Genomic DNA, 72089 nt, shown 5'->3' on the forward strand with positions numbered 1-72089 from the left:
TGCCCCCACAGTGCCATATAACACAAATGCCCCCACAGTGCCATATAACACATATGCCCTCACAGTGCCATATAACACAAATGCCCCCACAGTGCCATATAACACAAATGCCCCCACAGTGCCATATAACACAAATGCCCCCACAGTGCCATATAACACAAATGCCCCCACAGTGCCATATAGCGCATATGCCCCCACAGTGCCATATAGCGCATATGCCCCCACAGTGCCATATAGCGCATATGCCCCCACAGTGCCATATAGCGCATATGCCCCCACAGTGCCATGTAGCGCATATGCCCCCACAGTGCCATATAGCGCATATGCCCCCACAGTGCCATGTAGCGCATATGCCCCCACAGTGCCATGTAACACATATACCCCCACAGTGCCATATAACACAAATGCCCCCACAGTGCCATATAACACAAATGCCCCCACAGTGCCATATAACACAAATGCCCCAACAGACCTGTATTAAGTTGCACCGTCCGCCCCTCCACCTTCATCACTGCAGTAGGACAAAGTGCTGTCCGCCCCAAGACACCAGCAACACACAGCGCTGTGCCGCCAGACATGCGTCCTTCCCTCCCTATGGCTGCCGACTGCATGCAGAATAGAGTTCCCGCCTCCACCGACACCTGACATAGTGTAAGCGCCGTACTCCAGTGCGCGGGTGCGTGGTGACGTCACCCGTGCACTCGCGCACCTCCGCAAAGGACTGCTGGGACCGGACTTCAGGAATCAGAAGAAAAAATGAATGATCATGCCCACAAAATTGCACTGGGCCGCATTACAAGCCAGCCTGGGCCGCATGCGGCCCGCGGGCCGCGGGTTGGACAAGCCTGCTTTAGAGCATTGGTTCCTCATACGTTACATATATGAATGTCATTCATGTGATTTTGTGCGGGTTGGAGGTGACCGGCATCTACCCAAGATGCATGGGGCTGATGCCCTCCATGATGTTTTGGGTTTGCAGAGGCTGCTCCCCCCAATCCCTACAGAAACAGAAATACCTATTTCTTTATTAATTATATCTGTATTATTTATACTAATTTAAATTAGCAGCTATATATTACTAACAATAAAAAAATGTCTATACTCTGATCACTATTGTGTGATAGCCTCCTCTCTGCGGGGCACCGGTATAACAGCTGTTTCCTTCAGCTCACATTCATGTGTACATGTGGAGAGAATACATAATCCACATAGTGTATACCATTTTTTTTAATACATCACACAAAACAAAAGTACATCAGCAAAAAACATATATCACACAATACAATCAATGTATGCACACAATGTAAAAATCCAAATGGTTAAGGTGGCAAGTGCAGAGTGGCAAGGTACTTGAAGATAGTTACCAGATGTAATGTGAACCGTATGTGATACAGTTCAGTAAGCGCATGCGTATAGTCACCAAGTGGCCCGGGCGCAACCAGGATCAAGACGCTGCAGCAGGTATCAATCCTCCAAGACCCGTCCAATCCTCTCGCCTTCCGACGCGTTTCGGACCCTATCTGGGTCCTTTTTCAAGGCATATGCAGTGTGCATTACCGAGGTCGTTTTTATAGTGTCCATAGATATCCCGGGAGGTCACGTGATGCGGCTGTTCAGCCCGGCACTTCCGGGTTCGTCGCGTCACCTGCGTCCTCTGTGTGATGACGCACGCGTCCTCAGCGTCATCCACGCAGTCCTTAGATGGTGCTATGGGCTTTCCTACTTGCTCCGTCATGTGACCGCATAAGAGTCACATGATCCGGAGCATATGCCACTGTCCATTGAAATATAGCAGGTAGACACCACAAGAGGTCACCTGATCCGTATTCTCGCCGTCCTGATAGGCTGTTTATATTGCACTTCTGCCCTTACATAATGCCAATATGTATGATCCTAACCTTAGAGGGAAGGGAAAACATGGTTATAAAAAAAGTTATAAATATAGATAAAAATACTGCATAATTTTGCTAAAAACCCAATAAAAACAGGAGTCTCCTACATTTACCGGGAATTATAAAAAACACTTCAATTCAAAGTCGGAGTTGATTCCGTGAGGTTTTAAAGTGTTAAAATTATAGATCATCTGCATTTCCAATTTGACTAGCTGTACATCCATATCTCTCCTGCGGCAGTGTCCTTCCACATACTTGATACCTAAAAATATCTTGATGTAGGTAGGAGAACTGCCGTGATGTATTTTGAAATGTTGAGATAATGAGTGGGTTTCTACCCCCTTTTTTATATTTCTTATATGTTCACTTAGTCTTATCTTGAGGGGGCGAGAGGTTCTTCCTATATGGAATAGGTTACAAGTGCAACCCACCAGGTAGACTACATTTTTCACATTACATGTGATAAATTCTTTTATATGATTTTCAATCCCGTTAATAAGAACTTTTTCTACAGTACATTTCTTTCTCCCTTGATATTAACACATGCACTACAGGTACCACACCTGTGGAAGCCTTTAGTTCTTATCTCTCTCCTCCCAGTATTAGAGGGGTGCATGCTTTTTGTCAGGTGGTTGCCCAAATTTGCAGCCCTCCTATAAATGAAGGATGGTTTTGCAGGTAAATCCATCCCTATGATTGGGTCCTTCCTTAATAAATTCCAATTTTTTCTAATGGAAAACTATAATTAGTTATAAAAGCATATTTTTTTAGAATCTCCCTGTACTGCAGGTTTTTTATCCTGTAAGAGAGTATTACGGTCAATTAGGTCCACTTTTTCCCTGTCTTTTTCTATAGTAGCTGGATTGTAACCACTTTCTTTGAATTTGGTCATCATCTTAAGGGAGTGTTCTTTATACATTGCATCCTCCGTGCAGTTCCTCTTAATGCGCTTCAATTGCCCCTGGGGTATGCAATCTAACCAATTCTTATGGTGGCAGCTATCTATACTAATATAACTCTGAGAGTCAGTGGGTGTGGTGAACGTTTTTGTTTTCAATTGGCCATTCTCAGAATAAATAGTTAAATCCAAAAAATTTACTGTAACTTCACTAATAGAAAATGTAAATTCAATGTTAAGATTATTGGAATTAAGATAAATACAAAATTGGTCCACGAGTTCCCGTCCTCCCGTCCATAAAAACAACACATCGTCTATGTAGCGGGTCCAGGACACCAGGCTCGCCCCAAATGGATTATGAGTCCATATAAAGTCACGCTCCCACCGTCCCATGAATAGGTTAGCGTAGCTTGGGGCGAACCTGGTGCCCATCGCCATGCTGACCCACTGTACATAGAAATCACCCTTAAACATGAAATAATTATTGTTTAAAATGAAGGTCACTGTTTGTATTAAAAATTCCTGGAGGTTAGTATCTAAAGTGCTACTGCCTAAGGTACTTTTTATGGCTTTAATCCCGTGTTGATGGTTGACTATAGTGTACAAGGATTTAACATCCGCCGTTACAAGGATGTATCCTTCTTCCCACTCAAATTTGGGTATCTTTTGTAACAGGTCTTTTGTATCTCGTAGATGAGAAGGGTTCATTAAAACCAGCGGTTGGAGGTAGTAGTCGATAAACTCCGATATGTTGGAAGTTACCGACTCTATCCCGGCCACTATGGGACGCCCTGGTGGTGCCAAAGGGTCCTTATGCACTTTGGGCAGCACATAGATGACCGGGATGACTGGCTCTGCGATCCACAGGAATTTAAATTCTTTATCTGTTATAGTGCCATTTTGATGGTGTACCTCCAGTAAAGTTTTTAAATTATCCATAATTTTTTTTGTAGGGTCTGACCTTAACTTTTGATAAGTTTCCTTATCACCTAACTGTCTTAAAATCTCATTCTCATACCAGGGGGTATCCATTATAACTATTCCCCCGCCTTTGTCGGCGGGTTTTATAGTAATTTCCCTATTATCTTTTAAAATTTTGAGGGCATTACGTTCTTTAAATGTCAGGTTGGATTTTTTTTCTTTCAAATCCATTTTCTTCACATCTTCCTGTACCAACTGGCTAAAAGATTCCACCCAGTTTCCCTTGATGTGTGAAGGGAAGAATATGGATTTGGGTTTGAAGGGGGTCCCAGATTGTGTCGCCTCATTATCGCCCAACTCAGTGGACTTGAAGAATTTTTTTAGGCATATTTTTCTCACAAACTTATTAATGTCAACAAATGTATTAAATTTGTTGAGCGTTGCTGTGGGGGCATATTTAAGGCCCTTTTGGAGTACATTTTGTTAATCTATAGTCAAAACATGCTTGCTTATGTTGAAGATTTTGACTTGTTGTTTCATAGTTATCTCTCCGTTATTGTTTTTTTTTTCTCCTTTTTATAAAATTTATTGGGCCTTTTCCTCTTCCTATTGTTATTTTTCTTTTTGCCTCCCCAGGTGACGCGACGAACCCGGAACTGCCGGGCTGAACAGCCGCGTCACGTGACCTCCTGGGATATCTATGGACACTATAAAAACGGACTCGGTAATGCACACTGGATATGCCTTGAAAAAGATAGGGTCCGAAACGCGTCGGAAGGCGAGAGGATTGGACGGGTCTTGGAGGATTGATACCTGCTGCAGCGTCTTGATCCTGGTTGCGCCCGGGCCACTTGGTGACTATACGCATGCGCTTACTGAACTGTATCACATACGGTTCACATTACATCTGGTAACTATCTTCAAGTACCTTGCCACTCTGCACTTGCCACCTTAACCATTTGGATTTTTACATTGTGTGCATACATTGATTGTATTGTGTGATATATGTTTTTTGCTGATGTACTTTTGTTTTGTGTGATGTATTAAAAAAACCGGTATACACTATGTGGATTATGTATTCTCTCCACATGTACACATGAATGTGAGCTGAAGGAAACAGCTGTTATACCGGTGCCCCGCAGAGAGGAGGCTATCACACAATAAGGGAAGTAATTTCTCTATTACCTAGCACTGGTGGAGGTTGACCCCATTCCTTTCTACACTATCGTCTTCTTTTGGGTGTCAGAGAAACACCCTAGGGGTACAACCACCCTTGCAGTTGGTGCACACCTTATACACTTACTTCTTTTCCCAATTTTTATACTCTGATCACCCCTCTCTCTAATTTTTCACTAACGGGGAATGATTCTCCCAATATATAATACGGTACTTGTGTAGTTTCACGGCACCAGTATGGCGCCATGCGTCTGAGTCCACTTGCGGGGCTCGCTTCGCTCGCCCACGCTGCGGGCTCGGTGGCTCGCTACGCTCGCCACACTATTTAAAATCACCTCCATGCCAACATGGATAGTGGGGGTATGAACTATCCATGTTGGCATGGAGTTAAGTTACTTTTTTTAACATAGTTTGTGGCGAGCGTAGAACCCGGAAGTAGCACGGCGCCATGCTACCTATAATACTTTAATACTCTAAACGAAATAACATATGATCCAATTAAAGTGTTAGACTCTCTCTGTAGATTATAAATATGATTTTTTATTGAAATTCTATCCCAATGATGATTGTTAACTATATGCTATAGATATGATATCTGTCTAATCATTGTATTTACATTTAAAACACTGGACACACTTGCACAAATATCATTTATGTTAGATTGTCGCAATTAATTGATTGATTGCACATTAGCATACTTTCCCTTAAATAGCACATACAGCGGAAGCCAGAATCCGTCTTGAAAAAGTTTCTGGTTGCTATAGAAACTAAACGCGTCAACGTCACTTGCGCAACACGTTTACACTCCAGGGTTCTTTCCGACTGTCAGGTCCTCCGGCCGCCGCCGGTTCTGCAGAGCATTGCGCCGCATGCATTACTCACCTGCACGGGCGCTGTACTCCTGGCGGTGCTACACCTGTCACTCAGCGCTTCCCCGACTTGGTGTCACTGGCAGGGACGGCGGTAGGTCCTCTGGGGGTCCGGCTGTTCCCGTGGTCGGCTCCTGGGATAGGCGCCGCCATCTTGCTTGTGGCATTAGGCAGAAGGGAGCAGGGTCTGATATAACCTCTGATTGAAGGTTGGGCCTGTGACATCACTGCCTGGAGGAATAAAAGGCTGGGCCGCCTATCCTCCAATGCTGCTGCTACTTCTGCTTTCTGCTCAGTGTCCTGCTGACAGCCAGTGAGAGTGTACACAGCTCCAGGTCTCTCTGAGTCCTGTTTGCAATCAGAAGCATCTCGTTATCCTTTCAAGTGCCTCCTGAGTTCCGTTAACCCTTCAAGTGCCTCTTGAGTTCAGTTTACCTTCCAAGTGTCTCCTGAGTTCCGTTAACCCTTCAAGTGCCTCCTGAGTTCAGTTTACCTTCCAAGTGTCTCCTGAGTTCCGTTAACCCTTCAAGTGCCTCCTGAGTTCCGTTAACCCTTCAAGTGCCTCCTGAGTTCAGTTTATCTTCCAAGTGTCTCCTGAGTTCTGTTAACCCTCCGAGTGTCTCCTGAGTTCTGTTAACCCTCCGAGTGTCTCCTGAGTTCTGTTAACCCTCCGAGTGCCTTCTGAGTTCAGTTCACGTTTCAAGTGTCTCCTAAGTTCTATTATTATTTCAAGCGTCTCCTGAGTACAGCTATATCCATCTGTTCCAGCAAGCGTCCTAATCTCCTTGGAGGCTCCTGATTGGGGGGCCGCGACCTGCTGGGTGGACGCAGCTAAGTCCAAATCCCCTTGCGGGGGTCCCTGGTGAAAACCGCCACTCAGTTAGACTCCGCGCCTCTGATTAGGAGTATAGCCAAACTCCTTGGAGACTCCTATGAGACGCCAGTATATTCGACCAGCAGTTCTTTCTCCACCATTGGCATCCGTGTCAGAATCCACGCCCCCAGTGGATCCACAACAATCCGTTGTGACAGTTAGCAGCAGCCAAATGGATTCCACACCCGGGGTCGATTTTAATACGGAGCTACTGCAAAGAATTGTGGCCCGCCTGGAAGGCTTGGAGGTCTCCCAAGGTCAGCTAACTCAAGGTCTCCAGGATATTGCTCATTGACAAGAAATAATGCAGGCCTCTGTTTCTCGAGAGGTTCCAGTCCTGCCTGCTCCTGATCCGGTCCGGGTGGTAGCCCTGCCGTCAGCATCACCAGGGCATCTACATCTCTCTGCACCCAGCAAATTCGATGGAACCCCAAAATTGTGCAGGGGTTTCCTCAACCAATGCGATGTACAGTTTTCACTCCTGGCATCAAGCTTCCCGACCGACAAGTCCCGAGTTGCCTACATTGTCTCCCTTTTGTCGGGATCAGCTCTGGACTGGGTATCTCCTCTCTGGGAGAGGGACGATCCACTACTCTCCCAGTATGATGAATTTATAACCCAGTTCCGCAGAATCTTCGATGAACCGGGTCGAGCAACTTCAGCTGCTCAGGACATCATGCGGCTAAGGCAAGGGAATCGTCCGGTCGCACAGTATGTGATCCAGTTCCAGACCCTAGCCTCCGAGGTCGCTTGGAATGAAGAAGCACTAGTATCCGCATTCTGGAGTGGACTCTCGGATAGGTTGAAAGACGACCTAGTGTCCCGTGACCTACCCGTCAAGCTAGATGAACTTATTTCACTTTGCAATAAAATTGACTTGAGGTTCAGAGAGCGTCAGGCGGAGAGATCTCGAGGGGATCGTTACAGGAGCACTCCTCCACCACTACTTCAGGTCTCCTCACCCGCAACAGTCGACGAGCCTATGCAGATAAATCGGGCTCGACTCACTCCCCAAGAGCGACAGCGTCGTTTCCAAGAGAGACTTTGTTTGTACTGCGGACAGGCCGGTCATCAAGTGTCTCAATGTACCCTTCGCACCACTCGAGTAACCCAGGGCAAAGAGAAAGAGGTAAGATTGGGCCAACTCTCTACCTCCTCCACAATGCCCGATTCCGTCATTGAAGTGCAACTTTCTTTCGCAGGTCAGACGTTGATGATCCAAGCCCTTCTGGACTCCGGAGCTGCCGGGAACTTTATTTCTGCCAATTTTGTTGAATTACATTCTTTACCCATTAAAGCAATTGAAAATCCACTACGTCTGACTGCAGTTGATGGGAGTTACATCCCGAACGGGTTAATTGAGTCTTGTACGACACCACTGTCACTAGGTATAGGGGCACTCCATCGAGAGAGTATAGAATTTTTTGTTATCCCTCAAACCACTTTTCCTTTGGTTTTGGGTCTGCCGTGGCTTCAGAAACATAATCCACAGATTGACTGGTCAGCTATGCAAATTGTAGCCTGGGGTCCATCTTGCTCTCAAGGTTGTTTAATGAAAGTGGTACCTCTACAGTCAGTTTCCTCCGATAAGAAGAGTCGAATTCCTGCTCCCTATCAGTCCTTTGCTGATGTTTTCAACAAACAAGCAGCTAATATCCTGCCTCCCCATCGCGAGTGGGACTGTCCCATTGATCTGGTTCCAGGAGGGATGCCTCCACGTGGTCGGATATATCCCCTATCCATCCCTGAAACCCAAGCAATGAGTGACTACATCTCCGAGAATCTACAGAAGGGATTCATCCGTCCTTCTTCGTCCCTGGCCGGAGCGGGGTTCTTCTTCGTCAAGAAGAAAGATGGAACCCTTAGACCCTGCATAGACTACCGAGGTCTGAATGATATAACAATAAAAAATAAATACCCATTGCCCCTGATTCCCGGAACTCTTTGATCGCATTAAGGGAGCGGTTGTCTTTTCCAAATTAGACTTAAGAGGGGCTTACAATCTCATTCGTATCAGAGAAAGGGACGAGTGGAAAACGGCATTTAACACCAGGGACGGCCATTACGAATATTTGGTCATGCCGTTCGGCCTCAGCAATGCCCCCGCAGTCTTTCAGAATTTTGTGAATGAAATCTTTAGGGACCTACTGTATCTGTCCGTTGTAGTGTATTTGGACGACATCCTCATATTCTCCAAAGATTTAGAGTCCCATCGGTCACAAGTGAAGGAGGTTCTTCAACGACTTCGAAATAATCACCTATATTGTAAACTTGAAAAATGCATTTTTGAGCAAGCCTCCGTACCCTTTCTGGGATACATAATTTCTGGTCAAGGCCTACAAATGGATCCAGAGAAGGTTCAGGCGATTCTAAACTGGACTCAGCCCACTACTCTACGAGCAGTGCAGCGATTCTTAGGATTCGCCAACTACTATCGGAAATTTATCCGGGGTTTCTCCACCATCGTTGCACCCATCACCGCTCTAACTCGGAAGGCAGCCAATCCGGCTGTTTGGTCTGCTCAGGCACTATTCGCTTTCCAACAGTTGAAACAGGCCTTCATCTCTGCTCCTGTTCTCCACCAGCCAGATCTTGCAAGACCTTTTATTTTGGAAGTGGACGCTTCCTCTGAGGCTGTAGGAGCCATTCTGTCTCAAAAATATGAAGATGGGTCCACACATCCATGTGGGTTTTTCTCCCGAAGGTTTTTACCCGCTGAAAAAAATTACGCAATCGGGGAACAGGAACTTCTGGCGATCAAGTTAGCACTTGAGGAGTGGCGATACCTCCTCGAAGGAGCTCAGTTTCCCATCCAGATCTACACGGACCATAAAAACTTGATCTATCTCCGAAACGCCCGATGCCTTAACCCACGACTGGCGAGGTGGGCGATGTTCTTCACCCGCTTCAACTTTAAGCTTTCCTTTCGTCCGGGTTCCCAGAACACTAAAGCAGATGCCTTATCCCGCTCTTGTTCTCCTGATGCTGAGGAGAGACAGCCATATCCTATTCTGGATTCCTCTGTCTTCGCAGCTACCAGAATAGTCAATATTCCAAGAGGCAAGACTTATGTAGGGCCTTCCCTCCGAAAGAAATTACTCCATTGGGCCCACTACTCCAAGTTTTTCGGGCATCCTGGTGCAAAAAAAACCTTAGAATTCCTCCAAAGGAAATATTGGTGGTCAACGATAAGAACCGATGTGCAGGACTTCGTATCTTCATGTCCAGTGTGTGCCCGACATAAAACCTCACGCCAACCCTCTGTAGGGAAACTTCTACCCCTTCCAGTTCCTGCGAAACCATGGACCCATATAGCCATGGATTTCATTACGGATCTACCTCCCTCTAATGGCTACAATACTATATGGGTGGTCATCGTCCGTTTTTCCAAAATGGCCCACTTCATCCCTTTGAAGGGACTTCCCAGTGCACCAACTTTGGCACACCTTTTCATAACCCAGATCTTTCGTTTACATGGCTTACCACTTGAAATCATATCTGACCGGGGTGTCCAGTTTGTAGCCCGATTCTGGAGGTCTCTTTGTTCCGTCTTCCAAATTAAATTAAAATTCTCTACAGCCTACCACCCTCAGACCAACGGTCAGACTGAAAGAGTTAATCAGGATTTGGAGAAGTTCATCCGACTCTACCTCTCATCCTCACAGGACAATTGGCTTGAACTCCTACCCTGGGCAGAGTTCGCTCACAATAACACCTATCACTCTTCCAGCCGAACCACTCCTTTCTTCACTGTTTATGGGATCAACCCTCGTGTCCCAGACTTTTCCAAACTCACTGGTAATGAATTACCTGCAGTTCAATCTTCTGTAAATTTTTTTGCAAACATTTGGAAAAATGTACAAAAAGCCTTACAACAGGCCTCCAGTAGGTACAAACTAAGTGCTGATCGGAGAAGAAGTGCTGCTCCACCTTATAAAGTTGGTGATCGTGTCTGGCTATCAACTCGGCATATTCGTCTAAAGGTTCCATCCATGAAATTGGCTCCTCGCTACATTGGACCCTATGTAATCCAAAAAATAATCAATCCTGTAGCCGTTCGGCTGAAGCTACCATCTTCCTTACGAATCTCCAATTAATTTCATGTTTCACTCTTAAAACCTTTAATTCTCAATCAGTTTAGAAAAACTCCACCTGGAAGGTCCGGTATCCGAGTACAACAGGATGTAGAATTCGAAGTAAAACAAATATTGGATGTTAGACGACGACAGGGAAAGGTACAATTTCTAGTGGACTGGAAGGGATACGGTCCTGAAGAAAGAATGTGGATCGATGCTTCCAATATTCATGCACCTCATTTGATTGAAATGTTTTGGAAAAATAATCCTAAGAAGTGTCCGGTGTCCACTCATAAAAGAGGGGGTACTGTCAGGTCCTCCGGCCGCCGCCGGTTCTGCAGAGCATTGCGCCGCATGCATTACTCACCTGCACGGGCGCTGTACTCCTGGCGGTGCTACACCCGTCACTCAGCGCTTCCCCGACTTGGTGTCACTGGCAGGGACGGCGGTAGGTCCTCTGGGGGTCCGGCTGTTCCCGTGGTCGGCTCCTGGGACAGGCGCCGCCATCTTGCTTGTGGCATTAGGCAGAAGGGAGCAGGGTCTGATATAACCTCTGATTGAAGGTTGGGCCTGTGACATCACTGCCTGGAGGAATAAAAGGCTGGGCCGCCTATCCTCCAATGCTGCTGCTACTTCTGCTTTCTGCTCAGTGTCCTGCTGACAGCCAGTGAGAGTGTACACAGCTCCAGGTATCTCTGAGTCCTGTTTGCAATCAGAAGCATCTTGTTATCCTTTCAAGTGCCTCCTGAGTTCCGTTAACCCTTCAAGTGCCTCCTGAGTTCAGTTTACCTTCCAAGTGTCTCCTGAGTTCCGTTAACCCTTCAAGTGCCTCCTGAGTTCAGTTTACCTTCCAAGTGTCTCCTGAGTTCCGTTAACCCTTCAAGTGCCTCCTGAGTTCCGTTAACCCTTCAAGTGCCTCCTGAGTTCAGTTTATCTTCCAAGTGTCTCCTGAGTTCTGTTAACCCTCCGAGTGTCTCCTGAGTTCTGTTAACCCTCCGAGTGTCTCCTGAGTTCTGTTAACCCTCCGAGTGCCTTCTGAGTTCAGTTCACGTTTCAAGTGTCTCCTAAGTTCTATTATTATTTCAAGCGTCTCCTGAGTACAGCTATATCCATCTGTTCCAGCAAGCGTCCTAATCTCCTTGGAGGCTCCTGATTGGGGGGCCGCGACCTGCTGGGTGGACGCAGCTAAGTCCAAATCCCCTTGCGGGGGTCCCTGGTGAAAACCGCCACTCAGTTAGACTCCGCGCCTCTGATTAGGAGTATAGCCAAACTCCTTGGAGACTCCTATGAGACGCCAGTATATTCAACCAGCAGTTCTTTCTCCACCATTGGCATCCGTGTCAGAATCCACGCCCCCAGTGGATCCACAACAATCCGTTGTGACACCGACAAACAGCTGATCTCCCGTCTGGTCTCCATTCCACGTCCAACCGCATTGCCCGGGACCCACCGTTCTCCACCATCGCAGCAGTACAAGCAACCCGCTTGGCCGCTTCCCATCTTTCACAGGTGTCCACTTCTGAGACCTTCACGGCTACCAATTGCACGGGGTTAAGCCTTGAAACACCGGGCTCCGCTGTGGTCTCGCATTCAACTGGAGGGTGAGATACACAACGATTAATCATAATCATGTTGCTCTGACTATGCACTAACTTACCGACAGATACCTCTTTTTGCATGGACTGCTTAAATGCTAATTTGGCCTTGTGCAATTTCAACCAACTGCCTCCATTAACACAGCTTACTTTGCTAATCCCATATTTTTTTTGCTACTAACCGACTATTGCACATAAAATAATTGCCTGCTCCTTACTTTGATTTACTTTACTATTATTTCTCTGTGCGGTGTGGTGTTCCTTGAGAGAGGGGGAAGCCAGGAGAGAGCTGTGTAGCAGCCGTTTTGCCACCTCAAAGATGTGCCCGCCAAAACCCTAGTGTGCCCGCCCTGCACATCATTACTGTGGTGTGGGATGGGACGCGGTGACACTTTGTTACTGCCGCAGCAGCTATCAATGCCCAACTGTGCCTGCCGGGCACAGCATCTATGGGAGCGTGGGAGGGGACGCGGTGACGCAGCCGCACCAACCAATGGCGGGGAGGCGGCTGCCGTGTCACTGCATCCCCTGCCATGCTCCCTATAATGCTGTGCATGGCAGGCACAGACGGGCATTAATGGCGGCGGTAGCAGCAGCAGTAAAAATGTAAAGCAAACCTTATGTCGTGTCAAGTAATATATGTCAGTGCGGCGGGCCAGACCTAAGTGTCTCGCTGGCCTCCTGTTGCCCACCTCTGGTCTAGACTAATGTATAGAATACCATTGCAAACGTGCTAATCAAACAGAATGATAATTTTTATACTATATTTGTATTTTATGTATATTCATTGTGATTTTATTTGTGAATTGTTACAATTTATGCTATCCTTTATATAAAACTTAAAGTTATATAGTGTGTACAGTGTGCTTTCTATCCAGCAAGGTATACTACACAATAAATCAATGTCCACCTAGCAGCGCATGGTGTATAAACCACCACCTTTTTTCTTTCTTAATTTTTGTGTGAGTTCCAGCAAACTCACTGAAACACCTGTGGCAGCAGTGGGCACATATGATACATCCATATTCTTATATATATTCTTTATAGAAAATATTCATTTTCAATTTATTATTTAAGCGCCAGAATTCGTAGTTTGGAAGGTGGTAATCCAACCACCCCCATCCTACAAACAACTGATAAGTGGTGGGGAGAGACATATACACGGAGGAACCTGCAGTACAGATGGAGCCTTCTTCAACTAGCCTTCTCTGGATAGCAATAGTGAGCCATGGCTCACCAATGCCTATTGTTCTCAGCTGCAATACAATACATAGAACAATACAGAAGGGAATTAGCAGTGTTTGAAAAAGACAGTTGGGAGTTGATTGGCTGGTGCTTTATCTCCTTTTACCTTTTCTCTGCTTTATCTCCAGTTTATCTCTTCTCCAAGCTTAATAAATCTGCCCCTTAATCCTATTAAATGGCTAGATGAGGATGGCTATATCTGTATGCAGTGGCGTAACTATAAATTTAGCTCCCCCCTGCCAAAAAATTTGTGGTCACCCCCGACTTTTCTAGTAAAACATGACAATGGTGCAGACTAGTTACCTGGGCCACTGTGCACCACCATGTGTAGTGCTGCAGCTCCCCAGGAGTGACGTGCGCCCATGCGGCGTAACAGGGAGGACATCCTATCCGCTCACATACTATAGCCTTCCTTCACCAAGGAACGACCAGAGATACTAGCAGCAGGAAGTGTGTGCGGGTAATGGCACCGGACGCCCCCAGGCGTAGAGGAGGCGAGGAGACTGGGGAGGGGGGGGGGGCGGGCTGTCAACTATGGTACGCAGCTACAGTACACAGCCACCGCCGCCCACTACTAATGAGTGACAGCAAACTGTGTATTCGTACAGGACAGCAGGTATTTTTCAGTGCGCCCTGAGACCACTGGCTCCCCCAAGCCACAGCTGGGGCTGCCACACTATAGTTACGCCACTGTCTGTATGTCTCCGAGACCCGACATACTGCAACCCGCTGCTGGGTAACTATTAACTTACACTCATTCACAACTTATTGATGTTTAAGTTATCGGGAACGTTTTAAACAACTAGACCTCGTCTACTAAGAAGCGGATCTAAACAGCCTAACAACTGCGCTCAGTTTTTTTTCCCCTATAAAAATGTATGATCATAGAAATAAATTGCTAGATTTATATGTTGCAGAATAGGAAAGTTACAATTATGTGCTACTTAATTGCTTGTTATAGATACAATTGAAAGCTAACATACTCATACATGTCTGGTTGTTCTGTCCTGCTTTTCTATTCAGAATTAAGTTTTTGTTGTGTTTTTATTGCTAAATTGGGTTATTATTGCTTCATTCAAATAATTAAATACATTTATTTTGTACGGACAGCGCTCTATGCTTTGTTCTTTATATATGTTGCCTACTTTTGGACAACTGACTGTAATGCTGCTTTCACACTGCAAAACTTGCACTGACCCGGGTTTTTTAAATGTTTCTTTAACCGGGTCAGAGCAAACTTAACCCCTTTAACACTGCATGTTGTAAACGGTATATTAATGGTTAATTACCGTTTTTGTACCTTTCACATTGAACTCCTTGTGAAAGGTACACAGTAATTAACCGGTAATATACCACGCATTCACCAAAGCAAAGCAAATGGACCCAGCTGCCTGGCATTAGAGCTGCAACGCCGGCAGTAGGCAGAGCGGGTTCCGGGGGTGACCCGGGAGCGGCAGACAAAGGGGGCGGTAAAGCAGAAGCCCCCCCCCCATACTCCGTAATGCAAAAAAAACCTCAGCACCTAGTAACACCCCCTCCCTCCCCTTCCCCGGCAGCAGCGGGTGCCGGCGTCGTGTTCCCCCATTAGGGACATGGAGCGGCACCCAGCGCCCGCTGTACACATCACCCACGCTCACCCGCCTGCAGAAGCAGCATCGTCGGCAGCAGTGGCTCTGGGGGACCTGTCCCACTGGCACAGTAGACGGTGGAATTACAGCATTCTAGCCACTGAGCTCCGAGTCACGCTCTGTGCATATCTAATGAGCGGGAGCCAATGCAGTGAATATTTAATGAGCGGGTCCCCGCCCCCTGCATATGAAATGAGCAGACCCGCTAATTTCATATGCAGGGGGCGGTGACCCGCTCATTACATATTCACTGCACTGGCTCCCACTCATTACATATGCACAGAGCTACTGCCAGGGTCCTAAATACCATTTCAGACCCATTCACACTGCCACAAAAATGGGTCTGAAATGGGTAGGAATTCTCATGGAAATAAACTATGTTATGAAAATTAATAAAAGAGTTGATTCCAGCTCCTGATGAAGGCGTGTGAATACGCCGAAACGCGTTGAGCCACAGTCTGAGTCACAGTACTCTTGATCCAACTTGCATTTGGAGGAACATTCCATCTCACACCATTCCAGCCAAACTTTGGATAAATATAACAGACTTCATTCCGGACCAGTTTATCCATCTATTTGGATCCCAATACACAGTTCCATTCTGCAGCTACAAGCTAGGTCAGTGATTTTCAACCTTTTTACCTTGCGGCACACTAAATAAGATTTTAAAATTGCCAAGGCACACCATGAGATCCCCACAGGGCAAACGACATTGGCCCCCACAGGAAAAAAAACAAACCTATTGGCCCCTACATAAAAAACAATATCACTGGTCCCCACAGGAAACAAAAATAAAATACATGGACCATTTACACGAAAAGAAGATAACAGTAAATAACAGTTGAACTGATGGTGGCTGTAAACTGGTGTGGGCATCTCTAGATCTGGGGGCACACTTGAGAACAGCTCAAGGCACACTAGTGTGCCACGGCACAGTGGTTGAAAAACACTAAGCTAGGTATTGGTATACCTTAAAAGAACTGTATCATTTCACCATTGAGTGATAATTGGAATCCGTCACTGGGAAATCACCGGGACTTTTTGTCATCTGCCCTATATATAAGGACACCTCAAATCGTCTGGTAAATATGTATTGGTGTTAAGTTGGACATAAAATAGATCTTCCATAATATGCCAGTTGGAATTGTTTATACTCATCCTCAACTCTTTTATTAATAACATAGTTTATTTCCATGAGAATTCTCATATGACATGTTTTGGTGATATTTTTATTAATTAAAATGTATTTATTATTTTTTTGTAATAAATTCCTTTCAGAAAAAACCTAGCGCTGTATCATAGTTCTTTTTCTTGGTATTGCAATTTAATTGGGAGCCTTACACCCTCCCGATACAGCAGATTTAGCAACACTGGTGGTTCCCCTTTTCTGGTCTGAAATGGGTAGGACACTGCTTTTTACCCGTTTAAGAAATACCGGTAAGCACCCTGGAGCTTTCACACTGCAGCTCTAAACGTTTTAAAAGGCAAAAAAAGGCAATATACCGTATTAATAGGTATTTTAAGGTGCAAGGAGTCTCTCGCTGACACGATAGGCCAGTTGCACACTATTCATTTTATAGACTATGGGTATCTTCGAATTTTGTTTCAATAATGCCTGTTTAGTGCAGTTTTAATAGATTCTTGCTCTACTGCATTTTGAAGTACCATATTCAAATCTTGTGGGTAATTTGATGTTGGGTCAGTTTTGAGTCTTCAATAAACCTGAGTGTCATTCAACTGATGGTAAGCTTCTTCCTTGTAATCCATGATGTATAACTGTATAACTATCGCACCCATCTTATCTGCAGGGGGGGGGGGGGGTCGTTATATCATTATATGAATATAAATTGTGTATCATATTTTGAGTATTCTTGTCACAAGCTTCTATTTCAGACGTCATGGCTCTATTCATTATTTATTATTATTTATTAACAGTTTCTTATATAGCGCACACATATTCTGCAGCGCTTTACAGAGAATATTTGAAAATTCACATCAGTCCCTGCCCCAGTGGAGCTTACAATGTACACACAGACAAAGACATTCTAGGGTTAATTTTGTTGGAAGCCAATTAACCTACCAGTATATTTTTGGATTGTGGGAGGAAACCAGAGTACCCGGAGGATACCCACGCAAGCACAGGGAGAATATACAAACTCCACACAGTTAGAGCCATGGTGGGGATCAAACCCATGACCTCAGCATTGTGAGGCAGTAATGCTAACCATTACACCATCCGTGCTGCCCTCTAGTGAAAGACTTAATTGCCGGACTCATTGAAAATGGATCAAAAGATGATTTGCATTTCACAGGGCAAGTATTCACATAACTTGTAATAGAATCCTTTTTATTGAAGAATTTGTTTAATCATAGTTGCCGGTTAAGACAAGTAAAATCAATTTTACCATGTAGATTATTATGCAAATTTGTAGGGCTGAAATTAAGACCCTTGCTTAGTACAGTTGTTACCGGCACTCAAGATAAATAATCATAAAGCATCTGGACTATTTACTAAGGGAAGCTTCCATCCAGGCAGAATGGGTCCATATCTGAAGTACAGTATTGCTTTTTGTCAGCCAAACTTAGAATTAATAGAAGTTTATGACCACCACAGGAAATTTTCTGGCCTTGAGGTATCAGTCCAAAAATATCCCATTCTGGCGTGAAAGGTAAGTAATTTACCAAATTATCCATAGCAAATGTATAAACCTTAAGCAAAAAAGGACTTACTTTTGGGCACTACCATAAACAGTAAATAAATCTGCATTGTCATCACGACATTTAGGGCATAAGTGACTTTGGGATGAGCCCATCATAAAGCTGCAATGTGGACTAATAATAGTCTATTAATATTCATATTACTAATAATAAGTTCTATGATGAATATTTAAAAATAACTCTATATGAGCTCTATATAATACGCCATGAGTCATAGAGATTTTTTTGTAAAATGTCCATTGTAATATCAGGAAAATGTTGCTTCCATTGGGGAAAGCCGGAGCTCAAGGAGTTATCATCTACTATATTACATAGAAAGTTATAATGTCTCGAAATTGCTTTGTAATCTGGGTTAGGTTATGTTAAAACCAAATTGAGAGTGTTATTCCAATCCCTGTCTGTAAATGCATGGACAATTTGATCTATATAATGCTATGATTGATAGTAAGCGAAGGGAAAAGGAGTTAGAAATTCAAATATTTCAGGTGCTTGGGTAAATGTGAGAATTTTTTTTGAGAATTTGTCTGTGAATTGGGCAATGGAATTTTTACCTTTAGTAGACCATAAAATGAATGGATTAGAAGCCTGAACTTGTTGAAATTCAGGATTTTTGAGAAGTTCGAGGAATAGGCACTTGTGGGCATTCAACCCATCGTTCATCATCTGCAAAGCTACTCTGCTAGTCACTTCCTTGGTTACCTGTATTCTACCGTATTTAATACAAACTTATTTTACTTGAACACAAAGCCATAAACCAAACTACACCAACATACATCTCTTCTCTTATCTCAATAATATCTCAAATATCTTCCAACCCCACCTCTACGCTCCTCACAAGATCTGCATCTCTCATCCACACTCCTTACTCGCTCCCATTCCCGATTGCAGGACTTTCTTTGGGCTGCACCCACTCTGTGGAATGCTCTCCCACACACACTCTCCTCCAGTCTCCAAACCTATAAGCGGTCCCTGAAAATTCACCTCTTCAGGCAAGCTCATCAAATTCCAGAACCAGCCACTTAACCTTCATACCTGTATACCATTCCTATCTTATCAAATCCCCACTGTACAGTCCACACATATCCACTCTTTCTTTTTCACATTTTCCATCCTCCTGACCCATGGCCAAACTGCTGGGTCACCGTATCTTATGGTGACACCAGGAACCTTTGCATTCTGGTGAAGTTAATGCATTAAGATTACAGTATTTATCCTTATGTATCAATGCCTATTTCCCTATACTGTAGATTGTAAGTTTGAGAGCAGGTCCCTCTTACCCTTTGACTGACTGTAAATACCCTGTTTGTTGTATCACTGTCTCCTTTTGTAAAGTGCATAGAAATATGCTGCACTATATAAGAAACTGTTAATAAATAAATAAATGTGCCAGAGTTTCAGAGTACTCCAAAGCTATGGAATTTCCTGGAATGAAGTTAGATTCAAGTTATGTAAAAATCCCTCTTCCAGAGAAGAGTTGGTGTAAACATTTGTATTATGTAGCCAGTCTCGAAGGCAACGTGATTATAGCACGTTAAGTTTGGAAAATGAATTCCACCATTAAATATAGGCTGTTGAAACCTTAATAAGCCAATTCGATGATGTTTGTGATTACAGATAAATTTGACAAGACATGAGTTCATTCTTTTTGTGTCTTCAATTATAGGTATAAGATGAAGCAACTGTAGAAAGTATAGTACTTGTATCCTAGCACGGCGACCACTAAGCTAATTGCGTAGTGGGCTATTCTGTGTAAGAAAATCGTATCGCATTGCATCCACTTTTTTTTTTGCATGCGGTGCGATGCAATACAATTTTCCATAGTAATGTATTCACTGTAAATTACATACATCGCATCCAATATAAAATCGGACAATGTCATTTTGTACTGTGATTTTCCAGCCCCCCCCCCCCCCCCTCCAATAATCCGTGTCCGCTCGCCACGCTTCGGGCTTGGTGGCTCGCTGCGCTCGCCACACTATATAAAATCAACTCCACGCCGACTTGGATAGTGGGGGTATGAAAAGGTCGGAGGACGCGTCCTGCTGCCGCGCGCCACGCTTCGGGGTGGCGTGGATAGTGGTGGTGGTTTATGAACACTTTCACACCTGCATTAGCATATATCTGACACTTTAATGACGACATGTGTTAACGCTAAACTGATATATACTTAAATAATTTCATTAAATAATCATAAATAATTAATAACATCGATTAGAATAATTAATGATAATAGTAAGAAAACAATAACATCGATTAAAACAATTAATGATAATATTAAGAAAACATGAACTTTTAAGAAGACAATATTAATCAACAAATTTAAACACACTTAATCGTCCTTGGGGAGCAGTTTAAGTGCTTCCACAATGCGTTAAAAGGAAACAGAATTGTGTTGAAATATAGCGCACCAAACAAAACATGCAGCAGTTGGTGAACAGTGTTTTTTGTCGGAACACAAGAAAATACAATGGAGTAGAAAAAGGGGTACTTATGTAGTATCTGGGCGCCCGATTTAGAAATCGGGTCGGATCGGGCACATCGCATCGCATGCGACCAAATCGGATGCGATGCGATGGACCCGATTTTTCCATAGGAATCAATGTTAAAATGGAATGAGTCCATTTTAACATGGAATTCAATGGGAAAAGGGGATCTTTTCATACCCCTACTATCCAAGTGGGCATGGAGTTGGATATAAACCTGTGGCGAGCGTAGCGAGCCACCGAGCACGAAGCGTGGCGAGCGTAGCGAGCCCCGCGAGGGGACACAGAATACCGTCCCCTCGCGGGGCTCGCTTCGCTCGCCACGCTTCGGGCTCGGTGGCTCGCTACGCTCGCCACAGGTTTATATCCAACTCCATGCCCACTTGGATAGTAGGGGTATGAAAAGGACCCCTTTTTCCCATTGAATTCCATGTTAAAATGGACTCAGTTCATTTTAACATTGAATCCTATGGAAAAATCGGATCATCGCATCGCATGCGATATGGTCGTATGCGATGCGATGCGATATAGGATCGCATCTGATTGTATGCCTTAACTTAAGGCATACAATCAAAAAATCGGGCACCCAGATACTACATAAGTACCTAAAAAGGTTTGTTCACCACACAGAGCTATTTTGGGATGTTACCGGACAGAAAAATCACACCAGCGAGTGATAAATTAAGCATACATATCTTTCATATGGATGTTGATTTTCAAAATGATTCACAGAAGATTTTTCGCTCTGAAATGAAAATACCCCTAGTTTGTCCCCCAATAATAGGGACTAGCAAACGGGGTATAAATCAGAAAGACATCATGGTGTAGTATATTTAAACAAGTTGGAAGTTTAATAAATCGAAACACTCACAAAAGTAGACGGTTATAAAAGCACAATTGGTAATCCCAAGGCAATAGACTGCTCACACGTTTCCCACAGTTCTAGTCCCAGGCTAATGTGAAGTCCAACTCCGGAATCGGTCCTTCACACAGTTCTGGAGAAAGGGGGGGGGTTTGACAGTCAGCCAGGTAAAGGGATCCAAAAGAACAGCACATGTGTGCTGTGGGAAACGTGTGAGCAGTCTATTGCCTTGGGCAGAGCCGGCCTTAGGCATAGGCAAACTAGGCAATTGCCTAGGGCATTTGGAATGCATAGGGGCATCAGCAGCTTCTGCTGATTAAAATGATATGCAGCATGCCTATATTCTGTGTGTGAGTGAGGCTGTATCTGCATATGAAATAGTGTATTCATGAAAATCACTGTAACATAGCATTTCGTATGCAGGTACAGCCACAGTCGCACACAGAATATAGGCATGCCGCATATCATTTTAATCATTGGAAGCTCCTTGTGCATGCTGGTCATAACAATGCAAATAAGATGAATTTTCAGCAAAAAGGCACACAACGTTAGCAGAACTTGGCAGGAGCTGCATGGCTTATTGAGTCAAGATGTATGAGGAAACATCTGTATCCAAGTAGAGGCAGAGGTCACAGTGTTAGCGGCCAGCAGGGCCGTTTCTAGAGGCGGACAAGCCGTGCAGCAGCCCGGGGCGCCGCACGGCTTGTCCGCCTCTGTTTAGCAGCCAGGGCGCCCGCCAGCTTCCCCCACGCCGCTGTCCCCCCCGCACGCCCCGTACGCCGCACCAAAAAGATGATCTTGGAGGGGAGAGAGGAGCGCATAAGTCTCTCCTTCCCCTCGCTGTGTCACTGGGCTGTTAGCCAATCAGCTCGCGGGCCGGCAGCCAATAAGGAGCCAGCCCGCGAGATATGATTGTCTCCTGTCAGCCCAGTCACAGTGAAGGAGAGATGCGGTATGCGCTCCCCTCTCCTCCCTTGGGAAACAGAAGCAGCGGCGGCAACGGGACTCGGAGTCGGAGACCCGGACTCTGCTCTCCCCAGCAGCAGCAACGGTGAGTTGTGCTGCTGCTGGGATATTATCCTCTGTCACTGTGGGGGCATATAGGTCTGGCACTGAGGGGGGCAGATGTGTGGCACTATGGGGGCATATTTTCCACTGTGGGGGCATATATGTGGCACTGTGGGGGCATATATGTGGCATTGTGGGGGCATATGTGTGGCACTGTGGGCGCATATGTGTGGCACTGTGGAGCATATTTGGCACTGTGGGGGCATATGTGTGGCACTATGGGGGCATATATGTGGCACCGTGGGGGCATATATGTGGCACCGTGGGGGCATATTTGGCACTGTAGGGGCATATGTGTGGCACTGTGGGGGCATATCTGGCACTGTGGGGGCATATCTGTGGCACTGTGGGGGCAAAGCTGTCACTGTGGGGGCATATATGGGTGGCACTGTGGGGGCATAGCTATCACTGTGGGGGCATATATGTGTGGCACTGTGGGGGCATAGCTGTCACTGTGGGGGCATATATGTGTGGCACTGTGGGGGCATAGCTGTCACTGTGGGGGCATATATGTGTGGCACTGTGGGGGCATATTAGTAAACGGCATCAGTTGTGCGGCAGCGGAGCGTTGGGCATAATGTGTAATAGGCATTACGTTGTGGGGAGTATTGTGTGCTTGCCATCATGGTGTGCGGCGTAATATGTAATGTGTAATTGGCATCATGGATAAAAAAAGTGTATGATTTAAGTAGCCTGTCATTGTTTGGCCTTGATCTGTGAGGCGTACTAGGTAACTGTGTGGGGCTTTATATTTTTATGTCACCGTGTGGGCTTCAGCCCGCCAACTTAAGTGCGGGAGGACAATGACAATTCCTGCGGTAACCAATGTCTGGACATGCAGGTTGCAAAAGTGAGATGTAAGGTAATTGTTTTGCTGCTAGACCACGCCCTTATTTTAAGCCACACCCCCTTTTAAAATAAACCACGCCCCCTATTTCGGCGCGCGCAATTTCTTGTATTTCATGTTATGTATTTGGGGGGGGGGGGGGGGCGCATTTTTATTTATTTGCCCTGGGAGCTAAATTGTCTAGAAACGGCCCTGGCGGCCAGTGCGAGTGCTGTCTGCAGGTGGGTTGCTTGTGCAATAGTGTTCGGCATATGTGTAAGGGGCATTATGGGCGAGATTACTAAAGGGAAAATGCGGTAAAACCCCCGTTTTACCACATTTTCCTATGTACTATTACCCGACCGCCTTGTCACCGCAGTGTAGGGTATCGCCACCTTTGGGTGGCGATACCCTATAGAAGCCTATGGGCTTCTTTTCGCCGCCCGACGCCTCCGCCGAAAAACCCGCCGACCCCCCTCTCCCCCTCCCTCTCTTACCTGGTCCAGGTCAGGGCCGGATTTGTGCCTAGGCCCGTGAGGCACCGGCCTCAGGGCGGCACTAATTAAGGGCGGCAGGCAGGCTGACATTCTGTTAAATGGCACAGCGGGTGGGCAGTGGCGAGTGACGAGCGCCGCCGCCGCAAATTTTCCTATGTCGGCGGCAGCGCCGCTCATCACCCGCCACTGCCCACCACTCTGCCATGCATTACATCACCGCTTAGTGGCTGGATCCGACGGTCCCCCTGCGCGTCCGAAAATGGCTCATTGCTGCCGGCTCCCGCCCATTGGCTACTCCACACACACAGTCTATTGGCTGCTGTGTATCCAGCAGCTGAGCTGATTGGCGCGCAGATCCTTCCTGCGCTCAGTCAGTCACAGTGTGTGAGCCGGAGAGAGACTGATGGAGACACTGTGCTAATCACTGTACTAATAAGTGCCTCCCTCCGGGTCCTCCGTACAGTGAGCAGTCCAGAGTGCTTAAAAAAATATGAAGGTGGGCTACAGTTAAATTTTTGTGAAATGTATAAATAACAAAATATATATACATTTATGATTACATTAAAACAGGGTTGCCGACCCTCCCGGAATTACCGGGAGGATCCCGAAAATCTGGTCCTCCTCCCGGCCCCCCGGAAAGGTGGGCAACCCTCCCGGATTCTGGGGGACCCCCACGCCACCCCCCGATTGCGGCGTCTTCCCCATACCTTTGGATTGAAATCCATCAATCCGCGGGTCTCAGAGGAGGGGGCGCCCCCCCGCCCCCTCCACGTAGATCTGTGAATTGGGGTTTTTACCATCCTGGGGGCGGGGCTTAATGATGTATAGCTCAAGCCCCGCCCCCCGAACTGCAGCTGGAAGTCTCCTCTCCGACAGAAAAAGTCGGCAACCCTGCATTAAAATAGGGGGGGGGCAAAAAATGTTGTGCCTAGGGGCGGCCTGGCCCCTAAATTCGCCCCTGGTAACACCTTCCTCCCCCTAGTGACGCAGCCGGACGTCCTTCCGGCTGCAGGGGGGAGGAAGAGGCGCCGGGGACAGCTTGCATAGCTGTCCCCGGCGTGAGGGATGCAGAAGGGGGCAGAGAGGTGACGGAGACCCCCCGCACACCACATTCCAGGTATCGCGGGGGGCCTCCGTCACCGCATCGCGATGCCAGCCGCATATGTTAGTACATATGCGGCGGCGATGTATTTTAATACATCCCGCCCTATGTGTGTCATGTATAAATGCTTTAATAATGTGCGACATGTGTAACAGGCATTATGTGTGTCATGTGTATAAGTGCATTAATAATGTGCAACAAATGTGTAATGGGCATTATGTGTGTCATGTGTATGAAGGGCACTAATAAAGGTTGGCATAATGTGTAAGGGGCATTATGGTTATAAGGACATTAATAATGTGTGTCATGTGTAAGGGGCATTATTGTGTGGTATTAGTGGTACAGAGAGAAAGGGGTAGGGGGTACAAATTACCCAGGCCAAAGTCTGATGGAAGGGCCCAGCACACACTGCTTTGTGCTGGGTTGCAGTGTGGCCATGGAGGTGCTTAAAATACAATATTTCTCAGGATTTTTTTCTAAGGGTATAATGTGAGGAGTAATGTACATAAGGTAAAGTGGTACTACTGTGTGATGTAACGTGAATAAGGGACACCATCGCATGATATAATGTGAACAAAGTTGCACTACTGTGTGGCAAAATTTGAATTGGGGGTACTATTGTGTGACCATGCCCCTTCCCAGCAAGAACACACCCCTGTTTGAGCTGAGCACTGAATGTGTGCACTGTTTCTATTTAAAATATTGCGGGTAGGAGCACCAAAATGATGACTGCTATGATGAGGGTTGATGGTGCTGGGAAGGGGGAGCAGGGTCAGGGCGGAACTAGTGGCGGTGCTAGGGGGCACCAGCTAAAATCTTGCCTAGGGCGTCATTTAGGCTAGGGCCGGCTCTGGCCTTGGGATTACCAAGGATGCAAAACATCCATTCGCTGCTGTGCGGGCGAAGCCGCACTTTGCTGGGGTGGCGGGGGGGGGGGGGGGCGTGCGTTCGCTGGGCGGGGTTTGGTGGACTCGCAAGACTGCGAATTCGCAGCCTTGCAAATCAACCTGAATAACCCCCCAAGTGTGTCAACGGATTGCAATGTCTAGGACTGACCCTACCAATACTGTACGGTAACTACACTTGGCTGGTGGGAAAATAATTATGTTTTGGAAAACTATTTAGTTTTGCAAGGAACAAGGAAGATGAAGTATGACAGCAGTCACCCAGTCGCAAAGTAGATTACTGAGGCCATAACAACTATGGTGCTGTTAGATGTGCATCCAGTATCCACCATTAGTGCAGTGGGATTTACCAAGTTGTTTGACGTACTGTGTTCCCACTGTGGGTTCAACTTCACTCCACAAGCAATTCCCAGACTGTACAAGGGACATTTAAAAAAAGTGTCATTAGTGTCCTCACTCAGAAATGCCGTTGTACCCACTGTCCACTTAATCACCCACATGTGAACAGGAAAAATAGAGCTTATCCGTACTCCTTTATTATTGCCACATGTATTATTGTATGTCAAAACAAGACAAATAAATGCAAATTCCAAAAAGTCTGAAGTTTTTCTGACACCATTTATTTGATAGCGGAGGATGATTTTACTCCACAAAATGACAGGGCCATGCAGGAGATGCTGTCGGCGAGCCCAAAAAGGGTGACGCACAGCAAAGCCTGAAAAATTATACAGATTTAAAATAATCCTTTTATATTGGGGTTATTTAAAAATTGTTATATGCGGACGACACAGGAGAGTGTACTCGGCCTAAACCATACCTCCCAACTTCTGTGCTGATGAATTAGGGACGGGGCGTATGCAAATGAGGGTGCGGCTAATGCTAATTAGCCGCAACCTCATTTTCATACTAGAATAGACGCTGTGCGCATGCGCACAGCATCTATTCTATTAGATTGGGGGGTCTCCCAACTGCCACCCCCCGCAGCGGGACAATGCCTGCCGCGGGTGGGACAGCGGAACAGGACCCGAAGATCGGGACTGTCCCGCTGTAATCGTGACAGTTGGGAGGTATGAAAATAGGCGATGGTGATTCTAAATTGAGAGAGGTCCAGAAACAGAGCATTGTGTCCCTCCTTGAGAGGGTCATGTTAGGAGGTATGCACTACAACAATATTGGCACGATTTGTCATTGGTAGGCAAATCAGAATGAAAAAATTATGCCTAACCTGCAGTGTGTAGCCCCAATTGCTGGCTTTCCCTGGTCATTAACAATATCTTCTGGTTGCATGGTCAATCAGAAGATATCATTAATAATGCCATGCTGCTCAGCATGTTACATTGTTCTTTTGTAAAAATGCTTGTACTTATCCATCATGTAATACCATTAATAAGACATCTGAATTTATGTGGTTCGGGGTTTCTATCTCAGGCGCTCCTATAAGTTGCAGCCGGTGATATATCAATAGGGTCCAACCTTGAGGCCCAAAATATGAACTTGGAAAATGTGGGGTGATATATCACAACTCAGCGCTACTTTTGTTGGGACATCAAAGTGACGTGAAAAAAGAAAAAATGAAAAAATGAAAATAAATGAAAATAAATGAATACTTCCCCTTTAGATTAAAAATCATACAACAGATATGAGCATTCCACATATAAATACAATATTCCTCCTACTATTATAACACTATGTCAAAAGATAATTACTGTAAGGAGGACGCTGTACTGTATTGTATTTATATGTGGAATGCTCATATCTGTTGTATGATTTTTAATCTAAAGGAGTGACCGGAAGCGAGACTTCCGAAAACAGGAAGTCCCTCAGGAGGAAGGTATATAAATCAGTATAATGTGGTTCAAGCTCCCACCTTGAAAAAGGGACTTGGAGTCCCGAAACATGTCGGTTTAGGAAGCTTGCAACCACCTTTTCATTTACCATTTTGTTGTGGACCGAAGGTAGGAACTATAGAGTACCTGGCAAACATACCAGCTGTGTCTTGTCCGGACCAAGCGCTGCTGTTAATATTGCCAGTCACCCTAAGAACCTGCCACGCTCCAACCTCAAATTTTAAGAAAATTTTTTTTTTCCTTGTACTTACCCAATAAACACAATTTTTGGCACAAGAGTCTGGAAAAAGATACCTAGATACGTGTCGACATCACCATTGCATCGTGAGTACGGGTACGCCACCCAACGTATTTAAAAGATACCTTTATGTGACTATCTGAATTTAATATTGTGTAAGTGAGGTACGCCATTATTTCAAACCTCATAAATACAATATTTCAAAGAGAGAAATAACGTCAAATACAAAACCAGCGGTTTTTTGTCTTTTCTCCATTTTTCTTATATACATCTGGATAACCAATTTGGAGCACACTAGACAGAATCATCCAATCAAAAATAAGAAGTATACCTGAACTCAGAAAAGGGGAAGTATTCATTTATTTTCATTTATTTTCATTTTTTCATTTTTTCTTTTTTCACGTCACTTTGATGTCCCAACAAAAGTAGCGCTGAGTTGTGATATATCACCCCACATTTTCCAAATAAGACATCTGATTGACCCCACATTTATTCTGCAACAGGACAATGGGCCAGATGTATCAAGCTTCAAAAGTGATAAAATGGAGAGTGATAAACAACCAGCCAATCAGATCCTGTCTGACATTTTTCAAACCCAGCATGCAGCATGGCAGTTAGCAGATGATTGGCTGATTGTTTATCACTCTCCATTTTATCACTTTTGAAGCTTGATACATCTGGCCCAATGACTCCAAACATACAGCCTACCTGTTCTCAAAGTCGGTCCTCAGGACCCCAATCAGTGGGGATCTTTCACATTGCTTTCACGTGAAAAAAATACTGCAAACAGGGTGATTATCCATATGGCAAATATATTGCAATGCCTGTATTGATTGGAAAACAGACATATATAAGGCTCTAAAGATCATGTAGCTATAATAAAAAATCATGACTACTAGGTAATTGAAGAGGCTGTTCATTGGTTGGAGGCCCAACCCCAGCTAAGGTGCATAGATTTTTTCATATTTGTATATCAAATTATACATGACATAAATAGTAATATTTATTTAACAGTGTAATGGTTTAAATGGTTTCAATGAATTATACCTGGACAGTTTTTGCTACTAGGTGGGAACTTTATACTAAGCAAAGCAATCTAAAATCATGTTTAAAGACGCTATCACACATGTGTTTTTCCAGCTCCAGAAACTCTCATGCGTAACGGCTTCCATACATCTCTGTTCTGGACTCTGGAGATTATTATCCTAATAAATGGTTGATGTATGGGCACCCCCTACTGGCCATTCTGGTCATATTGTAATCAGCATTGCAAAATATATATATTTTTTAAACACTAGCAAATGCTATGAAAGCTAGTAAGGCAGCAAATTGTACATGATTGCCAGTGAGAGACAGATATGTAGTTTCACTTGCTGCCAACAGATGGCAGTGTTTCGTTAACACACAGACACTAGACAGGGGGGTGGGGTGGTACAAAATGACAAGGGATCTCCCGTATTTTGAGAACCAGCACCGGGCCCAAACAGCCAGCAGGGTAATGCCACAGCCGGGGGAAACTATTTATATTAGTTCCCTTGGCCAAAGCATTCACCCTGTGGCTAGTCAGACCAGGCAGGGTCTCCAAGTGGTTCTCCAAGTCCCAGCATGCGGTGCAGACTTGTCTCTTGCAGAATGCAGGAGTATGTAAGCCGGACAAAGGGCCTGATTCTGGTTCATTCGGTCGCTGGCGTATTTGCAGCGGGGACCAATATTAAGCTTCTATGCATGCGTATATTAGCATATGCGTATGTGTAGGGCTGCTGTGCGGATACCTTCGGCGAACTGCGGTCGCCAAAGCGCTGGCAGGATGGATGCATTCACATGGGGATACCCTGCATTTCCTCGGCATTCCCATCACCTTTGTATGCACCAAACATCCATTCAATGTGCCGGGAATTCGCTGGGCAGTGTTAGATGGCTCGCTAAGCAGTGAATTTACACTGCATACATCCCAACATTACCCTCTCCAGGAGGGACACAATGCTCTGCTCCTGCACTTTCTTCTTAATGTATGATTACCTTCATCTGTATTGAACAGGTTAATTGATAAGCAAGGTGCTTCAACACAGGTGAAGGCAATCATACATTAGAAGGGAAATGCAGGAGCAGGGCAATGTGTCCCTCCTAGAGGGGGTCAGGTTGGGAGGTATGCACTGCTTCATACCTCCCAACTTTTGATGTGATGGAGGCGGGACTTTGCTGCGCATCGAATTCCGGGGGCGTGACCTAATTCAGGGGCGTGGCCTATACTCGCGGCTCTCCCGAGAGGCCACGCCCCCATTTGGACGCTTTGGGGGCATGACCCAGAGGCTCTGTGAGCCTCTAGCCATGCCCCCAGCCCCATCTGCGGGAATAGACGCTGTGCGCATGCGCACAGCGTTTATTCCCCGCTGCTTAGCAGCCGACAGGGGGGACTCCCAACAGCCCCCCCTCACCTAGAGGACTATACAGCACTTTCACTGGGCTGGTCTATATACAGCACTATCACTGGACTGGCCTATACAGCACTATCACTGGCCTGGACAATAATATACAGTACTATCACTGCACTGGGCTATAAAGTGTCACATGGCGACAGGCAGCAGCTCGGGTTGACGAGACGGCATCTCCGGAACTCTCTGGTCCATTACGATGTTTGAGGGCACACACATACAGTAAATGTGGTAGAAAAAGCTGGTAAGCTAGACAAGTGCAACAGCTCTGCTCTGTCCCTTACACTGCATAATGTGGTGGCAGCTCTATTGATCATCTTATATACCAGCTATTGTTGTCACAATTTAAGGCACTTGCCAAGAGGAGGGGGGTTTCCTGGCAACCAGAAGTTTGCCTATGATCTCCAGATGGAGAGAGGCATTGGGTGAAATTTTATAGGATGAGATATTCAGAAAGTGAGAGACATCTCCATTTTTTTAAAGAGGCAATCATTTACGCTGCAAAACCAGTTTGATTTTGCAGTGTAAATGATTGGCGCTTTGAAATTACTGGAGATTACTTACCAAATCTCTCATTTTCTGAATCTCTCATCCTATTAAATTTCACCCATAGTTTTTAATGGTATGATGGTTTCCAGGAGCAAGCAATCAAGACAACCCCCATAGCATTACATTGATGCAACTCAGCCTCCAGCAAACAGAAGTGGCCACAAGGCCGGGCCATTGTAGGGAGGGCATACCGCAGAGAGAAGCAGGGGAAAAACTCACCAGACCTAGGATCTGTGGTAATAGGGTTCAGCGGGGATGGAGGGTCCAGAAGGGATGCAGGGATGCTCTAATCACCTCCAGTGGTAGAGCTAATGCTGGCTCTCACACATTCAACTGGCCTCCAGCAGAGAGCTACAGTAGCTGATCAAAGGGAACGTGTTCCACAAGTGCCTGTCGACAGTGGGGATGGAGAGCAGTACACAGCATGGCAAGTTGATCTCTCAAACTAGGAATCGGCAGCAGGAGAGAAGCGTATCTCTCAGTAAGACGACAACAACGAGGTGGCACCCAGCCACCAGACCAGAAATTCCTCCCTACACAGCAGTTGACCGCAAGCAGTCACCAGCATCAGCAGTCAGCCATGTCTGCCTCCAGGCAGAGGGCAAGTTGTGTCCAAGAAGAGGCATCTCCAAATCACCAACCTTTCTCAAAGGCTTAAGCTGAGTACACATTAGACGGGATGAGCCAAGTCTGCCATATAATTCGTGGGGTGCTGCCAAGTGTGCTGTATCAGTCCAGGGGTGCTGCTGTGTGCCGTATTAGTCCGGAGGTGATGCTCAGTGTGCTGTATTAAACCAGGGGTGATGTTAAGTGTGTCAGATCAGTTCAGGTGTTCTGCTAAGTGTGCCAAATCAGTCCAGGGGTGCTAATAAGTGTGCCATAGCAGTCCAGAGGTGCTAATAAGTGTGCCATATCAGTCCAGTGTTTGTGCCGCCCATTTGTGTTGCTGTCAGGGCCGGTGCAAGGCACCAGAGCGCCCCAGGCAAGTTGGCCTCGTGGGCTCGCTGTGCTTGCCACGCTTCGGGTTCACGTTGATTGTGGCGTGGCATTAACAATGGGGGGGCATACAATGAAAAATGGGGTCTGGGGGGCATTTAACATTGGGGCCAATGTAAAATCAGGTCTCAGGGACCATTTAACATTGGTTCCAATGTAAAAAATCGAGTCTGTCGGGTCGATCGCATCGCATGCGATTTGGTTGCATGCGATGCGATTGACCCGATTTTTGCAACCCGATTGCATACAATTAAAATCGGTGGTGCCGTGCTAGGAAACAAGTACCAAATCACCTTTTATATATATGATACTGTAAATATATGCTGAAATATATTACTATATGCATTTGTTATTTAACAAGTTCCTCATACAGTATATCAATTTCTGTACTAAAAAGCAGAAGCCAAACATGCTATTTACAGTATATTCATTTGTGACTACCTGAGAGCCGGCTGCATGATCCAATTCAGTTGGATTCCCTATACAGTACCCATTGTACCAGCTAATACAGACATCGAGGATCCCTGGCCACAGTGCGACCTACAGTCAGCGGGAGCTGAGCAGTTTGTATGCGAGACCCTATACCAGCTGAGGTGAGACATTTTGTGGCTGTGAGTTAGAGACGCAGACCCAGGACATACAGCCAGGACTGTTGTTAGACAATTTGTCTCCTAGTGCAAACAAATAAAAATGTGCCCCCCCCCCCCCATACATAATTTGTTAGTGAAGGAATAGTGGGCGCTGCAAAAAGGGGTGTGGTTTAATGTAAGGGGCATGGCCTAGTTATAAGGGGTGTGTTCTAGCAGGAAAACAATTATCGGTACTTATGTAATATCTGGGCTCCCATTTTTCTTATGAGACCGTGTCCCCTCGCAGGGCTCGCTGCGCTCGCCACGCTTCGGGCACAGTGGCTCGCTGCGCTCGCCACACTATATAAAATCAACTCCATGCGTAGTTGGATAGTAGGGGTATGAAAAAATGGTGTGCATTTAACATGGGAGCCCAGATAATACATAAGTACCCAATTATCTTACACCTCACTTTTGCAACCTGCATGACCAGACATCAGGTAGATGTAGAAGGTGGGCTTTACACATCAGCCACTCCCTCAGACGGCGCACAGGACTCAAACTTGCCGAGTGTTGGACTCCACTGACTGGGACTATTGTGCTGTGGACAGTGCAGGTTATATACCCACTTTTATCTGGGCCACTTTATATATGTGAGATCTGGAATTCATTGTGTTTTTATGTATTATCTTTGAGTGATATTTTAATATTGTTTTATTAAATCCATTTATCCATTTTATTATTAGCATTGAGCGCTGCTTCCTGTTGTTCTTTCTTTGCTTTTGACAATTGTAAGGATAAATGTGTAGCCCCTCGACCTGATGGCCCCTTAGGTACCCGTGAGAATGTAATTTAACCCTACACACCAAACACACGGTGGCGAGTCAAGAAACATTCTGGTTTATTAGGAGTTTAACAGTAAGTTAAAAGACATGATACATGGGTGTGGACAAATGTGTGGTACTTTGTTATTGGCTGTTTAACAGTTGCTGGGCAGATTAAACAGGAGACATACAAGATATTATACACAAAATAAATGAGTAACAAGGAGGGGTTTCGATTATACAGGAGTTTATGCAGGTGCACGCTGCATACCAATTCCAAGGGGAAATAGAAACAGTATAGAGAGATAAGACACGCTCAGGCTTACAATGACCTTGCGATGTAACCATGGAAAAACAGTCTACGTGCAAATTCTTATATGCTACATGGATTCCTAATTTTAACCCTTCAATCCCCTCTTAGAATCATGAATTTAGATGATATGATTCTTCTTACCAAATTCCTTATTTCTATGCTTAGCAAGATATTGTTTGTAGCCTTCAGGGGAATTTGCGTGTGCAGGGGCAATGGATTCAAGTTTTCTACAACATGGTATAATACAAAAAACAACAATACAGATAATTGTAAGAATAATCAATATATAGATTGCTAATTGAACAAGGGCCTGTTCTATACCATTTGGGTGACCATTCTTATTACATCCCTATGTCCGTCGTTTGGAGACACAGAGGTTAATGGTGCAAAAGTCTATCTGGTAGGCGGCTACCTCGGTGCTGAAAAAATTGTACCAGAAAATGTATACGCCTGCCTTTTCAGTCATGTCCACTTCAGTTTTTGTGCAAAGGTATCTGGCAAACAAGAATCAATAGAATAATATACGTTATCCACCATCGTCCAGAATTCTAGAATGACCTCATCTGCTGGTGAGTCGTCTTCTCCATCATGTAGGAGGTTAGGGCTGTCTGCCCCCATTAGTACCTCGCCTTGAACTGTTCTCTATCCGGGACGTTACTTGGGATTCTCTTTACCCTGGATGCGTGTATCCACACTGGACTCTCTTCTGTAAGGACAGCCGTCCTTGTTACTGCTACGATCTCTGTTTCTGGACCATAGGTGAAGTCTCCTGGGCTCTTATTTCTGGCGAGGACCTTCACAACGACCTTGTCTCCGACCTGAAAAGGATGTGTTGATTCCTGTGGATTAAAAAGATTTTTACAAATAACACCATGTTCAATTTCACTAAGTCTGGTGATGAGGGACCTAACATACTCTTCTCTAATCTGTTCTAGGTCTCCCTCCTGGACTACTAATGGTTTCTTAGCCCAGGGCGTGGGGAAAGGTCTTCCTATTAAAATTTCAAAGGGTGAATAACCCAGAGTCTGTTGGGGGGGTCATTCTAATTTCTGCTAGGACTATGGGGAGGGTTTGTTTCCATTTATTAAATGTTCCTCCTGTTGCTTTCCTAAGTTTATCCTCTTCTCCACTATCCCTGAACTTTGAGAATGATAGGGAATGTGAAATTTCCTCTCTATTTGAAATGCTTTCACTAAAGCTTGTGTGATTTTTTTTGCTGTAAAGGCAGTGCCTTTGTCGCTATCTATTTGGAGCGGGCATCCCCATCTAGGGATGATTTCTTGTGTTAGTATGCGTGCAACTGTTTTTCTGCAAATTCTTTTTGCACCATTGCATTTTTGCTTTTTGACACTTTGTGCCCACATTCACAGAGCCAGTTTAACAGTGATATACCATCCTCTCGGCATGCCTCCTTTGTTGAACTACAGATAAGCAGATCATCTGCATACTGTAGCAGGACTGAACCATAGGGGGGGTGCCAGGGAATGTGGCTTGGAGCACGATGCTGTACACAACAGGGGAGTCAATATACTCCTGTGGCAGTCTGCATCATGTTAACTGCTGGCCTCAAAAGAAAATACAAATAACAGTTGTGTCTGGGTGTCCACAGGTATGCTAAAAAATATATTTTTCAAATCGGTTACTGAGAAGTAGGCGGCATCTACAGGGATGGCTGAGATGAGTGAGTGTACATCAGGTACAATGGGTGCAATGGGAACAATTAATTGGTTTATTGCTCTGAGGTCCTGTTGACCATGTCTGAGGATTTACAGTGTCTAATTCTGTGTTTGGGTCAGAACTGTCGGTCATGAGCAAGTGTGGTGATGAAACATCAATTCCCTTTCCTGCTTCTGATGGACTAATTGTGATTTCTAGCACAGAGAGAAGATCTCTGCCTAGCAAATTCATTGGGCAGTCAGGTATTACAGTAAATTCATGTTTTCCCATGTCATGGCCCTTTAAGGTCTGTCCCTGCCAGTCAATCTGAAATCTGGGGTTGTCTCTAGGTCTGGGTTGGCTGGGCTGCATGGGGTTACTGACCTGTCGGGGTTTGTTTGAAGGGAACGGACAGTCTCTAGCCCAATGGCTATCCCTTTCACAGTTATAGCAGCTTGTCTGCCTGTTGGGTGGGGGTCCCGCAGGAGCCCTCTGAGGTAGTCTGTCTCTAGGAGAACGGAATGGTTTATTCTGTCTCCTAGGATTGTTTTGATTTTGGAAGCGTGTGAACGGGGTATGTGATGGTGTGACAGTGTTTCTTTTAACTTCAAAACAATCTGCTGCTTCCTTTTTATACAAATGTTTTTTTTTAAATCCTTCACTGTATCAGAGGTCCAAGTTGAAACACTCTGCTTCACAGCGAGGATATATATCGGCAGCAGATTATTAATGAAAGTAGAAACAAGTAAATTATCATTATGCAGAAGCGGCAGACCTGCTTCCTCGGTCCAGCACTTCTTGAATCTTTTCCAGAAATTTGTCACTGTTTCTGTTTACAACTTACAGCTATGGGGAGAGATGAGCGTGCTTTAAACACTTCATTCATATGTGCAGCAAATTGATCCCACATAGCATCTATGCCTTCTTGTGTATTAAGTGGGTAACCTACAGTTGTTTGTGTGACTGAGGGTACACTGATAAGTGGAACTTTTTCCCAGTCTCATTTATTGTAATGGTCAATTATATCATTAACAATGAGTCTCATATCTCCTTGGGTAAAGCTGCGTCCTTTGCATGCTTTCTTTAAATATATTATACATCCTATTGGTGTTATTATTGGTTTGGGACAATTTTTTAATTATCCTATCTATCCCGCTAAATTGTCTACCCAAGGGTTAATAAAATAGTAATTTGTGGGGGAGACACGGGCAACATATTCTTTACATGTCTCTCCTGGTAAAAGCGGGGAATATTCTGTTTCTTTACTCTAATATAATCCCATAATATAACAGTATGTCAGTCAATATGGTCACAATAATATCTGTCACAAGTCAAGTCGCAATTGTACTTAAAATTACTTTAAACAAAATGACATTCAGTAGCCAAATCACTTTGCAAATCTACTTAGGATCACTTTAAACAGCAATAACACTCAGTGGCCGTACACTTACCACCCGTTCACTGAGTATCCTGAATACAAAATATACAGTACAATTGTATATAAAACAGACAGAACACCTCAGCGCACGTGCACTTACCACCCGTCCACTGAGTGTCCCAAACAAATACACAGTTGCAACATTAACAGACAAACATGTACATACATATATTTAGGCGATCAGATCGAGGAGGCTTTCTCTGTGAACCCCTGGTTCAATTGCGGTATCCCGGATACCTGTTTCGTAATCTCAAGTCCCGGACTTGAATTACCTTTACGTGGACCCCAGGTCCTTGTATCCCTGATACATTTTATGACGTCATAAATTTCCTTACATACAATTACGTAATATTAAGTCCCGGACTTAAATATTACCTTGTCACGTGTTCCCGGAACACGGAGTGAGTTCAGATTCTCAAATTCAGCAGGTGGCCGCAATCCCGTGGAGGGGACGGCCGGCTGAATCCCAGACGAAGCCCTCAAATTGTAAGGATAAATGTGTAGCCCCTCGACCTGATGGCCCCTTAGGTACCCGTGAGAATGTAATTTAACCCTACACACCAAACACACGGTGGCGAGTCAAGAAACATTCTGGTTTATTAGGAGTTTAACAGTAAGTTAAAAGACATGATACATGGGTGTGGACAAATGTGTGGTACTTTGTTATTGGCTGTTTAACAGTTGCTGGGCAGATTAAACAGGAGACATACAAGATATTATACACAAAATAAATGAGTAACAAGGAGGGGTTTCGATTATACAGGAGTTTATGCAGGTGCACGCTGCATACCAATTCCAAGGGGAAATAGAAACAGTATAGAGAGATAAGACACGCTCAGGCTTACAATGACCTTGCGATGTAACCATGGAAAAACAGTCTACGTGCAAATTCTTATATGCTACATGGATTCCTAATTTTAACCCTTCAACATCCACAGCAGACAGCACCAAAACTTTAAGTATGGGTTCAGTATGATTTAACTACCATTGAAATACCAACATTATTATGGCCAACACTGTTATACCGACAGGTTGTAAATACTGATGGTCACTATCCCAACCGGTACATAATACCGACAGTTGAAATGCCGACACTCAATATACTGACATGATCATAATGCAGAACATGTTAAAATGCAGACACAGTTGTAATGTCAACATGGATACCGTATTAGTGTACCACATTCCCTCGCATGGTTTGTTATACTTGGACTCTGTTATACTCTGCCTGTATGCCCACTCGGATGGTAATTGTATGAAAAAGTTGTTTTTGGGAAAAAATCATGAAAAACGATATGGTTACATTGTGGTTCATCTCTATTTTGTACCTGTCGGTGTTTAGATTGTCAGTATTTTTATGTTGTCGGTGTATCGATTGACGGTGTTCTGTACCTGGTATTTACTGACCGTCGGCATTTCGTTGTGGCCAAATTAACTACATACACCAATTATTTATACCTACACAGTGGCTTATTCTAATTGGGTAGGTACATGTAAAGATCTCAATACTACTGCCTCATGGGAGACATTTTTTTTATTATACCAACCACATACCAGTAGTAAGCAGACTAAAGTTTAACTTTAACTGCAGACTGTGGACACAAGATCATTTATTTTTCTGTATGAGCATATTTAAAGGCTTGGCCATTTTATTGAATATTTGTATGCATAGCATGCCGTATCTATAGATCATATATGGCAGGTGGCCTCCTGGCAATTGAGTTGTTATTGTGTAATTTTAATAGAGTAATATTGATTTACCAAAACCATTGTGTTAATTTCTGTACTAAACCCACAAACTGAAACTGTACTCTGCCAGTGCTACACAAAGGATTGCTCCGCCCAGGGCCGGTGCTACCACTAGGCAGCAGCCTAGGGCGCTGGCCATTGGGGGGCGCCCATTGTTCAGCCCAACATTTAAAGGAAGCAGCAGGTCCCATGAGCGGCTATCACTTTTCTCCCAGCACCAAAAAAAATGATTTCTACGGTGCCTGGGAGATGTGGAAGCAATTAATCAGAAGACGCCCGCATCCACTAGCAGCAACCCCACCAGCGGCACTCTAATATACCCTCTGACGCTACAGTCCCCGTCTATTTTATTAAGCTTCCCATCCCCGTACCTTCCTCAGAGGCAGGGCGCTGCTGGCAGATTTGCCATGCTGCAGGATGCGCTGCTGTGGTGAGTGTGACTATTTTTTACTGTACATTACAAGAGACACTGTGCAGAGCAGGGACGCTGCATGCCCCCGCCCCTCAGTGGTGAACTGTGCGGGGGTCCACAGAAATCAACTAGTGTCTGTCCAGGGCTGACTACAGAGCCCTATACAGAGAGCTGTAGTCTGACAGGGTGTGCTCATAACTGTCAGCACTGAACTGTCACCGACTGTGTGTGCACTGCTATTAGAGGTGAGGGGAGGAGACAGAAGGGGGTGCACTGTAATAGCATAAAACACTCACTTACAGTATGTACAGCATCTCCTTGTCCCTCTGTCACTGTGAAGTGTATAAGCCCTGCCCCCTGGAGGCGGAGTTCCCGAGGCCCATGGGACTACCTTATTGCCAGAATCAGAGCGCAACATGAAAAACATTGCTGGTGCCCACCTTGAATCTTGCATCAGGCTGTGAGCCAGCCCAGTGCCTGATCCCTCCCTCTGACACCATGGTGAGTTGTTGCACGTGTATGTGTACAGGGACTTGTGTGATGGAGCTATCAGTGGGGACAGGTGGAAGGGAGGATTTGTGTGAAAGAACTGGCCATGTGGTAGTTAGAGGGGCGATAGGTGTGTGCTGTGCACTATATTTGTGAGTGTGAGGGTAATACATATGCTTCTGAGAGCTTTATTTGGAGGGGCACTGGGCATGCAGTAATTGTTTTAACATGGAGAACTACATCTCCCAGCAATTACAGTGTGCTGTCTATGTTAATTATTTTATTTAAAAAGCTTAGGAAACATTGCTGTGGAGGTGAATGGGAGCACTTTACATAATTTTACCAGTGAATGATATGTTTATTGTTCTAGCTGTACATTTCACTGCACACCTTTTAGGTAATGGCTGGCACAGGGCGAAAGTAAAGGTTTTATATCAATAGTGGGTTGTACAATGTTGTTCAGCAATCACTCTTTGTCGACACAACAATCATGGTGATTGCCGGTGATGTCGTGGTGAAGGGGGGGGGAGTAGGAAAATGTTTTGCCTAGGGTGCCAAAACACCTTGCACCGGCCCTGGCTCCGCCTGCAGTGCCAACTCAGCTAACCGTATATACTCGAGTATAAGTCGACCCGAATATAAGCCGAGGCACCTAATTTTACAACAAAAAACTGGGAAAACTTATTGACTCAAGTGGGACCCTCTCTCGAGTATAAGCCGATGGGGGCTTTTTCAGCATAAAAAATGTTCTGAAAAAGTAGGCTTATACTTGAGTATATATGGTATTTAGAATGAGGAAGTTATACTGTATTCTGTGTACAGCTTCTGTCATGATTTATCCTGAAAGTTATACAGAACATTACAGTTATGTTTTTTTTTATGCAGAGCAAAGATAACATTGCAATTTTCTCAGACAAAAGGCACACAGAGGAAGCACAACTATTTTACCTGAATCATTTGCATTGTATTCAGGAAGTCCGTGTGCAAGCCTGCGTTCAACTTTCTGTGAAGGACTGACACTGCTAAAGGATTGAAATAAATCATACAGTCATGGCACGGGTGAGGACCTGGATTGAGCCTGTAGTTGCTGGAGCTCAGGTAGCCAGCACTTTCTATGACACTGCTCTACTACTTTCTGTAAAGAATTATTATAATCGGACCACCACATTCCTAAATACCTCTGATACAGACACACTGCAGAAAGCGATCTCTAACTTCTACATCATCCACAACCTAATTTTGGGGTTAACCCCTTTGCTGTCTGCCTATATTTTGGCTAATATTGGAGACGGACAGAGAAGGAAGATCACAATATGTGTGCCATTACTTGGTTACGCGATATCTCGGTGCTTTTTGTTGCCTGTCTTTATTTTGAACTGGCCAATTGAAGTCATGTTTGGTTCTGCAGCACTGAACGGATTAACTGGGTGGTTCACAACCTACTGGGCAGGTGTTATGGCTTGGGCTTCCCAGGGCTCTACCGAAAAGAAACGGTCTCTCAAGCTCATCATCATTGAATTAGTGTATGGTATAGCTGGATTTGTTGGCAGTTTGGCTTCAGGGCATATATTTGTTCTTGTAAACATAAAAAAACACCTGGGTACAACTTTAGTAATATGTAGTATACTGCTTTACATGTCCTGCCTCGGTTATAGTATTTTTATTTTGAAAGTACCACATTTTAAAATATCACAACCTGAAAATCCAAGAGCACATAGTCATCCAACTGGGGAAAATGGAATGTTCTCCACTGAACCAACAGAGAACTCAAAACTACTGGATGATACAGGTGGTGGACCTTTAGTGATTCCCACAAGTAGGACACCCTCAAGAATCTTTATTGTTCTTCTCTTCACAAGTGCCATCTTGTACAATATCTCTGTGGATGGATCTGTGGATGTACTCTCTTTGTTTTTACTTAAAGAACCTCTAAGCTTCAGTCCTGAGTATATTGGTTATGGCAATGCTGCTGGTTACATGGTATTTATCACTAGTTTCTTAGGTGTATTCATTTTATCCAGGTGGTTTAGCGATATAACACTTATTTTAATTGGAATAGTATCCTTCTCCGCTGGCATATTCATCATGGCTTTTGTACGATGGACATTCATGTATTTTATAGGTAAGTGAATAAAAATCGGAAAAAAAATTGTATTTCTCCAGAATTTTAATTTCTGGACATACTTTTGACGTTATTTCTGTTGTGTAAATATTCAATAACATTTCATTTAGTCTGCATATACTGCAGTGGTGGTTCCTACCTCTTTCGGGGAGGGGGTGCCTCTGGCCGCAGGCACCCCCCTCCCCTATTAACGCCGCCGCCACGGTCACTTTCTTCCCGTGATCGTCCCCGGGTCCTGTCCTCCTATGATTGCAGGCGCTGGGACTGGCGCATGCGCAGTACAAATATATGTACTGCACATATGGCCAGCGCATGCACAGTCCCAATAATGGTACTGCGCATGCGCATTTGCCGTTTTTGCACGGCAGCCCGCAACACAGCATCCCAGAGGGAGGGAACACCTCCCAATGGGACTGCCTTGGTGACTGGCAGGTCGGACTTCCAATAGGAAGTCACTGCCAGTCACAGTGAAGCCAGTGCAGTCTCAAAGACTGCATCTGGCTTCACTACATTGGCGGATTTTACCTGGGGGGCTGCGGCCCTGCAGCCCATAGTTATAAACCGCCACTGATGTACTGTAAAAACGCATACAATAGAAGCTGTCTCACAAACCACAGAACTTGTTCCAAAGGAACTTTTAGAGCACATTACTATAATTTATTACTAGAAATTTAAATCTCTTCATGTTTAAGGCAAGCAGTTTAAACAATTTTTATTATTTATTATGTCAGAGAGGTTTTAATGAACATAAAATTTTCCTGTGTATCTGTTTTAATGAATTTATTTTTTCAAAATGTAACATTTAAGCCAGGCATGTCCAAAGTCAGGCCTGGGGGCCAATTGCGGCCCGTACTGTCATTTCAAGTGGCCCGCAGCCTCCAGTTAGAAGCGGGCAGAGCATCAGATGTGGGAAGCACAGCACAGGACACTAAAGGTGGGGCCCTGGCAAACGTGCCTTTACCTTGCTGTCTGCTGCAGTGAGGAGGTGCCGGCCACCACAATCACAATGACAGCAGTGTTTGGGGAGGGGGGCAGCATGGGTGAATCTTGCTCCCATAACATGAAGAACAGAGGAGGGCAGCAGCGGGAGCCCAAGCATTTCCTGTCCTTGCAGTGCCTGCTTTGCCTCTCCTTCCTCTGGCTCACACAAGGGGCTGGGAAACATAAAGAGAAGGGAGGGGGCAGAGTGGGGGACATACAGTGAATGGAGGCAGTGATGGACATTCAGAGAAGGGGGAGCAGGGGCAGACTGGGGGACATACAGTGAACAGGGCTGTCTTTTCATATGGGCTTAATTGGCACTTGCCCAGGGGCCCCAGGTGTATGAGGGCCATATGCTGATAGCTGAGGATCCCCTTTTTTCCAGGGATACCAGAATTTTGAAAATCGTCCCTGGGGAACTCAGGTTCTCTCTGACATAGAGTTTTTCTGAGAGTACATTCCAAAAGCTGGGACTCTTCCCTTTCTGTCAACACTAGCGGCTTGTCTCTATCATGCCCAGAACCAGAGATATCAGCCTTCCAGCTGTCGGTCCCTGCTCCAGCTCCAAACGTCTGACAGTTTAAAACTTTTGTCAATGGATTGCTCTGGCTCCTGATCTCTGATCCCCAAGTTCCCAGCACCTCCTGAAAGTTGGAACTCTAGGTTTTTATACTATTGAAGGCTAAGAAATCTATTTCCAGATAATGGCGATATCTGCATTCAAACAAGCTGCCCTTCCACCAGAAAATGACGAATATTAAGCCCACTCCATTATCCAGCCCTCCCCTGCGTATAAAACACTCCCTACCTCCCTGGAAGTCATTTACAAGGGACCCTTCATTCAGCTCAGTGCCCCCTTCCACACGTTAGTGTTCTCCCTCCCACCACCTGTGCAGTAAAGGAGTAATTAGCAGAAGTTACTGCTCCAGGTCCTACATGTTGAATGGAAGATAGAGCACCCCCTGCCACCCGTGGGACATCAAAGCTGCTGCTCATAGCACCCCCCACCCCTAGGAGGGGAGAATGGGTAAGGGCCCCAGTGCATTGCTTTGCCCAGGGGCCCACACTGCTGTTAAGATGGCCCTGACAGTGAATGGGGGCAGAGTTGGGTACATAGTGAATTGGGGTCATACAGTGAAGGAGGGTCAGGCTTGGGGACATACAATGAATAAAGGCACTGATGGACATTAAGAGAAGGGGGACAGAGTAAATGGGTGCAGAGTGGGGAACATACAGTGAATAGGGGACATACAGTGAATGGGGGCAATCTGGGGGAAATACAGTGAAGGGGCAGGCTGGGGGACATAGAGTGAATGGGGGCAGAGTGGGGGACCATTCTGATGTGATTAATGATTCAAAGAATGTCAGGCTGAATGGTCGGCCCCCACACATTTACACTTCAGCAAATCTGGCCCTCATCGCAAAAAGTTTGGACACCCCTGATTTAAGCAAAATACTAATTGCATAATAAAGTAAAAATTGGTAATATTTTACATTAAGTAGTTCAAACAGTCCCTAGGGATACTGAAGCCAGTTAAATTGAGCTTAAAGAAACATTAGACTTTATCAATAAGAAAAATGATATGCAAAAAAAATGTAAGTATTTACAAGCCGTGGACCACATGTAAGCACATCAGACCTAGGCCCTCATTCTGGTTTACTTGGTAAGCTGGGGACCGAATAAATCAGAATGAGGGCCCTTATTTGGTAAATATGTTAAGCACATTAGGGTCACATTAAGCACAGTCAAATACCCAATTTTAAAGATAATAGGTACTTGATTGAAAAAAGTGTAAATGATAAGGATAATATTGAGACACCTGCCTAGAAGATTGTTTATGTTTCAGCATAAAATAGCAACATAAGGTTGCCAAGCCAAATAGGCAAATCAATACATAAAGTATATCATTAGCAATTTCTATTTCTTATTATTTTGTAGCTCGGACTGTGATGATGTTTTCTCTAATACCGTTACCCACTATAAGGTCTCTGTTATCCAAACATATACAAGGATCTTCCTACGGTAAGTGGAAATATAATAAGGTCTCTAGAATAAATACCACCATATACTGTAGCTTATTCAGGTAACAATGGCAAAATATGAATTTGAGTCAGTAACTAGTAATCATTGTTATTCTTGTATGCATCTGTCAGCCTGTCTGTCTGGCCATTTCAGTATGTACAGATGGAGTGCCTCTCATGCAGTGACGGGAATCACCAGATTGCCCCTGCTGATGATCGACGGCGCAGAGGCGCTCCATTTGACTGGGATGTGCAAGCGTCTCACACGCACACTTGTCACAGTCACTCGGCAGCGGGGAGCAGAAACCCTGCCTGTCTCTGCTTCAGGGAGATGGGCAGGGTTAAGGGGGTGCAGGGAAGCGGCGAGGACTGGCGGGGAGCAACGGGGAGGCGGCGGAGAGCTGAGTTGCAACGGGGTGTGCAAGTATCTCCTGCGCAAACCCCCTTCTGATGGATGGTGGGGGCTGGCGGAGGCTGTCGGCTGGCGATTCTAACCCCAGCCCCCGGCTGAACGAGACCCACTCCATCTATACCTAGATGTTTTTAAACAGAGATTGTGACATCTACCATGACCACATCCACCCGGTCTCAGTCGTAGATTAGTGGAAGCCTCAGACTTACTCACATTTGCACAGACAGTAAATTCCTTTAGAAGGTTTTGGAATTGTGTATGGCAGGTGGATGCCTATTAGTGATCCATTCACAATTCTCACAATTTTGCAAAGGGTGGTTCCTCTTTCTGGGAAGAAAAACTGAACTGTTCTGAGCGCTTACCAGGGCTGTTGGCTCAATGTGAGCAGCTGTTAGGGAGGTTAGTCAGACCCCAAAATAGATATGTGAAAAACAGTAAAAAAATTACAAGACAAGTGAATAGTATAAATGACAATTTAATAACACAAATAAATGGGTTCACAGTGAAAAGAGGTTAAAACGATTTAAAAGCAAGGGCTTGGGACCCTATGGGCTATAAATGATGACAGAACCTGCACTGGAATGATGGAAGGCTTTCACGTTTGTGGAGTCCAGATAGATTCACTTGGTGCCATTGGAGCTTGATAATCCCAATTGGGAGGCTGAATGACGTACAGTGAGTCCTCACTAGTGTGTGGCTATTGTTTTATTGACCCTTCTGCAATTGTTGGGACTTCTACCTGCTTATTCATCTGGACATTTGCTTTGCCATCCATTCTCCTGGAGTATGTACCACCTTGGACAATAGCCACACATTCAGCCTCCCAATTGTGATTATAAACCTCCAACGGCACCAAGTGAATTCATCTGGATCTCATAAGGAGTGGCATGGACTCACGGAAACCCCCGTTACATCACTTTTGGGCATGCTCAGAATTTAGAGCCAGAAACTCCACGATAGTCACAATGCATCACCAGGCTCCCTGTCACTGTAGTGGAGCCAGCATTTTAATTTCATTCAAAAAAGGACTGTTCTACTGGAGAGCAGTAAGTGGGTGCCTGTTGTGCTTTGATTGAACACCAATTGGCTACTCATTACTGTGGGTATATATACCACCAGTCATTACACCAGAAGGCACCTTTGAAAAAGCCACAAGCTAGTGGCGAAACGCGTCAGTGGTAGCCTCTCACTTCTACCTGATTGGATCTTTTTATCATCACCCAGTCCATCTTCTGCCTATTGTTGGGAACAACTACACTGAACTTCCCTCCGAGACCCTCTACAGGACACAGATCTACAGGTGAGTCCCGCCATCTCCAGCCACCTGTTAGAGACTGTGTCCCTCACCAAGGCCTCAAGTGGGTAACCAGCAATCTCCCTTACATCGGTGACCGGTGAATCATAGCCACTTGTAAGAGGTTTTTACCCCCCCCCCCAAAAGCCAAAATCGGAGAACCCACGCCTTTCCTCCTTGAGAGTGTATGTAAAACCAGCAGTGACTTTAAATCACACACAGGAGGTGCCCAACATTGGTATCCGTGACAATAGAGAGGACCGGTGAACTGTCCCCTATACAATCCTTCAAATTGTCGTTTCCCACTTGGCAGAGATTCCAATGGCTAGGTTCACTTTCCAATCGGACTGATACTGAATTGGGCAGTGGCCCTTACGAATTCTGATCCAATCAAAAAGTGAGACCCCCTTTTTTTATTAATTTTTATTATGTCATGTTTATTGTATGTGTATGTATGTAAATGTCTATTTTAATCTGCATTAACTTTATAAAATAATTTTTTCACTAAATTGTTCTTTTCATTCATTGGGAAAGATAGGAAGAAGAAGGAATAGCAGTGTGCTCTATGTGTTTCTCTACTTTTAAAGGGGGGAGCCAGGTGGTTACAAAGTCTGAGTATTTGTCGACTGAGGATAGCAATATATCTTCCATGTTCATATAATAGTAGATTTTGGTAAACCAGGATTTACGTGTAGGAGGGGTTGTGGATTTCCATAGGACTGGTATTGATGCTCTTGCAGCATTACCTAAGTGTCTGAACAATGAGGTTTTATATAAGGAGATTGGGAAGGAGGAGAGGCCTAGTAACCAGAAGGCGGGAGTAGTTGGGAGGGAGATACGGAGTATGTCTTGTGAAATCTTAATAACGTCTGTCCAGAAGGGTGGAATGAGTGGGCATTCCCACCACATGTGTAGAAGAGTTCCAGTGGCTTTCTTGCATCTCCAGCAATTTGCCGAGATATTAGAGTTCATGATGTGTAGGATAGATGGATACAGATAGAGCTTCTATGGGCTTTCATGAAGATAGATTCCCATTCTTTGTCAGAAATAGTTAAGCCTAAGTCTCGTCCCAAGCCAGGTAAAAGTTGCAGATATGTCAGTGTTTGAGTTTTGGAGAAGTTTGTATAACACTGAGATTGTATGGGTAGGGTCGCATGTGGCTACACAAAGTCTTTCAAACGGGGTCAACTCACGGGACGCTAATGGAAGTCTAGAGCTTGTTTGCAAAAAATGTCTGACTTGAAGGAACCAAAAGTCCCTAGGAGGGACCTTCCATTTAGCTTGGATGTCAGAGAACGATCGTACTCCTGAGGAGGTAGCCAGCTGACCTACTGAAAAGTCCCTCTAGTGCCCATTGGGAAAAATCAGGGATAGTCATTCCAGGTTGGAATAGAAAGGAGGTCAGTGGGCCAAATTCTGAAGATATATGGGGCCTGCCGCGTAGGAGTTTCCATGAAGCTAGAGTGGGGGGATGGTTGGGTGGGTAGGGGGAGGTTTGGAGAGGATGGGGAGAAGTAGGGGGAGGTTTGGAGAGGATGGGGAGCCAGGGAAATATCTCAGGGTATTGTTGCACATATACACCTTCGAGTTCCACCCATTGCTTATTGCTCTGACTCCTAGTCCAATCCAATAAGAAATGGTCCAAGTGAGGATGTCTTGTTTAATTCTGGGCCTCTTAGGGAGCCGTAAACATTGTTGGGTTAGTTTCGTATGGTTCTGAACCAGACGTCCGGAACGGAAATTGGTAAGGCCTGGAGTATATAGAGCAGCTTTGGTAGGGAATTCATCTTAATGACATTTATTCTCCCCAGCCAGGATAACTGTTTATTGTGCCATCTGCTGTAGTCTGCCTGGAGGGATTTTATAAGGGGTTGATAGTTCAGAGCGTATAAGGGTGTCAGATCACTAGATAACTTAATTCCAAAATATGTAATGTGCGAGGATTGCCAAATGAATGGGAAGGAACTTTGTAAATGGGGTACAGATGTAGGAGGTACAGATATATTAAGGATGCTCGATTTGGACATGTTAACTTTAAAGTTCGAGAGGGTGCTAAAACGATCTAGTTCCTGTAGAAAGTGGGGGAGTGAAGCTTCGGGGTGTGTTAATATTGCTAACAGGTCATCGGCAAACAATGCCAGTTTGTCTTCCCTTTCCCCGACTAGCAGTCCGAAATATGTTTATTGGTTCTGATTGCTCTGGTCAGGGCTTCCATGGAGAGAACAAAAATTAATGGTGAGAGGGGGCAGCCCTGTCTTGTTCTGTTTCCAATTGGGAAGGGTTCAGACAACAAGCCATTAGTCCTAACTCTTGCTGTAGGCACAATAAACAGAGCTAAAATCCTGTGGAGTGCCCGGGGGCCCAGTCCAATATGCTCCAGCACAGACCGCATAAAGCTCCAGCTAACTCTATCAAATGCCTTCTCAGCATCTGTGGAAACCAGAATGATAGGAATCCAATGCAGGGAGGCAAGATGGATCAAACTCAGGACTTTGGTGGTGTTGTCCTTTGCCTCTCGACCTGGGACAAAACCCACCTGATCGCCATGGATCAGTGCAGGAAGTAGTTTATTTAATCTGTTCGCCATCAGTTTTGCAAACAGTTTTATGTTGACATTTAAAAGAGATATGGTTTTGTAGCTAGAGCATACGGAAGGTTTTTTCGGGATGACCGTGATGTGGGCTTCTAGTGAATGTCTGGTAAAGTGGGAGTCTGCGGAGGTGGCAATAAAAGCTTGGAGGAGCTTGGGAACCAGGAGGTTTTTAAATGTCTTATAGTATGTAGCAGTGAAGCCATCTGGGCCGGGGCTTTTACCGGAGGGCATAGAAGAGATAGCCAGTTCTAATTCCAATATGGAGAATGGTTTATCTAAAAGTTCCCTGTCAGGAAAGGATAGGGTGGGGAAGGCTACCGACGATAGATAGTCCTTGGCTTGTAGTGTATAAGAGATCGATAGAACTGGACACTGTTTTAAGATTAATAGAGTAATAATGTTGAAAACATGCCGCAATCTCCGGGGTTTTAAAGCAAAGGGAGTTTGTGTCGTTTTTTATTGCGTTAATAAAAGATGCTGCTCTTTGGGCTTTAAGCGCTTGTGCGAGGAGGTGACACGGTTTGTTACCCCACTGGTAGTATCTACGATTACATTTGCGAGTACGATCAGAGAGCAGTTTGTTTAGAGTGGCTCGGGCCTCGGCTAATTCTGCAAATGACGATGGTGAGGCGTTAGATTTGTGCATGGTCTCTAGAGTTTGATTATGCAGTAGTGTGATTATTCATTCTGATTTTTGTTTTTTTATATAGGTACCAAGCTGTATCAATTTGCCCCTTATGATGCTTTTGTGTGCCTCCCACGGAGTTATTGCAGATGTTTCGTCAGTGTCATTGATGGTAAAATATTCAGATAGAGCTTTTTCTAATTCAGTTTTACAATACGTATCTTGTAAGAGGGACTCATTGAGTCGCCATGTCCATTGGCCAGAGAGATGCTGGGGGGTCACTAGAGTCATTGAGATTGGGGCGTGGTCTGACCACGTAATGGAGAAGAAACTAACCTGTGGTTAGTGTAGAGCGCTTTCCAAGGTTGCTTAATCAAGAGAGCAGCTGCTTAAGGGAGTAGTCAGCTCCCAACAAAAGGTAAAAATAAATAAATATGGACAGAAAAGCAGCGCTGTCTATTCCCTATCAAGGATAAAGCAGTCAGTGGTACTGCGAAACGCGTTGGTGCTTGCTGTTTTTGGACCCAATTGCCCCAAGGATTCACCCCTCCTTCACCGGCCCCACCTGCTTATTCATCTGAATTCATCTGAAGCTCCCTATTTGCCTGGAAGTCCAAATGCCGATATCAACATGGACACCTGACCACTCGCAGAAGTGAGGACTCCCGAGTTGGCTAATTCCAACCTTGCCTTCGGTTGAGTCTGATACAATCTATTCAGGACACCATCAAGTGGCTAAATCAGGACTCCTATACAAATCCCACCCTTCCCAGGATCAGAGCAGGTTCAATACCTTGGACTGGTGACTATACAACTAATTGGATCCAATCAATTTATTTGCCAATCCTGTTTTTCAATGCGTCTTTTATCATAATTTTACCATGTTTTAAATATGAATAAAACAACTAAAAAGTGTTATTAGACAGCGCTGCTTTTCTGTCCATATTTATTTATTTTGACCACGTAATGGAGCCTATGGAAGCATCCAGAAGCAGGGGCAGGTGTTTGTGACTTAAAAACATATAGTCTAGACAGGAGTAGGATTGATGGGGATAAGAATAAAATGAGTAGTCCCTGTCTGATGGGTTTAGTTTTCTCCAGGAGACGGCTAGTTGGAGTTCGTGGAGAATTTTCCTAACGCTTTGATATTTGCGATTGGAAAACCAGTGGGAGTTAGTTGATGTGTCCACTGTCGGTTCAATAGTACAATTGAAGTCTCCAACCACTATCACTGTACCCTCAAAAAGGGAGTGTAAGTGTGCAAGATGTGAGTGAAAAAATGTGTGTTGATCTTGGTTAGGAGGATAAACTACAACAAAAGTGTAGAGTTGTGTAGAGATTTGATGAGAAGGATTCTACCAGGGACTATCTTTTGTATTGAAACGTTGGATAGTTGGAGATTTTTGGAGAACAAAATTGACACTCCTTTGGATTTGCTATTAGGGGTGTTGCAGTAATAAGTGAAGGGAAATAGATGGTTAGAAATAGATGGGTTACGGGCAGAAATTTTGAAGTGTGTCTCTTGGATCATGGCGACATCTGCCCTTTCAGCCCAAAGGGTTCTGAGTAAGTTGGAGCATTTCTCTGGAGTGTTAAGACCCTTTGCATTGATCGAGAGAATTTTAAGTTTACCTGGTGTAGTCAAATATATTTATAGGTAGGGCATAAGTCAAAAATTAGAGAAAGGTCGGAAGATAGTAGAAAAAGAAAAGAGATGTGAGGGAAAAGGAGAGATGTAAAAGTAAGAACATAGTAAACTACAACAATAACAATAATAAAGCACCCGCAGTGGGGTGACTGGCGTCTAGGCGCGCCAGCGACCCAAAAGGCAGTATAGCCTAAGGCGGGTAGGAGGAAAGGGAGTCACCACCGTACAGCAGCATATCGTAAACAATCTGAGATGTACAGTGGTGGGCGCAATCAAGTTGAGACAAACAAAAAACATAACTTTCGGAAAGGTACCATAATAGAGACAGGTTAATATACCATTAACTGGGGAGATGGGGGGAAGAGGTGGAAGGCAATATGCAACATAATTATCACAGCTTCCCATTATAATAGCATATTCACCAGTCCTTAACACGGTTGCTCTGGGGTTTGATGATAAACCAACAGGTGTGTTCTTTCAGTTACTCGGGGGGGGGGGGGGGAGTCAATGGCAGGGGGTGTCGGGTCTGGGCCCGATTTCTTCTTGGAGTGGCGAACTTCCTGCCAGGGCTGGTCATGTCCAGGCCATCGGAGGGGGGGGGGGGGGATCGGGTTGTACGAACTCCGGGGATATCAAGATTTGGGAGGCCCAGGCTTGTGCAGAATGAGGGGAGATCGGAGAAAGCGTTCAGGGAGTGAAGTTTCCCAGCAAAGGTTACTTGAAGGTTAAAGGGAAAGCCCCATTTGTATTTCAGTTGGCGTTTACAGAGTTCTGAAGTCAGGGGTCTGAGCACTTTCCGTTGTTGAAAAGTGTGCCAAGACCGATCTTGATAGACCTGGATAGTCGAGCCGTTGAAGTCCACTCCCTCTAGCTGGTGTACTTTGCGTACAATATTCTCCTTTTGTGAGTAGTAATGTCAACGACAGATCACATCACATGGGCGATCAGAGGGGGAGCCTCTTGGTCTGAGGGCACGGTGTGCTCTATCAAAGAGTATGGTCTCGAAGGGTTTGTTTCCCAAAATCTCGTTGAATATCTTGGTGAGTGCGTCCGTTAGATTGTCTTGAGTAACGTCTTCGGGCAGACCGCTTATTCGGAGGTTGTTTCTTCTTCCTCTGTTGTCGAGATCCATCAAACGTAATTGTAGTGAGCGGATCTCTGCGGTCTGGGCGGTGAGAATTTCCGAAAGGGAGTTACAGAACGTATCCATCTCATCTTGATGGGCTTCCAGGGAGGTCATGCTGTGAGAAAGCTGGGAGAGAAAGCCTGTCGAATGATAGCTATTTCCTTCCGGACGGTGTCCTGAATATCCCGCTTTGTAAGGAGAGTCTCTATGTAAGAGAGGACCTCTTTCAGATCTGAGATCTCCAATGGTAGCAAGGGAACCTGAGTTCTAGGTGAGAGAGCAGATGGCGAAGGTGGAAGGGGTGAGGAGGGACTGGATACTGGCAAGTCGTCCGTTTGTCAGGAGGGGGTGGGTTGCAAAAACAGTCTCATGTCTGTTTGGGACATGTTTTCTTTGGGGAGAGGAGTGGTACATTTCTTAGATGCTTTCTTATTTTTGACCATAATTAGCACAGTTGGTGATTTAGGAATAAGTTCAGGTCTGGTAGCTTAGTCTCAGACTGTATTCTTAGCAGAGCAGGATGTCTACCCCGTCCAGGGTGTAGTGTCGGTGCTCACAATATGATATTAGCAGATCTTTGAGTGCTCCCTTTAGGTGTAAGGTAGTTAGAATGAATTGTTCTAATCTAGCCCGCAGTAGTTGTTTTTAAATCTGATGAACAGTAGAGGGCAGTCTCGTATAACAGATGAGAGCACCTTATGCACAGAGTGTGCCTTCACCAAGGAAAGGGGGATTGCTATGTTTAATGCAGTGGTTGTAGTTATGAAGGCTTTCACTAACCATTTGTGACTACATAGTTGGTGCCATTGTGCTCAATGTCAGAGCAGTGTGGTGAAAACCACAGCAGTGTCACTGTGTGGGAAGAGGTGTAGCCCCCTGTAGAAAATTGCAGGCTTAGGGGAGTTTTTACTGCAGTAGAGGGTGGAAGGCTGCAGCACCCAGGCAGCCTGTGGCAAGCCCCAGCACTCTTTTTTAACTGCAGGGTCCGAAGCCATCCGTGCCCTACCACTCTGGCCCTCCCCGCCTCCTAGGATAGGGACCGGAGGGGGCGCAAGATGGCGGGCACGGCACTCACTGGGTGTCCGGCGGGAGGAGATCCATCCTCTGGAGCTGGGTGGCAGTGGATGGAGGAGGCCAGGCAGTTCGCCGGCGTCCGGGAACGGGTAGGCGTCTGTCTGCCCATAGTGCTGCGGGGGAGTAGACTGCCGCAGCGTCCAGCCGGATCCACTAGTTGAAGTCCTGGCCTGTGGAGGAGGGACAGGCCACAATCCGCAGAGAGGCCTAGCGCCTCTCCCGATTCTGCGGGCGCTGTCTCCCCTAATGGAGATGATGCCCGACACAGTGGGGTGTGACGGGCACTGGTTCGGCGGTGCTGGCAGGGCTCAAGAAGAGGTTTATGGCGAAGGGAGCAGGGAGCTCTGAGGAGGTACGTCTTCCTCTAATGTCAGCCCTTCTTCATTGTTGCTGTTGGTTACTGCAATCTATATCCCCACATGGGGTAAAAGTGCACATATATATATATATATGGGATTGGATGAGTTGGCACTCATGAGACTTAATACCTTGGTATGAAATAAAAAAACAGACCACTGCAGTTTCAGTGAATGTTTCGGGTGATGTTGCCCTTTATCAAGACAATACAATCAATATATAATCAGTAGGCAGAAAATTTTGCAGCCTATAAACTTGGTAATAAGCAACACTTGATCTATTTGTATATTTTCATCAAACACTGACAGAAAGTAATGTTTTATTTCTTGTGATTTATATTCAGTGTATATTGAATTCCACAAATATGATCATATCTATGTTTCCTTCCAGGCAAAGTCTTTGTTGTGCTTCAATTGTCACTAGCCATTTCAGCGGTGATAACATCAACTGTCTTCCACAAGATTTATCAAGCCACACTAGAAAGATTCAGTGGAACATGTTTTATTCTGTCTGCCATCATTGCAATTCTAAGCCTTATTCCTATCAGGTATGTTAAAATAAATGCCATTAACATTTTGTGGCTAAATCTGAGAACTCTTTGAACTTACATACAGATAGTGGTAGATGCTCAAATTAGTTCAGTAAAACTTTTCAGGTGCATGCAAGGGAGGGGTTAATACTTAGTAAGTAACAAGACATTGGTTCCCCCGGCACACTGAATAGTAATAGTAACCAATCTTGAACACTACATGATAATAGAATTCAGAGATATTGGTTACATATACCTGCGCAGGTGTATGACATGCCCCCAAGCCGCGTCAAGGCTTCTCTGTATATTGGGGGTCCAAAGCGCTATATCTAGGTGCAGGGTGTGGCATCCCAAAAACTATCATAACCTAGAAGGCCCAGTGCGGCACGCCAGTGAGATACTAAGTGTTAATAATTAGTGATAGGAAGCCGAAGCTATAAATAAGAGATAAATAACTCTTTGAACTTGCAAGCTATTATATTTGGGTTTGGATTCATCCAGTATCACATTTTCCAAAAGCTGTGCCGTCCCCACTGAGGATAATGACAGCAATCTGTCCTTTCATACGGGATGGTCACAACGCGGCCGCTTGGTTTCAGCTGGATCTTACCACTGCAGAGGATGGCTGCCATGCCGTGGCCATCCCGTCCTGACAGGTCAGTGTGTGCTGAGGGTGATGGGGGCCTTTCACACACACCGGTCAGTTGGTGTGCAGTTTTAGCTCTCCACCACCACCAAACTGACATTACTTTAGTTTACACCCTCAAATATTACACAGCACCTCATTGAGCCGGTGCATGTGAAAGGAACAACTGTCAGGCAAAAAGCCAGACAAAGGCCCTTATTCTGATTGAGTCGGATGGCTCAGATTGCGGACGGACAGCCAATGGTTGGTGTTTGTGCATGTGCAGAGGCGTATGTGCGCATGTGCGCACGCCTCACACGTACGAACACGGCGTGATGTCTGTGCAGAAAATGATCGTACGGAACCATCCGAGCAGAGGGTGGAGAGGGGTGTGAAGGGCTGTTTGGGCTCATTACCATATGCCTACGCCCCGCATTTTATGGGCGTTCCCATGAAAACGCTGGGCGTACATATATGGTAATTGGGCCGTGACGCACATGTGGGGGGCGGACAGCTGACATATCCGGATGTCTGCTGCCCGCCCATATCCCTGCTTTCATACGGAAAAATGATGGCAACCATCGGAGGATGGGGGAGGCTCCAACAGATGGAGGAGGTGTTCACATGAAACATCCACTCGCGGTCCGTTTGGTTGGTGTTTTACCCCATTTGGATGGTGTGAGCGATCCGTACTACAGGCGGGGCTAAGAACACTCGGTTCCTATCCGAAATACGCATACGTCCGATTCAACTAGAATAAGGGCCGAACACACTTTGGCCCTTATTCTAAGGCAGTAATGCTAACCATTACACAGTCCATGCATATGCTCTCCAGGAAAGACCTGTCTTTTGCAAAGACTTCCAGGTATTTGACCCGGATTCCTATCTGATATCAAAGAATTAAACATCTAACATGGGGCAGTGGTGATGTGCGAGCGCTTTACTGTACAGCGAAGCTATCACACTTTACCGATGTGCCCACAAAATTTTGCAGGCACATTGCTGAGTTGTAGTGTTGCAACTCTTGCAAAAGCAAAACTACAACCTATGCTGAATGAGGCCTTTAATTCAAGAATAAAGTGTAGAAAATGATTTCTTCAGATTGCATTAAAAACCATTTAATGTACTGCAGTACTAAAATTTCTATATAATGTATCCTTTTCTTTATCTTTTTTTTAGTGTCACATCATATAAATATTCAGCACTACTTCAACAAATAGAGTGACAACTAATAAATCCCAGGACATGGCTGAGCGAGTAGCTAAAGGTTAAATATAGAACATCCTTCCAATTGGTAAAGACAGCATCTCCCACTCTCCCACCTGTTTGGACTATTGTAGAATGAAGTTGAGATGAATCAATAGGTGGCGTAACTACTGTAAGGAAGCCCCAGCTGCCGCTTTGGGGAGTAAGCAGCAGCAGGGTCTGTGTGGGCGCCGGCAACCACTCGATTCACTAACATGCTGCTGCCTGCCGCTAGTCACTGACTGAACACTAGAGGTGAGTCAGCCGCAGCACGGGTGTGGCCATGGCAGAGATGACAAATCCCCCCACTGATTGAATTGACTGTACACAGAGCCGGCTATTGGCTACTGTGTACAGGATGGGCGGGCTGATGGATGTGCTAGGGCTGCCTGGGATGCGTCGGAGCCAAGGGAAGCAGCAGTGTCTGCTGGTCTCTCTTCCTCTCTCCTGCTTCAGCTTCTCCGTTATGCACTTGACATCATCACGTGACACGCTGGGGAGACACGCTGGAGAGGAGCCCGGGGGGGGGGGGGGGGGCACAAACTTTTTGGCAGGGGGAGCAAAATTTATCTTTAAAAAAGTCAGTCCACACAGTCTCAAGCGCTCTCCCCCTGCAGCTGCTGAATCCCAGGTGAAAATATTCAATCAATGATTATTTCAATGGACAATCTCTATGCAGAAACAGGGATTATCTGCAGCGCTGGGTTAAGAATTGCACATTAACCCAGCGCTGCAGATAATCCCTGTTTCTGCATGGAGCAAAATTTATAGTTACGCCACTGGAATCAATGCTTTTCTATATCACAGCATAATGTGTGGCTCTATTGGGGGTTTTGGTTTATGTGATTTACCCTTCGGTTGGCAAAATTGGTTGTTGCTATCATACCACTGGTCCCAGAAAAAAAAAAAATTATATATATATATATATATATATATAAAAAAGACAAAAGAAACCCAAAAGTCCGCGCCCAATTCTAAAGATAGCAGCAACTCTGAGAGTCCCCTGTTAGCTGAGACCCAGAACAGATAGAAATACAAAACAGGAACAGAGTGCGCTAGAGGGTGAAAGTACACAACTTTTTTTTACACAATCAAAAATTTAATAAAAGCCAACAATACGGCTCATAAAAAACACAGTGATAATATAATCATATATATGAATCAATTTGACAACATCTGTGATAATTCAGAATAACGACAGGCCCAACGCGTTTCGTCAACCACGTGACTTCATCAGGGGCATTAGACGACTTGATTTATCAAAGCTGCAGTTGCTTCTAAAAATAACAATACAATATATCAGAAAAAACAGGAGGAAACATATGAAGCTCATTTAAGCTAAAAAGCAATTCAGGAGGAAAAGGAGGACAATGGAGAAGAAAAAAAATATAATAATGACGAGGAAAAAAATTGAACACACTGCAGAGTATCATTTGCAGAATACATATGCAACAAACCATTATCAACATTTGCCATATCAAATTGACATCACTTTATAGATTATCCTAAAAAAGCAATTGATTGCTTTAATACAATTAATAATAATAAATAGACCAGTACAATTAATAAAATAGACCAGTATAAATGCATCAGGTCTCTAGCCTATATTTAAATAATAAATATAAAAATAACAAAAAACATACTTATTGCTTAAAAATACATACATACAGAGAGAATTCATAAAAAACGATACCTTCTTGCAGTGTCTCAAATTGACTGAGCATAAACAAATTAAGTGGGTAATGATCTGGATGGGGAAATGTATACAGTTGGCAAATTAGATTCTATTTCTCATCCCTATATTTGTAACCACCACCGGCACCTAAAGTGTGAATCACGTGTAAGGTGGACTGGGGTAAAACTTACATTACACCAACTGACAGAGCTCTTGTCAGTTTTCACTGGTACAAATCCCAAAAAATCACTCTATTACAGATGTCAGCAATACAATTCATCCAAGAATCCACTTTAAAAAGCAAAAGATAGATGTCCAATCAAAATAAAATTACATACAGAAGAAAACTATATGGGACAATGATTACTAGCAGGAGCCTATATATAAAAAAGCCAATACTCACATGAACCGAAGTAACCGGACACTTGTCACACTGTGTTCAAACAGCTGAGTGAATCCCTGTACTAACAGGAAGCTATATATAGGCCTAAGCCTATGACATCACTTCCTTTCAATTATGAAAGGTGAAAGAGCTAATTACAGGTTTTATATGCTCTGTACAAGCGGGCCTGAACTTTGGACCCCGCGCTGGTATCCTATCTTAAATAGCGCAATTGAAATAACAGCAGAAAATGACTTTATTTAGGACAGGAACGCACGGCGCTCCCGCCGTGCGTTCCAAACAGACGCCATTTTAGATCGGGGTGGAACGCATAAGCGTCTCCCCGTCGCTCCTAGATATCATCACTGCGCCCTCTGAGGGCTGAAGTGGACGGCGCGTACGCCGAGCGTTAAGAACTGACGTCTAACATAGTAAGTGGTTCACTTCTTAAACAAAAAACCAGGAGTGTTGCCTTGCAATAAATGTATTTGTTGCCCCCATTTGGAGAAAGCCCCCTTCCATCACATCATGGAAAACGGCAGAGAGTATAAAATTAAAGATGCAGTGACCTGCAACTCTGATTTTGTCATTTATAAAATCACCTGCAGCTGTAATCTGATTTATATCGGGAAGACCATAAGACAGGTCAAGTTAAGAATACAGGAGCATATGCGGAACATCAAGAACAGAGTTAAAGTACACAGCTTGCCCAGGCATTACCTGGAGAAACACAATTCTTTGGTTACAAGAGAGAATTTTAAATTCACCATTTTAGAACATGTCCCATCAAATCCTAGAGGTGGGGATAGAGGCCGTGAACTGATTAAAAAGGAAAGTTTTTGGATTTATTCCTTAAACTCATTAACCCCGAAAGGACTGAACGAGGGCATAGATATAGTAGCCTTCCTATAATCTTCTTCTCTTTCGTCTGTGGTCCTTGGTCCCTTTATTATCCTCTATTTTTTTATTTGATTGGATATTTTATATACAGGCCTTTGTGAATTAAATTGGTTGTTTATATACAGAGCAAATTTCGATGGAAATGGGACAGTGATGTGCTGGTAGGAGCATAATAACTATTGGAGTCCATTTATTAGCTATGAGTGATAATAGGGACCTTCTATGGTATTCTCCCTATTCCTTAGTGTAATCGGATATTTGCCCACTTCTTCAGGGTATTTTATTATTTAATTTAGGTTAGGTAAATTCATTACTATATTTAATTCATCACAAATTTATTCACACGTTCTTTATTAGGACACTAGGTATTTTTTATACACTTTAGGAAGGTCAATATTAATTATACATTATGTAGATAGGACATCATAAAATTAAAAATTAAAAAATAATATATTGAGTTATACACTATTAGTTTTAAATAGATATTCTGGATCACTTTATTCATGAGGTATTTAATATAATATAATTGTCTTATAATTATTGATAATTAATATAAATACACGGCAACTATTTGCATAGGGGATTATGCACTTATATATTTTTTCTTATAATTTGTTAACACCCCTTTAAACAATTGTATATTCCCCCCTTAAAAGGAAGGGTTAATGTCACGGTAGTTCCTTAGTGGGTTCTTATGCCCACACTGAAGCCGTTGGTGGTTACACTGTGGGAGCTTCCTGGTTACCATAATTAAGATGGCGGCGATTTGAACCGCACAATATGTACACAGGACGCTAGAGGGGACGCTTGTGCGTTCCACTTACTATGTTAGACGTCAGTTCTTAACGCTCGGCGTACGCGCCGTCCACTTCAGCCCTCAGAGGGCGCAGTGATGATATCTAGGAGCGACGGGGAGACGCTTATGCGTTCCACCCCGATCTAAAATGGCGTCTGTTTGGAACGCACGGCGGGAGCGCCGTGCGTTCCTGTCCTAAATAAAGTCATTTTCTGCTGTTATTTCAATTGCGCTATTTAAGATAGGATACCAGCGCGGGGTCCAAAGTTCAGGCCCGCTTGTACAGAGCATATAAAACCTGTAATTAGCTCTTTCACCTTTCATAATTGAAAGGAAGTGATGTCATAGGCTTAGGCCTATATATAGCTTCCTGTTAGTACAGGGATTCACTCAGCTGTTTGAACACAGTGTGACAAGTGTCCGGTTACTTCGGTTCATGTGAGTATTGGCTTTTTTATATATAGGCTCCTGCTAGTAATCATTGTCCCATATAGTTTTCTTCTGTATGTAATTTTATTTTGATTGGACATCTATCTTTTGCTTTTTAAAGTGGATTCTTGGATGAATTGTATTGCTGACATCTGTAATAGAGTGATTTTTTGGGATTTGTACCAGTGAAAACTGACAAGAGCTCTGTCAGTTGGTGTAATGTAAGTTTTACCCCAGTCCACCTTACACGTGATTCACACTTTAGGTGCCGGTGGTGGTTACAAATATAGGGATGAGAAATAGAATCTAATTTGCCAACTGTATACATTTCCCCATCCAGATCATTACCCACTTAATTTGTTTATGCTCAGTCAATTTGAGACACTGCAAGAAGGTATCGTTTTTTATGAATTCTCTCTGTATGTATGTATTTTTAAGCAATAAGTATGTTTTTTGTTATTTTTATATTTATTATTTAAATATAGGCTAGAGACCTGATGCATTTATACTGGTCTATTTTATTAATTGTACTGGTCTATTTATTATTATTAATTGTATTAAAGCAATCAATTGCTTTTTTAGGATAATCTATAAAGTGATGTCAATTTGATATGGCAAATGTTGATAATGGTTTGTTGCATATGTATTCTGCAAATGATACTCTGCAGTGTGTTCAATTTTTTTCCTCGTCATTATTATATTTTTTTTCTTCTCCATTGTCCTCCTTTTCCTCCTGAATTGCTTTTTAGCTTAAATGAGCTTCATATGTTTCCTCCTGTTTTTTCTGATATATTGTATTGTTATTTTTAGAAGCAACTGCAGCTTTGATAAATCAAGTCGTCTAATGCCCCTGATGAAGTCACGTGGTTGACGAAACGCGTTGGGCCTGTCGTTATTCTGAATTATCACAGATGTTGTCAAATTGATTCATATATATGATTATATTATCACTGTGTTTTTTATGAGCCGTATTGTTGGCTTTTATTAAATTTTTGATTGTGTAAAAAAAAGTTGTGTACTTTCACCCTCTAGCGCACTCTGTTCCTGTTTTGTATATATATATATATATATCATGAAAGGTGTAGAGGTGCGCTTCGATATGTTTCACCAACAATACATTAAAATCGAAAATGTTTATTTCAAACAATAAAATGTATAAAATACAACAAACAGTGGTTATCCAATAATTGTCTTCACAGAGGTGTATAGATTCCTGATTCGACCAATGGTAAGGATGGTCTAAGATACCCTACGCGTTTCGTCCCTAAGGGACTTCTTCAGGGGTAATACACGTGATCTAAAATGGTGAAACAATGCCATAAATAAAAATAATGTGCAATATCCAATATTTTGGAATGGATACGATGGGAGGACGGAATGTATGGAAGGAAGAGGAAAAAACGAGGAAGGAAAGGAAAAGATATATATCTGATAGCGCCTGTGGCAGGTCGGAATTAAGAGATAGAAGTGGAAAAAAGATCTTATTACAAACACCTAGGGGCCGATGGTCTAATTCACCCTGGTGAATAGATGTAATAGATTTAGTGAGTAGATAACGTACCAATCTGTTAAGGCAATTTTCGCTTATGTGAGAGGGAAACTTCTCTGATGTTCAGATTAGAATAATAGTCGACGTTGTTAGTCGTAGGTCGTGATACAGCTGATTATTCAAATATCATCACGTTTAAGCGTATAGAAATTCTCTAAAATGGGGGGTTGATAAGGTGCAAGTGAGTATACTCTAATAATGTATCTGTCTTGCCCCCTGCTAACGTCACATTTACTATTAACATAAATAATGGCTATCACAGTGTGTAACCATAATTTCATATGTACATTCAATATTAAAATTCGTGCCCAATACATTCAATCAGGTTTCACATCCTAAATCACTTATTATAGAAAAAACACTTTCCGGCTAAATAGCCATTCCCATTTTAGACTGTTAATTATACGTTCATAAGAAATAAAAAATAATTAAACATGCACCATTACCATGAAAAAAAAAAAAAAAAAAAAAAAAAAAAAAAAAATGGTCTTGAATGAACATTTTATCTATCACAATCTTATATGCATTTCCTAGTCTGGTAGGAACCATCACTGGCTAATATTTTCTTATCACAATTCTAAGCATGCTTAGTAAGTAACAGAATGTTCATATCCACAATATGAATAAATTCGTACATACCAGGGGTGATAAAATTATAGAACAGCTCTCCGGCTGAGTCTTTTTCAATTCTGCGATATGCACTACAAATAATAGCAATAAACAATAAATCCTGATCTATTGAGCTAATAGTGGATTACAAGTACATCAATCGAAAATACATTGTGCTTTTCAGTTGTTAAAGTAACTTTCACATTATTACATATATTCCAGTGCACAGCTTAAGGTAAGCCATTCTACAAGTGCAGCTCCTCACATAGTTGCAAGATGTTGCTATTATACCAAACATGGAATCAATAGTCATTATTCTACATAGTGTGTATAGTAACATAGTAACAAAACGGTTTGACAACATCAGACTATAACAGTGCCTCTGGGTCATAATGTACATAGAGGATAAAGTTAAATAATCCTTACATGGTGGTATCCTTTTTAACGGGATTACCTTTAAATATATAAGACCAATCTAGTGCAACCTACCAATCTCAATGTGCAGTGGGGTGTCCGCAGTCCAAGTGGAGAGGTAATCTCCGTCTGGTGCACAGGGTTTAAATACCATATAGGGGCTGACGTCACTTCCTGTATGCAAGTGATGCATATAAAGATTATCTCCTATTTATACAGCACTAATGGTTCTAATAGTGGACCCCTCGGGAGTGCTGTGTGTGTCCTAAACTACTATTTTCGTGCAAGCACGCTGTGAGAGTGTAGTCCTGGAAGCGGACAGAAAATAGCCTGCGGGGGTTACTTCCGGGAACGCTGTGCGTTCCACCCCTCGCCTTGCGTTCCAGCCCTCTCTTAGATGCCGATATAGAGCTGGCGCTGCGGCGCGCATCTGAACACGTCCTGCGTGTCAGGCAGCGTCTCACCTTTGTTAAAATGGCGATCATGTGACCAATGGATGTGGCTCAAGTGGCGCTCACTCGATCACGTCATGCGTGTCAGTGTGCGTTCCATTCACTGTAATTTAACCAGTGTGTACATATATACAAAAATGTATGTGATTAATAACTGAAATAGTATTACTAAGCTCTTCTTAGGATATAATAATGATTTTAATACAGGATGTGTAAGTGGACAAGGATCCTATTAACCTCGAGTGGCTTGTGGGTATATTAAATCATCTAATATCTATTAACTAATAGTGTTCTCTGTAAATAAATATCTCCGCTAATCGGGAGAACAAGTTAACTGTGTCTAATTCCTAGTACCTATATGTGTGGGTGGGTTTAGAAGTGTAATTTAACTGGGGGTGAAAGTGGAAATCTAGTATAGACCTCTGTTGATGACTTCTCAGCTAATGAGGAGGAGGTCGAAATGCTATCTAAATGCCCTAAAATATAGTGTATATCTCAATAGGTGGGTGTCAACGATAATGGTGGGGAAGGGAAGGGACAAATGATGTAAATAAATACAATGGAGTGTAACACTATCTAAAGGTGATTTAGTTCTCTAAATGTCTTACTGATGGCTACTATAAAGATGGAGTGTAACATTCTCTATAGGTGGTGATGTGGTCTTCATATCTCACTGTAGGCTGCTAGTTAAAAGGGGCAAAATCCTAAATCAAACATAATGGCTGAAGAACAATCAGTGCAACTTAGTGGCTGCCCAATTAGTGGGCTTCATCCATTCAATACGGCGGTATAATGGAATGGGGTGAGGTGGGATGTTCCCAATAGTGGCATGGTTCTAAGTATTAATTAAAAAACCTATCTAGGTGTATCATCTTGCTACTCTGATGGAGCATAAGTCTGCATTGTTAAATTTGGAACATCTAATGGTTTAGCCATTTGGATGTTATGTTACCAGGTTTCTAACTAGACTGGTCTTATATGTACATATGGTTTCGCCTACCCGCATACATCAATAAGCTATTTCAAAACTGGCCCATTCTTAGTGTATGGGTCAGTTTTACCCTTCCCAGAATGTGGGTAAACTGGAAAAGTAGAAAAAGTAGAAAAAAACGAGATATTTATAATTTTCTAGAATAGAGGGGGAAGAAGTGTAGGTTTAGGTGGATCTATAAAAAGGAAACAATGTCGATGTTCTCATTGAGTCCATTGGGGGATAGTGAGCCTAGCGTATAAATCCAGAAGGTCTCTCGTTTAGATAATAGTAACTCTCTATTGCCTCCTCTGGGGTTCGCAAGTATATGTTCGAGGTCTATACTAGATTTCCACTTTCACCCCCAGTTAAATTACACTTCTAAACCCACCCACACATATAGGTACTAGGAATTAGACACAGTTAACTTGTTCTCCCGATTAGCGGAGATATTTATTTACAGAGAACACTATTAGTTAATAGATATTAGATGATTTAATATACCCACAAGCCACTCGAGGTTAATAGGATCCTTGTCCACTTACACATCCTGTATTAAAATCATTATTATATCCTAAGAAGAGCTTAGTAATACTATTTCAGTTATTAATCACATACATTTTTGTATATATGTACACACTGGTTAAATTACAGTGAATGGAACGCACACTGACACGCATGACGTGATCGAGTGAGCGCCACTTGAGCCACATCCATTGGTCACATGATCGCCATTTTAACAAAGGTGAGACGCTGCCTGACACGCAGGACGTGTTCAGATGCGCGCCGCAGCGCCAGCTCTATATCGGCATCTAAGAGAGGGCTGGAACGCAAGGCGAGGGGTGGAACGCACAGCGTTCCCGGAAGTAACCCCCGCAGGCTATTTTCTGTCCGCTTCCAGGACTACACTCTCACAGCGTGCTTGCACGAAAATAGTAGTTTAGGACACACACAGCACTCCCGAGGGGTCCACTATTAGAACCATTAGTGCTGTATAAATAGGAGATAATCTTTATATGCATCACTTGCATACAGGAAGTGACGTCAGCCCCTATATGGTATTTAAACCCTGTGCACCAGACGGAGATTACCTCTCCACTTGGACTGCGGACACCCCACTGCACATTGAGATTGGTAGGTTGCACTAGATTGGTCTTATATATTTAAAGGTAATCCCGTTAAAAAGGATACCACCATGTAAGGATTATTTAACTTTATCCTCTATGTACATTATGACCCAGAGGCACTGTTATAGTCTGATGTTGTCAAACCGTTTTGTTACTATGTTACTATACACACTATGTAGAATAATGACTATTGATTCCATGTTTGGTATAATAGCAACATCTTGCAACTATGTGAGGAGCTGCACTTGTAGAATGGCTTACCTTAAGCTGTGCACTGGAATATATGTAATAATGTGAAAGTTACTTTAACAACTGAAAAGCACAATGTATTTTCGATTGATGTACTTGTAATCCACTATTAGCTCAATAGATCAGGATTTATTGTTTATTGCTATTATTTGTAGTGCATATCGCAGAATTGAAAAAGACTCAGCCGGAGAGCTGTTCTATAATTTTATCACCCCTGGTATGTACGAATTTATTCATATTGTGGATATGAACATTCTGTTACTTACTAAGCATGCTTAGAATTGTGATAAGAAAATATTAGCCAGTGATGGTTCCTACCAGACTAGGAAATGCATATAAGATTGTGATAGATAAAATGTTCATTCAAGACCATTTTTTTTTTTTTTTTTTTTTTTTTTTTCATGGTAATGGTGCATGTTTAATTATTTTTTATTTCTTATGAACGTATAATTAACAGTCTAAAATGGGAATGGCTATTTAGCCGGAAAGTGTTTTTTCTATAATAAGTGATTTAGGATGTGAAACCTGATTGAATGTATTGGGCACGAATTTTAATATTGAATGTACATATGAAATTATGGTTACACACTGTGATAGCCATTATTTATGTTAATAGTAAATGTGACGTTAGCAGGGGGCAAGACAGATACATTATTAGAGTATACTCACTTGCACCTTATCAACCCCCCATTTTAGAGAATTTCTATACGCTTAAACGTGATGATATTTGAATAATCAGCTGTATCACGACCTACGACTAACAACGTCGACTATTATTCTAATCTGAACATCAGAGAAGTTTCCCTCTCACATAAGCGAAAATTGCCTTAACAGATTGGTACGTTATCTACTCACTAAATCTATTACATCTATTCACCAGGGTGAATTAGACCATCGGCCCCTAGGTGTTTGTAATAAGATCTTTTTTCCACTTCTATCTCTTAATTCCGACCTGCCACAGGCGCTATCAGATATATATCTTTTCCTTTCCTTCCTCGTTTTTTCCTCTTCCTTCCATACATTCCGTCCTCCCATCGTATCCATTCCAAAATATTGGATATTGCACATTATTTTTATTTATGGCATTGTTTCACCATTTTAGATCACGTGTATTACCCCTGAAGAAGTCCCTTAGGGACGAAACGCGTAGGGTATCTTAGACCATCCTTACCATTGGTCGAATCAGGAATCTATACACCTCTGTGAAGACAATTATTGGATAACCACTGTTTGTTGTATTTTATACATTTTATTGTTTGAAATAAACATTTTCGATTTTAATGTATTGTTGGTGAAACATATCGAAGCGCACCTCTACACCTTTCATGCTATCTCTTTCTATCGGACCTCTATTAACAGCGAGGCCCTAGAGTAGTGCTGCTTCCCAAAGAGCGCAGGACAAGGCCACAACCCCTTTTTTTCAAATATATATATATATATATATAGGGACAAAATGGAGGCGGCACTCGACAGACTGCATACAAAAAGGGTCCTTTAATCCGACATGTTTCAGGGTTACCCCCCGTCGTCAGGGACAAACAGCTTGACAAACAAATAGTGCACAGTACACAGTATAAATAGCCCCACATCAGATACAAAACCCGCCCCCACCAATCAATCACTTACCAGTGATCAACCACTGGCCAGACACTGTGCTTGCCATAATCATCCTGTGGATAAAATACGATCCCTGATCATAGATCATGTCCCCAAATCATTGAGGGGTGGGAACAGGAATAAGGCTTTGCTACAGCGGGAGAGTCATTGGATTTACATCCTCGGGACACTGGCACCCAATGGTTTAAATGAGACCTTGGGGCTGCAGTGTTTCCTGTGATGTTATGTTGCCCATATTATTTCACCTGAGCATTGTTACTAATATGTGTTTCTTTTTTTGAAATTTTTGTTCTGAGATGCTGTATTCAATTGGTGTGGTTCTATCTAGTAGTAACTGATTTATAGCCATACAGCTGCAGTTAGTGTCGGTGTGGTTTGCCCACACAAAGAGCCTTATTCTACTTCACTCTTTCTGACAAAATCCTTCTTAGATGGACAAAACCATGTGCACTGCAGGTGGGGCAGATGTAACTTGTGCAGATATAATTAGATTTGGGTGGGGTTTTACTTCAAAGTGAGATCTATATTGCAGTGTAAAAAAAAAGCAGCCAGTAATTACCCTGCACAGAAACAAAATAACTCACCCAAATCTAATTCTCTCTGCACATTTTACATCTGCCCCCCTGCAGTGCACATGGTTTTGTCCATCTAAGAAGGATTTTGTCAGAAAGAGTGAACCAAAATAAGGCCCAAAGTGTTTATTTCCCTCTTGTGCATTGGGAGGGAGGGCCTTCCACACATTCACTTTAATGCAATGTTGGTTATCTTTTACACCCATTTATGCATTTTTCTGCGTATGTCTAGCGATATTTAGTATGACTTTTTTCATGCAAATGCCGATATTATATTTCTTTGTATATCCTACAAACTGTTCATTTGTTTTTGCGCACTGCTGCAGGTTTCTATGCATAACAGCTGTGTTCACTTTTACACTCATGTTTCTTTTTCTGTTTTAACCTTTGACTTATGTTTGTTTATTTTGGTTTCTAGGTTACCATTTCTCTGCCGTCTGAGCGGCACTGTTCTCACACCGGATGTCCGGTTCTGGCTGGCAATACGGAGTGGAGGAGGTTGGCGGAAGTCTGGCAGTTTTACTATCTTGCCGCCCGCCAGCCTCGGATCCGACGTATACAGCCGTCAGGATGGCGTCCTGACGGGGGAACTAAGTGGCTCAGCTGTCGGGCGCAGGGGGACGACTGCAGCAGCGGGACCTTCCGGTCCACGCTGATGGTGCGGCACGGACCTCTGCCCGGCAGGTGCAGAAGATTGGTAAGTGATTGATTGGTGGGGGCGGGTTTTGTATCTGATGTGGGGCTATTTATACTGTGTACTGTGCACTATTTGTTTGTCAAGCTGTTTGTCCCTGACGACGGGGGGTAACCCCGAAACATGTCGGATTAAAGGACCCTTTTTGTATGCAGTCTGTCGAGTGCCGCCTCCATTTTGTTCCTGCTGAATGCTGATCCTTCGTGATTGACAAAGGAAGGCACCCCAGCGTTTTGTACCTTTTATTGGACTATATATTTTGCCTTTGAGTGCCAGTTTCCCAGCTTGTTTATATATATATATATATATATATATATATATATATATATATATATATACACTCCATTGGTCACTCAGTGGCAAAGAAAATGAACAACCTGTGGCAAAACATTTTGCAGCAATGGGCCATGCCCTGAGTGACCTCAAGCACATCATTGTCGATCACATCCCTGAATCTCTACGCCGTGGCGACAGGGACAAAGCGTTATTCAGAAGAGAGGCTACCTGGATTCACAAATTGAACTCTGTCAAACGATAAATTCAGTTACTCCATATTTTTATGAATATACCGATACTTGTGTGCTTTTTCTTCCTCTCTGCTATTCTTACTGTCCCTTTACCCATTATCTTTGCATCTCAGTTAATCCCCAACCTTAAAATTAAGTTCATCCCGAATCAGGCTAACCAACCTATAATATGAGCCCATCGGACCTATTAGGCCTCTTCTGACACAATAGGCTTCCCAACCCATAAAATACTGGGAGCCGACAGGGTTGACATATGCAACCAACTGAGTGCTTTTCTTTCTTCTCTGCTTAACTTACTGTCCCTGCACCCTTTTCCAATTCAGTTTAGTTGTCCCACTTTAGCGATATTATGTTGTCCCCTGATGGTCAACCATCTGGAACAGACAAAATGGTCATTGTTAAACCTATGAGCAAGTGAGCTCTCATTAGACCCATGTTACCTAGGACAACACATCCATGTCGACCAGTTTCTAGGTAGACATCACAGGTGTGCTTTTTCTTCCTCTCCGCTTAACTCTCTGTCCCTGTTCCCCTTTCCAGGTATTTTTGGTTGTCCCACATTAGATATGCTTAGTTGACCCTACTGATATTGCTAATACGTACAACTTAGTATGCAAGCCCGGATCTTACTTGAGGCTCTCAGCCAGACAGTCGACACACGCATACAGTGTGCTGACAGGTAGACCAACCACCCTCATAGAGATTTTCTGGTGTGCTTTTTCTTCTTCTCTGCTTATCTCGCTATCCCTGCCCCCCTTTCCAATTATACTCAGTTGTCCCGCATTTATACCCTATTGTTTAGTTATACATGTACTAGCAGTGACTAAGTAATTTGCCAAGTATGGGTTTTAATACAGACAGACGTTCCTGCTTGAGCCAGTGACATACAATCTAAGGTCGACACCCTTATTGTTGATAGGTGTCAGCAGTACCATAAATTAATTAAATAGGAATCCTATTACAAGGATTGACTGAGCGAGATGATACTATGCATCCACCCATATGACACAGATACAATTAACCCCCCACGGTCTGGAGATATCACTGGATGTTTTAACCGACAGATTTCTTCTTTACATGTCACCTGCGTTTGTTTTTAGAAGTGTAATTTTAATGTCACTCTCATATGGACTGAGTATCTGACCACTATCACTGTCGTCACTCATGCTTTATTATTACCACTACTGCTCACATATGCTTTCAGTAATGCATTTTTGTCACTTCAGCATTCAACAGGTCTGTTTCCTTTTGTATTGTTAAATGGACCAATCACGCCGGGCGTTCCTCTGAGCCACCCTCAGACCCCTGTGAAAGCCGGTCTCCATGGAGACGCTTGCACTCCAGCCCACACCTCCCGGACAGGATATCCGCCGACAGGCACTTAATGCCAGAGCTCACTTCCGGGTTCATGGCTCCAGCATGCCAAACGGCGTGATTCTTCCTCTTCAGTTACACTTTGTATTTAGGTAAGCACACTGCACTTTGTTTTTGTTACTGCACTGTTCACCTTGACAAAGGGGTACCTTACACACACCTTGCTATATATATATATATATAAATATATATATATATATATATATATATATATATATATATATACTCCATTGGTCACTAGCAGGGTGCCCTCAGCAGGAAATAGCAGCAGGCTGAACTCTGGAATTAATAAAACTATTTCAAGCCATCATATTGCAAAACAGATAAAAAAAGAGCTGAATTGTTCATAAGCAATATATACAAAATAATTAGGTTTGTCTTTTAAGCCCATCAAAATCATGCATCTGGAGAAGAGGAAAGGTGTCTCTTACCTTCTTGATTAACTTTAAAACATATATTTTATATACTGTAAGGAGACGAAACACGTTGGATTACTTTGTTGTACACTCCGAAAGGGGCTGAAGATTCTTCTGCTGTTTGAAAACCAGAGCTTAATTGTTGGTCTTTATGCTGAATTCCTTTTAATAAATATTTTTGGACTTCACAACATCGTTTTATTGGAACATGGAACATCAAGCATATTTTATTGCATATTGTATTCTTTCAATCTCAATCTGAGGGTATTTATATAGGCACCTTTCCATTATTGAGTAAGTAAAACAAGACATAGGGCCAAATGTAATAGGGTGAGAGTTTCAGAAAGTGAGAGATTTTGGGAGAGTTTTCCCCTTTTTTTTAAAGCAGCAATTAATTATATTGCAAAACCAGGTTGATTTTGCCATGTAATTGATTGCTGCTTTAAAAAACATGGGAAAACTCTCCCAAAATCTCTCACTTTCTGAAACTCTCACCCTATTACATTTGGCCCTATTAGTTTCCCCCAGCTCACTGAGTGGTATTAGTAACCAATCTTGAACACTACATGATAATAGAATTCAGATATATTGGTTACATATACCTGCGCAGGTGTATGATATGCCCCCAAGCCACATCAAGGCTTCTCTGTATATTGGGGTCCCTAGCGCTATATCTAGGTGCAGGGTGCTGCACCCCAAAAAACTAGCATAGCTAGAAAGCCCAGAGCGGCACACAAGTGAAAAACTATAGTGTTAATAAATATTAGTGAGAAGAAGCCAAAGCTATGTTTAGAGAGAGAGAAAAAAAATTAAGTGTAATTGAAATATTAAAGAAATAGTGTTAGTTAGGAAAATAAAAAAAAGTGTTAATAGAATGTAGGGGTGTGCCGCACTAGAGCCACCCAGCCCAACCAGTCCAGGGGCACCGCACCCCACACCACCTTTACCCTAAATTGGGTCTACGATTAACCAGCAAGAAGCCACATGATAATGGCTCCTTGCTTGATATATCCAAACTAAGAGCTACCTACCTTGGAGCAACCCCAAACTACTTCATGTGGCATATCAGGACCTGCATCTCCTGCCAATGCAGCCTCCATTCTGCCTCTAACAACAGACATTCAGATAGTGGAAGATTCTCAATTAGTTCAGTAATACCACTCAGGTGCATGCAAGGGAGGGGTTAATACAAACAAAACATTGTTTCCCCAGCTCACTGAGTGGTATTAGTAACCAATCTTGAACACTACATGATAATAGAATTCAGAGATATTGGTTACATATACCTGCGCAGGTGTATGATATGCCCCCAAGCCACGTCAAGGCTTCTCTGTATATTGGGGTCCCTAGCGCTATATCTAGGTGCAGGGTGCGGCACCCCAAAAAACTAGCATAAGCTAGAAAGCCCAGAGCGGCACGCCAGTGAGATACTATAATAAATATTAGTGAGAAGAAGCCAAAGCTATGTATAGAGAGATAGAGAGAGAGAGAAAAAAATATGAAGTGTAATTAAAATATTAATAGCCCGACATCTATG

At 43.8% G+C, this 72089-nt stretch overlaps 1 protein-coding gene across 1 annotated transcript; it reads left to right on the top strand.

Annotated features, from left to right (window-relative positions):
- The first annotated feature begins 40043 nt into the window (after positions 1 to 40043).
- LOC146027564 (solute carrier family 46 member 2-like) lies at positions 40044 to 56292 on the top strand. Its single transcript, XM_083158270.1, has 4 exons — positions 40044 to 41269; positions 44190 to 44273; positions 53792 to 53948; positions 55735 to 56292. The coding sequence occupies exons 1-4, from the start codon at positions 40198 to 40200 to the stop codon at positions 55778 to 55780; spliced, it is 1359 nt and encodes a 452-aa protein (XP_083014396.1). The 5' UTR covers positions 40044 to 40197; the 3' UTR covers positions 55781 to 56292.
- The last annotated feature ends 15797 nt before the right edge of the window (positions 56293 to 72089 follow it).

The sequence above is a fragment of the Crinia signifera genome, chromosome 1, assembly GCF_055691185.1.
Source record: "Crinia signifera chromosome 1, ASM5569118v1, whole genome shotgun sequence".
In the NCBI taxonomy this organism is placed as follows: Eukaryota; Metazoa; Chordata; class Amphibia; order Anura; family Myobatrachidae; genus Crinia; species Crinia signifera.

Coding starts and splice junctions, on each gene's coding strand:
- LOC146027564 (XM_083158270.1), top strand. CDS start 40,198: ATGGCACGGGTGAGGACCTGGATTGAGCCTGTAGTTGCTGGAGCTCAG. Junction 44,274..53,791: donor TATACAAGGATCTTCCTACG/GTAAGTGGAAAT, acceptor GTTTCCTTCCAG/GCAAAGTCTTTGTTGTGCTT. Junction 53,949..55,734: donor CTAAGCCTTATTCCTATCAG/GTATGTTAAAAT, acceptor TCTTTTTTTTAG/TGTCACATCATATAAATATT.